Source organism: Xiphophorus maculatus, chromosome 20, assembly GCF_002775205.1.
Source record: "Xiphophorus maculatus strain JP 163 A chromosome 20, X_maculatus-5.0-male, whole genome shotgun sequence".
In the NCBI taxonomy this organism is placed as follows: Eukaryota; Metazoa; Chordata; class Actinopteri; order Cyprinodontiformes; family Poeciliidae; genus Xiphophorus; species Xiphophorus maculatus.
The window spans coordinates 27374603-27444958 of NC_036462.1; the positions used below are offsets into that span (position 1 = coordinate 27374603).

At 41.0% G+C, this 70356-nt stretch overlaps 4 protein-coding genes and 1 long non-coding RNA gene across 9 annotated transcripts in view; 1 reads left to right on the forward strand and 4 right to left on the reverse strand.

The window, feature by feature from the left end:
* Positions 1 to 1908: 1908 nt before the first annotated feature.
* LOC111605777 lies at positions 1909 to 4899 on the reverse strand. Its single transcript, XR_002751827.1, has 2 exons — positions 2272 to 4899; positions 1909 to 2183 (listed from the first exon to the last, which is right to left on the reverse strand). It is a non-coding gene; the product is annotated as an uncharacterized LOC111605777 (long non-coding RNA).
* Positions 4900 to 14861: 9962 nt separating this feature from the next.
* Positions 14862 to 19441, reverse strand: tada3 (transcriptional adaptor 3). Of its 2 annotated transcripts, XM_023325288.1 has the most exons (9): positions 18998 to 19441; positions 18482 to 18728; positions 17483 to 17730; positions 17283 to 17388; positions 16661 to 16796; positions 16448 to 16551; positions 16194 to 16300; positions 15524 to 15715; positions 14862 to 15437 (listed from the first exon to the last, which is right to left on the reverse strand). In XM_023325288.1, the coding sequence occupies exons 2-9, from the start codon at positions 18689 to 18691 to the stop codon at positions 15245 to 15247; spliced, it is 1296 nt and encodes a 431-aa protein (XP_023181056.1). In that variant the 5' UTR covers positions 18692 to 18728; positions 18998 to 19441; the 3' UTR covers positions 14862 to 15244. The 2 variants fall into 2 exon arrangements, with proteins under 2 accessions (XP_023181056.1, XP_005800697.2); XM_005800640.2 differs by having other exon boundaries at positions 18482 to 19441.
* A 112-nt stretch (positions 19442 to 19553) lies between these two features.
* Positions 19554 to 22024, forward strand: arpc4 (actin related protein 2/3 complex subunit 4). The gene is made up of 6 exons (XM_005800642.2): positions 19554 to 19638; positions 20252 to 20370; positions 20679 to 20790; positions 20876 to 20971; positions 21219 to 21389; positions 21484 to 22024. Exons 1-6 carry the CDS (start codon positions 19636 to 19638, stop codon positions 21487 to 21489), a joined length of 507 nt encoding a protein of 168 aa, XP_005800699.1. The 5' UTR covers positions 19554 to 19635; the 3' UTR covers positions 21490 to 22024.
* A 727-nt stretch (positions 22025 to 22751) lies between these two features.
* Positions 22752 to 42990, reverse strand: LOC102227514 (6-phosphofructo-2-kinase/fructose-2,6-bisphosphatase 4). Of its 4 annotated transcripts, none has more exons than XM_005800644.3 (14): positions 34245 to 34516; positions 32640 to 32756; positions 30998 to 31094; positions 30841 to 30907; positions 30687 to 30761; positions 30225 to 30281; positions 29822 to 29943; positions 29514 to 29721; positions 29290 to 29436; positions 28466 to 28570; positions 26626 to 26755; positions 25960 to 26022; positions 25803 to 25867; positions 22752 to 23557 (listed from the first exon to the last, which is right to left on the reverse strand). In XM_005800644.3, exons 1-14 carry the CDS (start codon positions 34447 to 34449, stop codon positions 23498 to 23500), a joined length of 1518 nt encoding a protein of 505 aa, XP_005800701.2. In that variant the 5' UTR covers positions 34450 to 34516; the 3' UTR covers positions 22752 to 23497. The 4 variants fall into 4 exon arrangements, with proteins under 4 accessions (XP_005800701.2, XP_005800702.2, XP_005800700.2 ...); XM_005800645.3 differs by lacking the exons at positions 22752 to 23557; positions 34245 to 34516 and adding exons at positions 24300 to 25461; positions 42714 to 42990; XM_005800643.3 differs by lacking the exon at positions 22752 to 23557 and adding an exon at positions 24300 to 25461.
* Positions 42991 to 48868: 5878 nt separating this feature from the next.
* LOC102230176 (MAP kinase-activated protein kinase 2-like) overlaps positions 48869 to 70356 on the reverse strand; it is a 27607-nt gene continuing 6119 nt past the window's right edge. The window contains exons 2-10 of the mRNA XM_023325533.1: positions 64606 to 64745; positions 59548 to 59612; positions 59088 to 59167; positions 58873 to 58999; positions 58632 to 58707; positions 57630 to 57754; positions 52249 to 52334; positions 52064 to 52144; positions 48869 to 49610 (exon numbers count right to left, since the gene is read on the reverse strand). Coding sequence (XP_023181301.1) covers positions 49455 to 49610; positions 52064 to 52144; positions 52249 to 52334; positions 57630 to 57754; positions 58632 to 58707; positions 58873 to 58999; positions 59088 to 59167; positions 59548 to 59612; positions 64606 to 64745 — 936 coding nt within the window. The 3' untranslated portion in view covers positions 48869 to 49454. The remainder of the gene's footprint in view (positions 49611 to 52063; positions 52145 to 52248; positions 52335 to 57629; positions 57755 to 58631; positions 58708 to 58872; positions 59000 to 59087; positions 59168 to 59547; positions 59613 to 64605; positions 64746 to 70356) is intronic.

Below are 70356 nucleotides of genomic sequence, written 5' to 3' on the forward strand. Positions count from 1 at the left end.
CAAGAGAGGTGATCCTCAACTCTAGGAGAAGATGCAAATGTCTTAATCCCAACAATTCAAGGTTGGTAGAGTTGATCACTTTTAGAGATATTTTTAAGTCTTATATTTTTCCCAATGGGTTTAAAAGTTCTCATGCAGCAAATGAAAATTAGATATAAATATTCCTGTCTATTGACAGATTTCATGAGGGGAAAAAAAACTTTTTTGTATGTCTAGGAGTATGTGGGGTAAAAGATGTTATTACTGAGGTTCTTTATGTCTGCAATACCGAAAAGAAAACATGCTTCCCTGACTATTACCGCTAAAATATCACAATGAAAGTCAAATAAGCTAGTTTTGTGATACGTCAGTGTTAAGGTTCCCACGTACTAGGACCAAAATTACTTCTCATTGACATCGATGTTTAATGAAAACTGCGTCATTTTGTTCACAGAAAGATACTTGACAAGAGGGCTGGATCGTACTATTTTGACGGAGCTCTCTGTGAAGTGTTGTGCGTGTGTGTTGGCCTAAAGCTTTTTGTTGTTGTCATTTTGTCTGACCACAGCATGTTCTTCCACATGTTTGCAGTGCTGTGACAATTTGCAGAGCAAAATCTTCCTTGCTTTCTTTCAAGATTTCTTCTTGCAATTTTTTTTTAGAAAGGCCACACTGCAAAAACACAAAATCTTGCCAAGTATTTTTGTTCTAGTTTCTAGAGCAAATGTCTTAGTACACTTGATGTAGGACAAAGCCAACTTAAAAGCAACATTTTAGCAAGAAATAGGAGCTTTTTTTAAGTCACAAATTCCTAAATATTGATGAAAAAGTGCTAGCTACATGAGAAATAATCTGCAAGTAGAGCAAAACATTTTAACTTACGATATGGCAAAAAATGTGTTGTTCCACTGGCAGATTATTTCACTTATAACTAGTACGTTTTAATTAATATCCAACTGGCAGTATTACGAAAAACTTTCTTTTTTGAGCTTTACATCATGATATAATGTTTTTCCCTCATCAAAAACATACCTGAAGTGTTGCCTTGATTCTTTCATGCATGTTTGAGAAATCCTTTAATTTGCTGTGGACACAACATCCAGATGTGCAAAAGGAAGAAGCTTCTCTTCCTGCAGTTTCCAAGTTTCGAGCTTCCAACCACAGAGAGCACCCATGTCTCCTGCCTTCCCCACTCAGTCCCTTCAGACTAGCCAGCAGCAATTAGCAATCACCTGATGGAACTGCTCATTTGCTGAGCTACTTCTCACTGCAAATCTGGTTAAGGGTTACTACAGGAGCATTGTTGGGATGACTTCCTGAAGGGAAAGTTTTCAGAATGAGCAGGAGTTTTTAAAGAGGCAAACTCTCAATTTCAGGGTGTAAAGTATTTTTTAACAACTGGAAGTAGCATAATTACTTGACTGTGCAATAAAATGGCCCTGTGTGCCTGGACAACACGTAATACTGTCCCTTTAAGAAATTGCTGACTAAAAACTTAAGCCCCTCTATCACGTTGAAAAGTTACCTTTAAGTTGATTTTGACTTATTTCAAACATACTAAGATATTTGCACTAGAAATTAGACCACAAGTACTTGGTAGGATGTTTTCTTTGCAGGCATATTACCGAGTACAGCTAAGAATTGTCCTGTAAGCTGCAGCACCTCCAGTGTTACTACGGCCGACGGCCATTTCTTGGTAGATCTGCAGGTGTGCCAGAACAGGTGCTTGTGAGATAATCTAGGATAGGAATCTTGCTTTATAACATAATCCTGTTTTAATCTAATCCACAAGTTCCTTCCTAAAGTGTCAACCCGTGTTGTACTGTAACCACACGTGAAAAAGTTTAAGAAGTGTGATTAAAATTGTCTACATGAGGAAGTAAAACAAATTATATCAGCTGCGAGCAATGAAGAACAAGAACTCAAAGCGACACGAGCTAAAAGCAGTTTATTAGCAATGCCACACTCCTGAAAAATGTGGATGAGGATGAAAAGAGGGAAAAAGATCTGTGAACAGAAACCTGTTTGACTAAATGAAAAGATGCCAAAACCCTCAGTCGGTTCGGAAGAATCAGGCGGGCTCAGCGAGAAAAACTGGCCACTCTGCGGAGCCTGAAACAGCTAGATTTCTATCGTCTATCTACCCAAACACTTCCTTTTGTCTCCGTGGGATGAGTGTCTTCACGTATAGCGAGGAGTGCCTTCTGTTTAAAAAGAAAACAGGCAAAGTGTTGAATGTGTAAAGACAGGCAGATCTTTTACCACGACGGGGAATTAGTTCAACAGTTTGACCTTCTCTGAAGTGAGTCCCTTTGGTGCAAAACGTTGAACCGAATGCAGGATCCAGGTGAATCTTTGCACATGAGGGACAAATCTAAAAAAAACAACAACTCAATCTTCAAGCCCGAGGAAGGAGATGGATGTGATATGATCAAGGCCAGATAGACTAAATTTACAAAATAATGGTCAAAAGTGATAGTGGCATAAAACACAAAAACCCCTTTTAGCAAAAAGGGATTAATATACCTCAATGTCAAAGTCATACAGAAGTGATTGGTGTGCCAATATGTTCAAGTGCTTTGAACTTGCGTTTTTCATTCTAATGTAAAGTTTAGCTAAGTGGACATCAAATGCTCTCACCAGGCAGTGTTTTTCCAAGCGCTCTTTGAAATATCACATTGGAAATTTCTGTTGGAAACTGCAAAATTTGAAATAACTTCTTTAGTTTCACAAAACGGTTCTTAAGTTTGAGGTGGCTTTTGGCTTTTTCGAAAAGCCAAAATAGGCGCCTCTGTACTCGATGAGTCCATCCTCAAGTTAAATAACATTTTCACATGGAGGTAAGAATATGGAAAAAAACTGCTTTGATTTGATAAAATAATACACATATCTGCTTTCTTGAACGTTCTATTTATGTGTCTGTCTGGAGTCTGGTGGGTCACATAAAAAAGCCATGGCGGGCCAGTCTTGGCCCCTGGACCTTCAGTTTGACAACGGAGCTCTAGAGAGACGTAAATAGAGCCTTAAAAAAGGAAAAAGTTGTGTACTTAAATATTATTTTATTAATTAAATCAAAGCACTTTCTATCTTTATTTTGCCTAATTACAACAATGTGAAAAATTTCCAATGTTATTTGACTTTAAGAAGTCAAAGAGACTCCTGTTTATTGATTTATTTATATTTTAGCAGTTTAATAGATAGTTTTATTGATACATTTTTACCACAATTGGCCCTTGGAGTGCATTCGTAATCATTATGAGGCCCCTGCTCCACATGGCTTACCACAATTTACGTCACAGCTTTCTTCCACCACGACGTTCCTCGGATGCCGGATTTGTGGTTCCTGAGACCGACGGTTGTCAACAGATTCTCCCACCTGAGCCGTTCAGCCAGTGAACTGACTTCCTTCACTCCCTCCACCCTTTTACAGCTGTCCAGCTTTTACTGTCCCACCGGCTAACGTCCCTCACTCGGGCTCCCTCTGAGAGAGACTGCGTCTCCTCCGGCTCGTCTCGTGATCGCCGGCCTCGGTCGGAATGCCAGCGGGACCCAGAGGCTCTTTGAGCGGCCCGCCGGGTCGTCGAACGGTGGTTGAGAAGTTGCAGGCCTGCTGTCGGTTTAATGTCTGCCAGAACCTTTAAAACTCACTCTGATCCAGAGATACTCCTGGCTTTATCACACCCTGGAGCCAGCAGTGCGGGTTTAACTGCTTTCACCGGCTCGCATGGACTTAAATCACAAACCTCCTGAACGTTTCACGCTATCCACGCTGTATGTCTTCCCAGTGAATGTCAGTCATCTTTGTCAAGGTGCAAATGGTAAACTTTAGATCCTCTCTGCTTTAAGAGCAAGGTGAGCTGGTTGTAGCCTACAGATTGAGGTCTTGTGCACACGTAGCCGGGTTTATATAAAAACAAATATCTCTGAGCTGGAGGTTGGGACTATGAAATTCCTGGTAACGCACAAAGTGTGAAAAAGTTCATTTGAGTCATTTTCCAAGATATGTGTATTTATGTTTTGATTTGGTGCCGGGAAAAAAAGACCCCAACAACTTCAAACTTTTAGGACTTTGACTGCACCAACTGCAGTTCTGTGGCCGATCGTCGATCTTTACAAAGCCTGACCTGCTGAGTCTTATTTTGCCCAATGCCAGTTTTTTTATTGTCCGAAAGGTGGCTAAATATACCAAGAAAGTCACTGAGTTGGCAACAGTGGGGTCACTAGTGTTAACTGCAAACTTGCAGACATAACCTGGTGGGCCGGTCTATCAATCAAACCTCTCTAACGGGAGAGCAGAAGAGGACAGTGGTTGAATTTTAGACCTCTACCAAGGTTGATAAGATCGGAGGATAAGATCGGCTTCGCATGCAGGTATCGGCTGATCACCAATCTCCCAAAATTAAAGAAATCTGTGCAACTGGCGCACACCCAATTGGGATCAACTTTGTTTTTACATTCATCTTTTTTGTTATTTTTTTCTTCTGGACCAAGTCGAGCCTCCGGCTCTGAAACGCGATCCCCCAGACGAGCCAACATCCAGGAGCAGAACAATGACACGTCACGCCCCCGCACGTCTCAGGGCTGCAGGAGTCACCGACGCCTCCAGCCTCACATCCTCCCCACACGTCTGCCCTGGCAGCCGCTTTCATGGCAACATCTTCACCCCCACAGAACACGCCGAGAGCCTGTTCCTTCGGTGCCATTCAGCGCGTTGTGAGCCGCGCACAGAACGAAAACAGGCTGACCTTTTAGCGTCCGAGTGTCTTGACACTCGTTCGCCGTGCCCTGAAAGGTTGCTGGTGCCGCGGCATCTTCATCTTATCTCCGGCCAACACGCCTGCCGTGACGAGGAGCTCCTCTGCCTCAGACAGGGCCAAGCTGCTGCTGCTGGGCAGGGAACCAGAGGAAGGGGTGGAAAGGAAAGAGAAAGAGGGGCGAAGGGGGTTGAGGTTAACTGCAGCAGGGGCGGCGCACAAACTGAGACGGGGGGCGGAGGAGGAGGCCCCCCCCTACAAGCGCCTGACGACCACTGACAGCTGAGCTTCCTCTCTCTGTGGGGGTTTCATGACCACAAACTGACACACTCCCTCACACGCATTGCTCCTGTTTAGCCGTCTTCTATAACCCACTGGCACAAATTCTGACTACTCTCAGACTGCAACAGGAAGAGAATCACTTAGTCGAAAACACAAATTTACACAAAGAAATTTTTTTTTACTCACTGTGCAAAGTTAAATCAGACCAACAATTTTTTCTGTTGTTTTAGGTCAGAATAGTCCAAACTATTTCAATTTCTTAAATGTCAGAAAACTTAGCGTGAAAATGTTTCACAGTATTTTTGTTTGTAACTTTCCTTGAATTTCAAACATTTACAGTCAGCCAGTATTTAATCTTTTACAATGTATGAATTGGGTCAAACCTTTAGAGTTTTCTTCCACAAGCTTCTCATGATAGTTTGCGGGCGTTCTGGACCATTCCTCCGGACAGAACCGTTAACATATTTGTCTGAACTGTGAAAATACTCATTATTTAACAGTTTCAGCCTAAAAATACATAGTATGTACTTAATAAAATAAAGTCGCTTTACGTTGTAAAGCGACTTTATTCAGAAAGTGTCATGGTAGGGTTATAGTTTTCAGTTTTTCATGATAGTGTAGTTTCATTTCGTTGTGACTTTTCGTTTGTCTAATTTAGTTACTTTTAATCAGTTTTTAAGAGTGTGTTTGCTAGTTTTTATTAGTTAAATACTGATTAATTTTAGCTTAGTTTTTATTGGCTATAGTAGTAGTTTTACCTTGTGTCCTGGTGTGTGGTCAAACGCAGCGGCGGGCGGAGCGGGAGCAACAGGTGAACGGGGGCATTTGGAGGAACAGAGCAAACGCTGTTGTCTCCTCCTTTGACTTCTGAACCTTCGCTGTCACTGCTGATATACACGAGGACAGCTGTGAAAATGATCCCCTCTCTGATTCACACATGTGGCGGCGAGCGTCACAGCCGTGCCAAAAATGTGCACAATTACAGATTTTTTTTCTTTCTGTCGTGCAGCACTAAAAGTACATCACTGTTAGTGAACCTAAGAGAGACGGTGGAAAGCTGCTGCTTGAGTCAAGATGTAGGAAGGAAGTGTTCACCATGCCACAGATAATGTCTCTGTGTTGGCTGGTTTTTGCAACACGGTGCTTTTTATGGGCCCTCTGAAGGTAAATGTTTGAACAGGACATGTCCAGCATATGTGGGATCTGCAAAATGTAAAAGTCAGTGACAATAAATATGTTTAAATGAAAAAGGTTGTTTTAATGAGGAAAAGAAAAAGAGAGCCGGCCCAGGGTGCTGCGAGTTAAGCGGTTGCTTAGGGACCCCCACACCACCAGAGGGCTCCAAAGAGCAAAAAGCAAGCATGATAAAAACCAATTGAATAACATTAAATAATTCAAACTAAACACCATTACAGATGGAAAAGGAATAGTTTAAAATAGTTTGTACAAAAATAAGAGGTTTTATTAACCTATTTACTAACAGAATTAGTTGCTGCCTCATTTAGGGACATATAAGATATTAAACTTGTTAACTTGTTTGTTATAAATTTAGTGTTTTAATGTGGCACACTTAAATACCAATCTGCATTTCAAATTCCAAATTTCTACTTTTTAGTTTTCCAGTCTTGCAAGGTTCAAGTCAACATTCATATCAACACCAGTACAATAAATGATGCTGATAATAGGTATGTCACACAGGTGGTCGGAAAAGGTGGATGACGCTAAATGCAGGACAATCCTGGGGAAAAAAAAAGTTACAAAAAAGTGGCTGTTCACCTTCCAGTAGGACAAAAACCTGAAATATCCAATCCAACTAGATCAAAGCGTCCCGATGTGTTAGTGAGCCAAAGCCTACATCCAATAAGAGTTTGTGGTAAATAGATTTATTGAAGCTCAATTCAAAACGAATTTGGAAAACACTTTGGTCTTTTGACGTGTAAAAACACTTTCTGCTATAACTACAGCAAAAGATGGTTCTACAAACTATGAACTCGGATGGGCTGAATTAAAAACCCAAATCACACTTTTTGGATTTTACTTTTTTTTTTTCTTTTCTTTTTAAGAAATGCATTTTATCCATCAACGTCACAGTTTCAGTAACTGACTAATGGTTTTTCTCGTAGTCACTTTTGCTTCCCCGAAGACAAACCTCCTTGCAACAAACCCTTGTTCTGGTTCGTTTGCACCAGCCCGCTTATAAAAAGCACTCAAATTCCCACCATATTCTGATCTGGGTCTTGGGAGCAGTTCTAGAAAACATGGCCATGACTCAGAGCCAAATTGGGGCATTATTTGGATCAGGCACGGGGGATTGTGTTGATCTAAACTGCAATATAAAATCCATCCTCTGAGATATTTTCAGCCTGAAGTTTTTTTTTCTTTTCTTTCTGCACCCACTTGTTCTAATCTTCTGCACGGGAACATCCACCTCCCCCCTCCCCGACTCGTTTCTCCCATAATTTCTTTATGAACATCTCCTCAGACCTCTCCTATTTTAGTATGTTCCACCAGGCATGATTTACCATCTTCCACAGGGAGACCTGGCTGAGCCCCTCTGCCTAGTTGTAAAAAAGACACTGTGTGTCTCCATGCAGTTCCCAATCCTTGGGGGGAAGAGGGGGAGTCATCAGCTCTCGACGCAGAGCTAACAGGAAAGTCCACCCGGATTCACCAGCAGCTCTTTATAAGGACAAGGGAAAAAAGGCCCTGGTGCCTCTCTATATTTAGATGGACTTTATTGGGCCTCTTGTCTTTGCTTGACTGCTCTCTCCTCCCGTGTGCTGCTGTTACCAATCATTCACCAGAGCCATGTGGGAGGGCGCCCTCCACCCCATCGCACAGCCTGATAATGATCTCAGAGATAATAACACAGAAGAGGAAACAAGAGAGAGATGGCGGAGGAATGACAGTGGTAGGTGGTGAAGGAGAAGGTTTTTACCGTTTCCTTTCCCCTTCTGCAGGTTCATAAATACAAAAGTTTGGAGGAAACCAAAAGGTTTTAAAGATGGATCCTGTGTGATTGGTTTATCTAGTTGGTGATGAGGCTGGATAGAGGGGGGGAGACTCTCCTTTCTGGTTTTATCTCTAAAGTAAAGTGTGTTTTATCAACAGCTTTCTCCTCCCCCCAGATCACAAATAGCCCACCTGACTATCTCTTTCTGTCAGATCTTGGGTTAGTGCCTGGAGGCTCCACAGCCCATGGTTTCGCGACAGGCACTTTAGAAACGAGCAACTGGGGCGTTTGATGAACAAACTCCACACCGAGCAGCATGTTTAGGATCTGCCGGGTCACGGGCCTCTTCGTACAAAACATTCAAACGCAAATATATACCTGCAGATTGGCTTCTGGGTACTTTAGCAAGGTCTGTCTAGACTGAGACAGACATGATGTCAAAGATGATCTGTTTTGTTTTTAGAGTCAATAGTTGTTTTTAGTATGTAGAACTTCATCGCTGATATTTCCATTTACAAAAGTCACCATCGGGAAGCAAGTCGAGTAATGATTCGACTTACTTGGTGAACCTTTGTTTCGCTTTTGCTGTGAAACGGAGGTTAAAAAGTATCTCCTGCCCAGCAGAGTTGAGTAGTAACTATTTACATTTATTCAGTCACATTTACTTGAGTAACTTTTTGAAAGAAATGTACTTTTAGGAGTACATTGTTGTACTTTTTACTTTTACTTGAGTAACTTATTTCTCAAGAATTTTTACTTGAGTAAAATTTCTGGATACTGGATACGTCACTGAATGAAGAATTGGCTTGTTTTAACCAAAAACTTCACCATACGCAGGAAAAAAAGTTTCTTTTGCCTGATTTTATCTTGTAATTATGTTCTTAATTATTTTCATTTTGATCTTTACAATACTAAAATTTCCATGTAACTTTATATTTGGTCTGTCTGATAATGTAATTTTAAAATATTAAATGATTGATATTTTGAGTTGCCTTTTGCCAAATGCTTTTTTACTCTTATTTGAGTGGTTTCTTACTCAGCTGATTTTAGCTTTTACTTGAGTAAGCATATGTTGATGTAGTACAAGTTTTGGTTACTCCATCCACCTCTGATGCTCACTGATAGGCATATAATTTTTTAATTGATTCATTTTAGAATATAATAGTATAAAATAAGAAACAGACACAGCAGTAATCAAACTATAGTATTGTGTAAAATTGACTTTTTTGAGCTTTATGTCATGTTATGATGCTATTCCCTTATCAAAAACGTACCTGGGTCGTTGCCTTGATTGTTTCACACATGTTTGAGGAATTCCTGAACCAACCATTCGGCCGTGCCTAAATGCTTGCTCTCACCAAGCACCGCCCATTCCCTCAAATCTCCTTCTGGGATCTGCTGTCTCCAGTCGAGTCCCAGAACTGCGAGTTTCCTGAGGTGAAAATATGAACTACCGCCTGGTCCTACGCTCCTAAGAACGTTTGTAAACACTGGAGAAGCGTTGTTGTGATGACAAGGCAGAGTGTCGGAAAGAGCAGGAGCTTCTTAAAGAGACAGAGCCCCAATTTTAAGGCGGCATATTGCGAAATCAAATTTGATATATACAGCATTTTTATAACAACTGAAGGCAACACAGTTGCCTGATTTTGCTGTAAAATGTCACTATATGCCTAACCATTTGACATTTGTCATCCTTTACCATTGTGATTCAATCTTTAGTGTGTTTTTTCCCCCTCCACTTTGTTTGTGCTTGCTTTCAGTTTACAGCATGTCTGTGAATCTACCCCTGAAGCGAGTTCAATTTCTTCTCATAGCTGCCAGTTTTCACTAAATATACCAAATGATCTGCTCACAGTCTCTCACCTCATTCAGCGTAGCTTGCCTGTGGTCGACCGAGCCTGTGTTCAGTGAAAAAAAACAACAAAAAAACCCCCAGCAGGCAGTCTTTGTGGCTGTGTCTACCTCAGCAGTGAGCAAAGCCCAGGCAGGTGGAGCTTAGTGACACAGAAAGTGCTTGCTTTGCATGTCAGCTGTCAATTTCAGGAGTCACACAAGAAAAGCCTCAACTGCCATGCAAATGGGAGGCAAATAGTATTCAAATACGACTGATGTGGAAGAGGACGGGTCAAAGACGTGAGAGTGTACCGGCGCTATGCGTACCGCGTGAAGCTTGACGGTGCAGTGGCGTACGTCAAGGTTTAATGTTTGTGTGTCTGACTTTTGGCAAAAAGGCCGGTCCAGTTTTACCACAGCGGCCACAGTTGCCCTCTGGGGAAGGACAAACTGTGACGTCAGAATGGTGGAGGGGGTGATGGGGGGCAGCAGCTCCGAAGACAATAGTTTACTGTGCAGGACGAGGGCCAAGGCGTGGTCTTGCTGGACAGAGGCTCTTCTCAGGGGACCGGCCCGAGCAGCTGCCTCAGCCTCTGGATCTCTGATACACATACACAGTTTCAATTCAGCATGAAAGCTGAAAGGATCCATGTTAAATCCCCCTTAAACTCATGTTTCTCTCGGTGTGTGTGTGTGTGTCTGGGCCATTGTGTGTTGGTGTGCGAGCATGTCTGCGAGAACGCCAGTCGTTCTTTCCAGGCTCTGAGGAACGCGCGGACGGAGGTGGAGTGGGAGAGCCCCGGGGAGAGAAACGTAGCTCATAAACAGAAGCAAAACAAAGAAGCGATGGAGAGAGTAGCCCTCAACCCCTCCTGATCGCCGCTGATGCTGGCTCAGATAAACGGTGCCGAATGTGTGTCCGCAAACTCCTGGCATGCTCCTCGCAGAACGCTGCGTTTGCTCCTTGTTTTGGAGCCGATCTTGCGCCAGAAAGCCATGAATGTTTACAAGACATAGAAAGTCATCTCCAAAATGAGAGGGCAAACCACTTGGGTGGAAACACAGTGGGGTACAACAATAAGCTGGTCACATTTGAGTGGAGAACGGGCTGGTCAACAGAGAGAGCAATTTTGAAAATAAAACTGATGGAGGATTCAAAAGACCAAAGACCGGGGCAAATGATGAACCTTCAAGCCAGTTAACAGTGGAAACATATAGCCCGAGCCATGTCAGGAAGTTTAGATCAAAACATACTCATGCATCAGAATGCTCTAAAATCAAGACCTAAATCTGAGGGTCTGTGGCAAAAGCTGAAAATGAATGTTTACAGTTGCTGAGAACTTAATTGAGTGGGCTTTAGCTACTTTGCAAAGAGGATTGGGCAAACATTTTGATCTTTAGTTGTGGAAAAACTGGTAAACGTACAGCTGGAGGCCGAACTTGGATCAGGGACGTACCACCTGGGTCATAAATAGGGTAAAATGGCCCTCCTTTTTATTGTTTATGTGGAGACAGCTCAATATGAGATGTGCAAACAGATGCTGAGCATCATTAAACATGTATGAGCAGTGCATCAGCACAAAACCCACCTGCCCTTCAGCTAAGGTCTAATGACAACAAATGCAACAAAAGCCTTAGGTGATCCGCCCAGCCTCGAGGGGGCTGCCGTAGCGGTCTATTCAGCCTCTCATTCGCCTGTGAGAAGGGCTCAATGGGGCCTCATGTTATTAAAAGCTTTCATACACGTGATCTGACAGCATTATGATTTGCGTGGAGGACACCCGCTCAAACAACGGTTGGTTTTTACATGATGGTTGCGGCTTTTGTTGAACCGTCCGGCCTGGCCGCCGCTCTTAACATTGGGTTATTTTACTGCAGCGCTTTAATTTAGTAGATTTCCAACATAGAGCTTGTAAGTATTACGCCACCCAAACACATGGATACGCAGACAATAGGCACGCGAACAAGCTAACCAGAAGACATGGCTAGGTTACCGGTAACAACGTGAACTTAAAATCTGTCAAACCTTTCCATCATACCATAGCCACAGTGGGAGTTGGGGGTGGGGGGGTCTACTACATTTAAAAATGTAGTGTAAAAGAAACTTTATTCCAAAGGGAAATCATAACCCATATGTCATCCAATATCTTCAAAGGGTTGATGCTATGGGCAGAAAGGACCTCTGGTAGCAGTCTGGAAATGAATCTGAGGAGGCCTCTCACTGAAGACTGTATGAGACCGTATGATGGTCTCATACCAGACATCATATCTGATGACTGCCTGAAATAAAACTTCCAGAGTATTCCAAACACCGCTGAACCTACATGCCTCGGACAAACCTGTCGTCTGTGTAGCCTCATCCTGTTTAAAATGCAAACAAGCACACTGCATTGTTTTGGCCCTAAGGAAAAATGACTTGGGTGTCAATAATGTTTTACATCAACAAAATAATGAAGTGAGGGATTTCAGTGAGATGTTACCTGTAGGCAAGACGTGTTGTGAGGTGAATGAAAACATTAACATCAAGTTGCATAAAGTTTTTGTTTTCATATTTTAGCACAACAAAAGCAACTTTTAAGAAGCACAAACTAGAATCAGAGAAGCATGAGTGTAGTGAGGGGGCATGCTCTACTTTACTACCACGTTTTTTTGGGGGGGTTGTAAGCCAGGCAAGTGTTGTGGGGGGTAGTTTCTGTTGTGATCATGTGACAGTTTGGTCAGGAAGAAGTGTGTTTTTTTTTGTTGTTTCTTTTATTTTTTTCACAGACTGTTGTCTGTTGTGAAACTCCTGGTGGATAACTGTGCTGCTCTGTAACCCGTCAGGATGAACCGTTTGACCCCTGACACACAGATAGATAGATAGATAGATAGATAGCATTTATTGTCATTGAACAGAATTCAACGAAATTTCCATTGCAGCTCCCGTGCAAAAGGTCAAATATATACAGTATAAATAAGCAAACACACAATAATAATAATAACAATATATACAACTAAATTAACTAAAGGCACTCAACCACACCAAAGAAGTAGCAGCAGGTCCAATTATGGCAAAGTACAGATAATGTGACAGTGCAAAGTGCAGAACAATATGGCTGTGTGGGGGTGGGGGATATGTATGTGTGACTGCGAGGTTATGATATGTGTGGGAGGGGGGGACGGCAGGGAGTAATGGCTCTGACGGCTGTGGGGAAGAAACTGTTTCTCAGTCTATTTGTTGTAGTCCGTATATTCCTGTACCGCTTGCCTGATGGCAGCGGCACAAACAGTCTGTGGCCCGGGTGGCTGGAATCCATGGCTATGGATCCAGCTCTCTTCTTGACCCGGTCTGTGTAAATGGAGTCCAGGTCTGGGAGGGGGCATCCCACAATGCCTTGTGCTGTTCTCACCACCCGTGTCAGTTGTTTCCTCTCCAGTGCTGTGCAGCTACCATACCACACAGTCATGTTGAGGCAGAGGATGCTCTCGATCATCGCCCTGTAAAAGTTCACGAGCAGCCGTGAGGAAAGTCCAGCCCGTCTCAGTTTCCTGAGGAAGAAGAGCCTTTGTTGTGCTTCTCAGCTGCTCAGTGTGAGACACACAGGCTCCCGTTTCCTCCTGGGACCAACATCAGTTAGGATGTCTTCAGCTGAAGACAACCGGACACACACACACCACATTAACACACACTGTACACCAGGGTAATGTCAACCTTAGGCCATGATGAGCTGGAGACTTCAGATGAGTCACAAAAGTGTTACTGCCATCTAGTGGCGGAGGAGCGCTATTTGTTCCAATACGGAAAATGTCTTTCCATAGGGGGGAATATTTGTGTGTAAATATAGTCACTACTACCATTATTGATAATATTTTTTAAAAAGATCTCTAAAGTCATCCATTAACAAGTGAAGACAAGTATCACTTCAAATCCAAGCTAAAAAAAAAACAAAAACTAAAGGCAATCCTAATGCAGCTGTTCATAAATTAACCTGAGCAAAAAAACACCCAAAACAGTCAGCATGGGAAGACGGTGAAATAAATAAAATAATAATAATGTGAACAAAACTTGAAAAGTTATGGAAGGAGTTCCATGACTGTCAAAGCATTAATAGGACAACTTTTTTTAAAACATTAATTCTGTTCATTTAAATTTTTCTTTGGATTCAATGAAACATTTTTGAATTTGAATTGATGTTTGGAGATAGTTGTTTACACACCTTTACTTTCAATCAAGTTGGGCTGGGAACTTTGGGGCAAATTAGTTATGCAAGATGTAGCTAAACCACTCTAATTTCATTAAAAAGATGTTTTTTCTTCATCCAATTCAAGTTATAAATCAGCTTTCATTTAAATCTTTTAGAGATTTTTTTTGTTTCTCTACAATAGCTCCTGTAGTGCTTTTTGCGATTTAAACTATTGTGCAACTAGAATCATCTGAAAGCAAAAACCTTCAGACGATTATGGCCAATTTGCATGGACACAGGTTTCACCAACTCAAACTTAAGACTTTTTAGGTCAATTATGAATAAAATGTAAAATCTCTATCACTACAGAGATACAACATTTACAGTTTTGGTCCCCTTCGTTATTTTGTGTGTCTTTTTGTGGCTCTTGGCAACAACCTTGTGCTTCTCACATGTCATACACCTCTCTAGCTTTATGCTAATACTTAGTTGCTAGTCGGCTAGCTAGAAAACAGCTATTAGCAGCTTGTTACTGGTAGCCTTACATGAATAATGTATTCACGTCTGTGGTCTTAACCACTTTGAGTCACAGAACGCAGCGAGTGAAGATGTCGGCACACAACTCAAACTTTTGCAGGGTCTTTCAAGAAAAAAAACCTACATAGAATGAGATTAAATAATGCTGAAAGGCATGCAAATGACACATTTAAGGCTAACTTACATTTTCGTGTTTGAATTTAAGATATTTTAAAGCCTTAATTTTAGATAAATTAAGACTTTTAAATATGCGGACACCCTGCCGCTATATTCAGTATTGCTTTGGACCAAAAGGCATATCTGCTAATTTGATTAATTAAAAGATGATGAGAAAATAAATACAAATCACACAAAAAAACCTCATGTTGAATTTTTAATTACTGAAGAAGGTGAGTTAGTTTGTTATCCAGCTTTTACTGTGCATTCTGAGAATGAGACTGCAGATTATGCACTTTTCCTCACTGTAGATGTAGAAAAAACAAATTAAAACTTTAAGTCGTTCTGTTTCATAACCAATGAATAATGATCATATAAAAAAAGAGCAACATAGATTGACAAAATCCAACAATCACGGTACAAAAAAAAAGTTACTCAAGGCTGAGAGTCAGATGGCTGATTTTACACACTATTAAAACTACGTCACATAAACGTTTACACTACAGGGAAGTTTCTCCTGTCTGAGTCTGTAAGGACAGGATGAGATGTGGGTTAAAGAAAGAAGAAAAACCAAACATTGCTTCTTTTTATCCATCTAATAGCTTGAGAATGCTTTCTCTCTCCTTCAGAGCTTTCCAGGCCTGATCCTTCTCCTTCTTGGTCGGTGTGCGTTTCTTCTGCCTGGCGGCCATGATGCGCCGGAAACCCTCCATCACCTCGTTATCGGCCACCCTCACTCTCTGCCTCAGCTCCTGCTTGCGCATCTCTTCTTTTGCCAACCTGTGGAGACAGCGGCATGTCAAAGGCTCAAAACTGACACCTAGAGTTCGTTGGTGCAGTTTACACCAAAAAGGTACAATCCTCACCGGAGCAGCTCCTGCTTCCTGGCTCTGTTGTGGGCAATTAGGGCTTTGAGTTCTGCTTGTCTCTTCTGCAGCTCGGCAAGGACCTCGTCCTCCAAGTCTCCTCCTTGTCCGGGTCGCTCCTCCGAGTCCAGAAGCCCTTGAGCTATCAGCTCCTCCTTGATCCGCGCCTCCAGGGAACGTGTGTGAGGAACACTGGGAGCAAAGAAACCGGCAGGAAACTGTCACTACCAGGGTGTGTGCAGGTTTCACCAACTCCCTTTTAAAGGACATAATGTCATTAATATTAAATTAATGACATTAATTGGTAAGACTAGTCCTTGACATCCGTGTTTAAAATCAACCAAACTTCCAACTTAGATTAGTGCTAGTACTAGCTGATTTTTAATGTTGAGACAATGGCGTTCTTACAGAGTCATATTCAGTAAGTTAGAATATACATCCTGACGAGTCTAGTTTATCGTTTTAAAAGGAGCTTTTTAAAATAACAACTTTAAGCAGGTATTTACAAAGCCCACGTTTTTGTTTTATAAAATAGATGTTTTTACTGGTCTGATGTTATATTTTAGTCTTAAATGCTGTCTTTTCATTAACTGTAAGGATAAAATCCATCATGATTAAGAGAAACTCGTTTACTGAATGGGTCTGTACATTAGGTTGATGTTGCAAATACCTGAAAGCTTTTCCCTGACTTCGAGGGGAAGTCCCAGCTCCATCATTCGCGTCCTTTCCTGACATGTCCGGTATTGGAGAATCCTCCATGGGGGATATAATGTTCTCCTAAAACATAACGGGGGGGAATGCGGGGTGAAACAAAACTCAAACGATTATTTCTTTATATTTTATCTCCTGTGATTTCTTTAAAGGGGTTTTAAGAAAAATCCTCTAAGCTTTAGGAGTCATCAGAGTAGAAAACCTGGATCTGACCTCTACAAGGGCCTGAAGCAGGCGCTGAGTGAGCGGACCAAAGGGACAACCGTCTTCTGGTGATTCGTGCTGAGATTCGGATTTCTTCAGCAGTGAGTCTACATCTACATGGATGAACACATGGATGAGTGCTGACATGGAAACACGGCTGTGCAGAAATACGATCCTGTCACTTTAAAGCCAAAGGCAGATATGGCTGTGTTGTTCTCTCACCTTTAGCATCCAGTTCTGACAGCGGCCCTCCCATGATGCTCTTCTTCTTGTCGTTGGCTCGTGCCCCTTCCCTCTGCTCCTCCAGCAGGTCTTCTTGAGCCCACCGCTGGGAATAGTGTTTCCCCAACGCAGGAATCTACAAAAAACAGAATTAAGTGTAAGAAACAGATTCCCATTTATTAATGGGGTCGTGTTATGTTTCCCATAATGCTACCCCTTATTATGTTTATAGCAAAATCAGTTGTTATACAAATACTATGTCAAATATTCTAAGTCTAAAATTTGACTTTGTAACTTAACGACTTGAATTTGGGCCTCTGTCTCTTTAAAAACGCCTGCTTTTTCTGAAACTCCGCCTTTATACTTTGTATCTACAATGATTTACTGATCCATTTTGTACAAAAAAAACACTATTTTGTTGACTTCAAACATTTTCATTCTTTTACTTGACTGTTTAGTAGATAAAAAAGGCAAAAATGTTAGTTTTAAAAATGCTATGAAAATATTTTTTGTAATGGCTAAAGGTTGGGACAACTCTTGTCTACATGTAGAGTAACAATCCAGCCTCAGCTGAGCCGTTTTAGCCTCGAATGAAGGAGCCGAGTTTTGTTTTCTGTCATACTTTGAAATACTCGGCCTCGTCCTCTGGAGGTTTCAGAAGCTCCTCCAGCAGTCGGGTCTCTTCATTGGTTATATCCGCACAATACGGCTCAACTGAAGCCCAGAACCTGAAAAACAAAGTAACACAAAGGCGCCTGAAGAACTTTTTTTTGTAATTTTTTTTAGGGGCTGTAAGTTTACAGGAAAGCAGGGATTCATTACCTGTTGGGAGCGTCGTTTTTCGGAGTGCGGGGGATATCTTGCGGATCATCTGTAAATTCATATTCTTGAACTTTCGGTTGCAGGTTTTTGGATTTGGGTCTGCCGGGTCCTGGGCCCGGCCCGTGCCCTCCCTTGCAGTCCAGTTTTTGCTTCTTGGGCTTGTGGCGGACTGGGGCTGCAGGATCTGGGTCCTTGCTCGGCTTCAGAAAACGCTTGTCTCCCTTTTTGTCCTGCCAGTCTGTGAGGATCTGAGGAGGAGCACGCCACAATGAGGACAAGGTGGTGCGGTCACAAAGTAGTGCATACCTTTTATTTATTTTTTTCCCCCCAAATATTAAATCAGTAAATACAAATGCATACCATTTATAGTGTAATTCAGAGCAACAAGCTGATTCAGAAGTAATCTAAACAAAACTGGCATAGAGACTCACCATTCATCAGACAACTGGAGTGATGAATTTGAATTAATACAAGTTACAACAACATTTAACTGAGCTTTTGGATCAATAATGTATTTCTGAATTTTAATTCGATCAAATCATATTCAACTGTTAGGAGGATGTAGCCAAAGTCCAGAGCTAAAACTGGTTGAGCATCTATGACGAACTTGAACATGGATTTTCACCGGATTTGACCAAGCTTGAGCCATTATAGACAGAATAATGAGCAAAACTTCAGCTCAGATATGGAGAGCTGGTACAAGCATAATCCAAAACACTCAGAGTTGAAACAATAGGGGAAAGTGGAGGATGGTTTGACTCAAGAGACTCTCAATAAAAATACACATCACATTTTTCAGACTAATTTATTTATTTATTTGTTTTTTTTTACATTAAAGTCTATTTAGCATCTTCCTTTCAGGTTTAAAATACGTGCTACTTAGTAAAAATCCCAATAAAATTGCATTAAAGTTTAGAAATAATGTGATAAAAAAAAAAAAAAAAAAGTACACAAAGATGTTTAAGAGGTGTGGATAAAGTGTCCTGGATCTCCACGCACCTGTCTCTGCTCCTCCAGGGCCCGCAGGCGGCGGCTGGCCGAGGACAGCAGGGTCTCCAGCTCCAGCTGCAGGGTGTCCAGCTCCTCAATGCCGATGCCATCGTCCTCTGAGCGGCCCAACACCGCAGTGTAGCGGGGGCACAGCTTCACATGCTCCACGGGTTTGAAGTCGTAGTATTTAAGCGGGGGACAGTCCTTCAGCTCGCTCATGATGCTGTCCGGCTTTGGGGGGGGTGTCTGTCGGCGGCTGTTCACACGGGCAGCGTCGTTATTTCTTCATCATCAGTCTTATGGACACACAGCGCGGCGTTTCGCATCTCAAACCCAAAGCACGTCCAAACAGGGCTGCCTGCTTCACACGGCCGCCAAATTACTGCTCCGTTTTCACGAAAGCTGCTTCAGTGTTCATATTACGTACACAAATAATATATACAAAAACGTTTTAATAACCCGCTCTTATGTATTCGGGGCGTATACGCAACCCAAATTAAATGTTTTAAGAGTAGCAATATTTACCGTCAGTGAACGGCGTCCATGATGGGAAAAACCATTGTTTTGAGAGGGGTGTTTGTAACGTATATAAACAACGTCGTAACCTCATATAAGGCTAAAACTCGCTTAAAAGTAAAATTACATTTGCCTTAGTGCGTGTAACAAAGTTAATCATTCAATGTAGCGCCAAATATGTGGGTAAAATGATCAAGTTTCGATCCCATCTACTTGAAATGCTAAGGTGGTATCTTCAGAGCAAACCATTTTCCCACCATGGTGTAGCTGCGTCAGTACTTTCCTACTAATGATTTAATTATAACCTTTCTAACTGTACAATATGTAGTAAAATAAACACTTTGCTCGGAAACCGGCCTAAAATCGTTGAAATGATCCCAAAACAAACCGTTAAACGCAACGTCTTCTCCCATAAAATAATGGAATGGACTCGTCGGGGTGTACGCTCGTTTTGTTTAAAGGTACTTCTGACCTGGGCGGTGGCTTGAACTTAGTTCATGGTTTTCTCTGTGACGTGCAGACATCCGCCCCTTCAAACAAGGAGTTAATGGAAAACGAGCGCACTTTCGCTGTACTCTACTATGTAGGATTTACGGAAGAGTCGTCCCAGGCGTGGCTGAGGAACTTCCTTCTTGTACAGATCAAAAATGGTAAGTCTCCTACACTACATGTACCTTTATATTTAAATATTTAGCTTTTTAATTCGGCCGATCGCGAGTTCGTTCAATGCGATATTAGCTAACTACCTAGCCTAAGTGGCCGTTTTGCGGCTGGGCTGCAGTAGAAATCAGAGCACGGACATCCTTGATGAAACGATATGTAGAAATGAGAGAGATTTAGCTGAGCTGTCTTTTCTTCTCGGGCCTCTTGTTACGGATTTATTTTTTCAATACCTTTACATTTGAAGGCAAAAATATATATATATTTTTTCTCGATACTGTCGAGGATTTGCTTGAAGAATAACGACGAGCTACCGTCACCTGAAGGCATCACGTCCACTACTCCTAAAGAAACCAATCACTTCCTTCCTAAATCCACACACAGCTGAATTATAGCTTAATAACTTTGTGTGTGCGTGAATAATAAATCATTTGTTAAATGAAACCTTAATGTGACAACAAAATAGAATCAGGTGACATGTATGTCAAACCTGACCTCAGAGGTCAGGCTCTTTGAGCTGGTAGGTTCACTTTTGTTCCTGCTCTGATCTTTATCGCACAACAACGTAGCAGGCGATAATCATTCCTCCCTTTTTCTGCTCAGACGGCGACTCTGCGCCCCTACCTGAACGCTGTGAGGGCCACCCTGCAGGCAGCCCTCTGCCTGGAGAACTTCTCCTCTCAGGTGGTGGAGCGTCACAACAAGCCCGAGGTGGAGGTCAGGTATGTTTATTGGCACTGGCTCATTTGGAGCCCCAGTGGCTGTCGAGAATTTTTTTTGTTTTCGTTTTTATTCCATCCCTCAAGCCTCTTGTGGATATCCTGCAGCTGCCACACAAGTACGGACTTGATCCGACTTGCATAAGAAAGCGTGGGGAGGGAAGAAAGAAATGGCACAGGCGCGAGCAAGGGCTTTTGAAGTTGTGCTGGAAGGGGGCTTGCCGCAGCCTGTTTTGCCCTCAGCAGCTATCTTGTAAAGAATGAACGACCCCGAAGGCTGAAAGATGCGCTTTCCGTTGACATGGTTACAGGAGCAGTAAGGAGCTGCTTCTCCAGCCCGTGGTGATCAGCCGTAACGACAAGGAGAAGGTTCTCATCGAGGGGTCCATCAACTCCGTCAGAGTCAGCATTGCCGTCAAGCAGGTCATTTTAACACAATTTGATGTTGTTGTTGCTTTTTTAACACCACAATCTTTTTGAATCTAAAAGCAATTCTACTCAACTGCAGGCTGATGAAATCGAGAAGATTCTTTGCCACAAGTTCATGCGGTTCATGATGATGAGAGCTGAGAACTTCTTCATTCTGAGGAGAAAACCAGTCGAGGTAAGGAATCAGTTTTTAAAAAAAATATATAGATTTTTAAAAACCCTTTAATGACAGCAAAGGGTACAATCATCCATATGCAAACAGAATACAATAAAGTACCGTGTCAACTTATTTGAATTGACATAAATCATATTCCTCTACAGAAGCTGGAGTGAGATAAGCAGAAAGATGGAGAACGGATGGATTTTTTCTTTTCTTTTCGTTTTTTACCAAATTGTTTGCATTTTCTGTCACATCTCCACAGGGATATGATATTAGTTTCTTGATCACCAACTTCCACACGGAGCAGATGTACAAACACAAGCTGGTGGACTTCGTCATTCACTTCATGGAGGAGATCGACAAGGAGATCAGCGAGATGAAGCTGTCCGTCAACGCCAGGGCCCGCATCGTCGCTGAAGAATTCCTCAAGAACGTACGTTTATTATTTTTAAATTTTTTTATAGGCTTTTTTATTCAATATTGTTTGACATAATGACTGAGGCCAATTATCCGCTTCCTTTCCACAGTTCTGATGCTGGCCTTGTCTTTGGGGTCTCTCTAAGGTGCCAATCAACTCACGGAGAACTTAGGGAGTAAACAGCCAATCAGCGAGGAGATGAGATCGTTGTGACCAATCCGACAGCCTTTTGTGTGCATCCTGTAATATTTCCCCCGTATTCATGGATATCAATTCCTGTATATAATGAAATATTTGCCAGTTTCATTTTCAGCCTCTCTGAACAAATCCCCAAACAAAGGCGGGTCCTTAAAGTATTAATCAAGTTGATAGCCATGAATACGATGGAGGGCTGAGGATTTGTTGTTGCAGATAAAAAAAGAAAAATGACCGGGTTTTTTTTTGTTTGTTTTTTTGTATCGTCTAACGGAGTCCTGTATGTTCTGTCGCCATTGCTTCAAAAATTGTCTCCAAAGTTTTGAACACAAAAATGTCTAAGGGGAGCGATCCGCGCGGCATTAAATCACAGAGTGGGAAGCCGCTCTAAAGTTGCCATGGTAACCAGTGAAAGAAAAAAATAATGAGAGAGAAATAAAAGTCATCTGTTTGTACTTGTGTGTTTGGAGTCAGAAAAGCGCCATACATGGTTTGGTGCCGCTGCACCTATAAACACTTTCTGAGGAAGTGGTTCGTCGAAGGCAGTGAGGTCATGTCACCGAGGAAGGGGAAGTGCTGCGGACGGCATGTTAGCATGACACTTCAGGGAGATAAGGTCATTTGTTTTTAAATGGGGGTTGAGCGGACTACTGCAAAGTTCTCGATGTCTTACTTGCAGCAAATAGCCGTCGTGATGAAAATTGAGCTAACTGCTTTTCTTTTATATTTTACTACTTTCAGTTAAGACAGTAACCTCACATTGGCACCGCTTTCTAAATAAAACAATAGCTGTCACTCCATGATGTAAACCCCTACTAAAATGTTCACTTCCTCTTGTTTAATTCTCAAACTAGTGCAGGCAGTAAAAACGAGTTGGTAACATTTGACACTTTTAACACAAAAAACATTGCTTTGGCACAATAAAATATATAGATTTTGGAAAAATACTACCTTGCCATACCAGAAAGTGACAAAGTAATTGGTTTATGACAATACTTTAGCTTCACTCACTGGTGAGAGTTTGCCTAACTTCCTGTTAGTAATGAATCATATCAAGCATATTTCATATATCATATAAGGTATTGCTGTTTGTGAGCAGAGAAGAGGCTAATGCTGTTGGAAAAAGTAAAGCATTCAGAAAATACAATAAGTGGAACAGATCAATACAACAAAAATACTGAGTGGTTTAGAAAAATATCTTTATTGCAGTAGAGTTGGGTCATACATTTTCAAGTCAAGATTAACGCCACCAATATTTTTGGCTAATGATCCATTCCTATTGCTGAAATGTGTTGCTTCACAATAATATTTTACAGGTGGGCTTACCCCCATCTTGTACAGTAACTAGGAGGAGAGGGGGGAGAACTATTTCCACCCAATTCTAGCGACAGTTTCTCCTAGTTTACTGCTCTACTCCGTTCACTCCTATTAGCACAGACAGTTATCGTAAAGAGCTTTGTTTTCATATCAGAGCAGGTTCAAAACCTTCAGAATTGCACATGATCACTGAAGTCACCTTCATGTGAAATTATGATTGCACAAAGTCAAACATGCAGCAGACGGATCGCATGATTATTTCATAAAAACCACAGGGTTAACACTTGAAAACACGCTACAGTAACTTCCCAGTGTCAGGTCTGCTGCCGCACAACACCAAAACGCTGAAAACGGCGAATTTAACGGCCGCCGTGAGCCGAGTGTGCACGATATGAACATCTGGGTCACAAAGGTCAAACATTCCTCCTTAAACTTGGAACAGGACAAACACAGGACACAGGAGGGAGCTACAGGTTGTGGCAGTGTGGCCGCCCAGTGGGTCACCAGTGGAAAGCGTTTGGAGTAACTGGAAATGTGAGAAACGCACAAGACCGGTACGGGTGGAAGGAGCAGGGAGCTCACTTCAGTATCACCGGATTCCAACCCAGACATCAGAGGTGAGCAGGAACGGTCTGCAGGGCGTCTTGAGTGGTACGATGGATGTCAACGTTCTGGAAGGAGGAATGAGGCTGGGTCAGACGATGCTTTCATATCCAACATTTTGTCAGCCAATGAAATCACTCAAGTCTGTAGAGTTAGTTTGGTGTAACGGAGGCCAAAACCCAGAGCGGTTTGACACCTTCAATTGTTTTTATTTTTCAAATACATCACACAATTGGAAATGGGATTTTCTTCTTTCGTCTTATACATATATAAAAAAAAGTCTTTGCTGCCATTAAAATAATCAAAGCTCCCGTTAAAATATTTACAAGTTGAAACTAAATGCCGAGCATAATCCATTAGACGCTCCTCTCTGAGCAGACGGGAGTCTGTTCTGGACACAGAGAGGATTCTGTTCAGGCCCAAAGGCAGCCGCTCTGTTATCCAACCCCAGAGGAACCTCTGCATATGAATGACCGGGAAACATCAGAGTCCTCAGAGGAAAGAAGCACTTGGTCTGGGGAGTCTGTCAAGTATATGGTGATTTTTAATTTTTTTTATCTCAAAGTAGCCTTTTTAGAAATCTGGTTTTAAAAAATGTATATAATAATTTACCTTTCATTTTGTCAATAAGTCCAGGCAGACCTGGTCAAAATGTCATCATTACCATGAACTAAAGCATGTTTGAGCATTGTCAGAAATGTTTGTTTTTTAATTATTATTATTTTTAAGGCAAAACTAAACAATTACGCAAAATATAAATTAGGATGATGCTAAATATTTACAACCATATTTAATAAACTCGACAGCGTGAGTGAAAGTCTTTTTATTAAAGTTCTGCAGCGTGAAATAAGGAAGAGGCTGCTGTATAAAAGACACCAACTTTAGCATGCAAGTGTATTTTTCCCCAACTTGTTTAAAAATATAGACAATATTTATTTACCTTCATGTCAGACAAAGTGGCTTGTGTCTTAAAACGAAAAAGTAAAAAAAAAAAAAGAAAATGGCGGCTAGCATAGATCCTTGGGGAACACCAGTGGATATTGTAAGTTGAGCTTTCAGATATTTCCACATCAGTTCTGACCTCTAGACCAAATCATAAGACAGGAAGTCTAAAACTACTACATGTGTTTAAGTAAAAAAAAAAAAGAACAGGTGTCATTTTTTGTCTGGTGATTGTTTGATTTATGTTTTTCTGTACTTATGTCTGAAACAAACCAGCTGTCAATGGAAACTTAAAAACAATGAAGCACAAGGAGAGTTTGGTAGGAATCAGTGGATGTTTGGGTGAAGTTTATTTACAAACAGCAAACAAAAATATTCCTTTTAATTCTGATCATTGATATGAATATCCTTCAAGATCGTTCAAATTATTTAGCACAAACTGCTACATAAATCCAGCATTTCTGACTTAACACTCTTTCACATTCTAATAAATTAAAGATTGTTAGGAAGAAAAAATAACAATCTGCAAAGTCGTGTAGGTAGATTAGAGTTTTGATAAAAAAAACTTTGAGGCACTAGTAAAGCAAAATTGACATCGCTAAGACGTACAGGCAAGATTTTGCTACACATAAAAGGTCCTTCCTCAGATGAGGTGCCGGAGCTTCGTTGCTTCAGGGTTTGGAGTGCAGCGCCATTTAAAAAGCTTTTCGTTCATTCTCCAAGAATGGGAGAGCGAGCGCGGCAAGATTCGTGGCAGGATTACAAGAAAACCCCAAAGATTAGCAACCGGAGTCCGCTTACTTGCCACCTTCACCGCGCCTTTAAATGCAAGCGGAAGACAAAAAAAAAAAACAAAGACCAAAGAAAAGAGGTTCAATCAAGGTTTTTAGAGTGCGCCTTAAGGGTTCATTGTGCGTAATCGAGGCTAATGGAGGGAAAGGAGTGAGGGTATCGGAGAGCGCTAACTGCCTCACTGGTGAGCTGGGACAGTAATCAAAGCCTCCTCTGACATCCGTGTCACATCTACGTTCTGTTTGATAAAAACAAAAAACAAAACAAAGCAAAGGTGGAGGAATCAAACACAAGGAAAACAAGAGATACACTACATACACACATCAACACACAACTTAAACCATAAAAACTCTTCCACGTTTGGTTCTTTAAGTTTTTTTTTTTTCTTGCTATGCATTTGATTTCGAGAGCTAAAGCATCTTGAGGCTTCATTAGTGAAGTTTAAAATGGTGCCAAATGTTTTCCGTTAGCTTTAAAGGGAGCTTTGAACACATCCAGTGTGTTTGCACCCTGCAGACAAACGACACAACCGTTACGCTCAACAACCGAGGCTACGAATGCCAGCGTCGCGTGACCCACCTCTGGTTTTTCTCTGTGCGTGTTGACTGCGTCCACGTTTAGGCTGATGGACTCCACTTTACAGCCTGTGATGACGGATATTTGTTGGTAAAGCAAATGATCTTTTTCAGCGCACATCCACATGTTAAGCACATTGAGCACAAGATGGCAGCCCTACCGTAGGCCACGGGGGTCAGCTTCAGCACGGTGTGCAGTGGGCACTTCAGGTACGGCAGCTCCTCTACACACACACATAAAGCAGATGAATGACACCACCAGAAGACCACCTCGCTGCGCTTCCTGTGTCCATCAATACGGACAGTTGAACTACATTCTTAAAAAATATGTATACATAAATACGTTGAAAGAATTTGACTTCAGGTAATTTTACATGACACATTTAAATATTTCTTGATCTAGCCTTCAAATTCGCCTTAGGAAGGATCTGGAATCATTTTTCAGCCTCGATTCGTATATCATCTGGCTGCCAGGATTGGATGATTTTCAGAAAAATTAATAATCACAACTTAACACCAACAAACAGAGGAAAACTGTATTTTATGTAACATGTTAAGCCATGTCTGTCGTTCATTCAGCCTTTGAGTGAGCGAGAGAGAGCAAGACTTTGGAAATTCTTTCCAAAGGCCACAAATGGCCCCTGAGCCGCACTTTGGGCACCCCTACTTCACAACACAAATATTACCAGCATTTATTTTTAAAGAAAATTTTATAGTTTTCTTACAAAACCCAAGCAAATGTGTCATTTACTCATAATTCCGTTTTGGTTATCCCCCCACAACGTTTCATTGGTTTTATGTTATGCTTGACTTCTTAAAGCACCCACCTGCCGTCTTGTCCAGGAAGTAGGCCAGCAGACAGCGCATGACCGCCTGGTGGCAGATGACCAGCACGTTCTCCTGCCTCTCCAGCTCCATGATGACAGGCTCCAGGCGCTGCACCAGGTCCTCGTAGGACTGAGCGTGGCAAAAATGTTCAGAGGGGCTAATTAGGTCATCAATCAAAAGACGGAAGGAAAATCTGCCGAGTGAGGATTTCTCCGTAAAGGTAAACAGACTAAACATCGGAGGAGGTGGAAAATGGACAATAATGACCGAATCCGTCTTCGTCTGGGAGATTAATGGAAGGCGAGAGCTGAGCTGAGCGGGCGGGCGGGCGTTCAGCGAGAGAGCCACTGATGTGAAGTCTTTGGTTACTGCGATCTGGTGTTTAGCTAAAGCCGCCTTGGAGGCTGAATGTCCGAGCAGAGTCTCATTAACGGAGCTATTTGAATAATGTGTTTATAACGTGGTTACTATATTAACAACGGAGAACTGAACTGAGTCTGAGTCACTCCAATGTGGACATGGGATGTGCAGCCAGAGGACACAAAAAAAAAAACACAAGTTCATTCATCATTTTATGTAAAGTATGTCTAAAAATGGCCGCCTGTGCATATTTTTTAGGGCTGCAACTAACAAATAAATTAGTAAGTGATTATTTTTATTTGGATGATTAATTAATTGATCGGATAAAAGGAATTTTCACATTCTGCAGATTTTTCATTTAACCACTAAAGCCTTTTTATACTAGATTAGAAATACATTAAAAGATGCAAACAAGCAATTTAGCTCCTTTTTTAAATAGAAAAAGCATTTTATTTACGCAATAAGAGAGCATTCCTTTAGTGAGCGGTTTGTCACTTGCAGATTAACTGACAAATTTTTGCATTAACAGATAAATAATTGGAAAGCAAAAGATGCTTAATAATAGATTTGGGTTTTTCCAGAATTTGGACCAACTTACGCCATTTTAGGAGTTCTGGGAAGAACATATTTAAAAAAATATTTAATTCTTTATCCTAAATGCTAAATATATAAAATTATATTTGTACAGTTTGGGCTTAGTTACAGCTTTAAGTGTGTAGTTCTTTCAACAGACATCTGGCCTTTTTTTAGTCTGCTTACTCCAGTTGACAATTAATCAACTGCTAAATTAGTTGACGATTAATCACAATTAAGTCGATTAATCGCGTCAGCCCTAACATTTTTATTGGCTGCCAATGAGCAGATGCATATCAGTAATTGAAATATGTTTGAGAAGTTAATCCTGTTGTTTGTGCATCTTTTTATTTTTCTTTCACTCAACTTCCCATCAATATGTTTACATGTGAACCAGCAGCCGAGGCGATCAGCGGCAAACCGAGACCCGATTATGAAGGTCCACAAATGAACATAAACATAATAAAATGATTATTTCTCTAATGCTCTTATGAGGGACCATCAGGTGGATCTGATGCCGTTTGAGTTAATTGAGGCAGGTTTTAAAGTCGCCTCACTACCCACAGAAACGTGGATCCACAAATGTTCCACACTTTGGCTCCGATAAGAAACCCACAACAAACATAAAAAATGAGCAGAAATCATCTTGCAAGTCAGCAGTAAAACTCTAAACTTACAAAGTATCACTTTTTTTAAATATTTAAATTCATTACTAAATGCTGGAACGGGTGACTCAGACTTGTTCAGGAAGCCTTCAAATATTAATGTGGATGAATGCAAACAATGAACTGCTTCGCTGGTTTTAAGAACATAAAATGTTTGCAGGTAAAAAACAAACAAAAAGAAAAACACAGAATCAGACAAAACTTCATCAAATAAATAATAACGACAAACTCTGCCTCTGACCTCTCCTTTTGGATAGCGATAGCGGTATTTGTCCTGGTCCCTCAGAGCGAACTCCAGGGGGTAATTTTCCTGGATCTCCTCGTACCTCATCTCCTCACACACACCCTAAAAATTACAACACACACACATTGAATTAAAAAAAATGGATAAAACAAGTTGCTTAAAAACAGCACTATGAAAACAGTACTTGACGGTCCCTGATGGTAGTTTCTACCAAATATTATATTACTTATTGACATTTTCAGTCAATTGATGCTTATTCTATTTAGTGAAGAGCGCAGGAGGAAAATATTGTGGTGCAAATTGCACTGAAGTTCGTATCTGATTGTAAGATTGTACTTTGGCTCTAAATTAAAGGACTATTTCACTGTTTTTGGGGTAAATCTAGACAAACATTTGATCCTCTCTGGTGTTAAATCTTACATATCTACACTGGTCAAACCTAAATTTGATGATTCTAAGCTGAACAGAAATCCCTTTCAACAGTTTTTTATGAAACTCTTCGAAGAAAAATACATTTCTGAAGCGTTTTGGACAACCAAAGATTACAACGCATAGACTGTGTTGTGGCCATTATTTTTCACTACAAAAAAGATTGTGTGGCCTTTATTCGCAGGAATCACATAGGAAGTGGTGGAAAAAACCCCATGAAGGATCCTACTTCCTAAAGGATTGGGAATCGAACCCTGGGTGGCTGCATCAAATGAGTTGATAGCTCTACCGTTAGCGCGACGGTCCAAGCCTGAAATCACTCTTTAATACACAACTGAGGTTCAGAGAAGGGAAGCGATGAGGTGAAGCTCTCCGTTCTTGTAAGAACTCACCGCGTCGATCTCGTTGAGGACCTTCCACTGCTCATAGGGGGCATTGAGGGCCTCTGCCGTCTGGATGGTTCTCTTCATCTGGCTGGTCCAAACCTTCAGCTCGCTTATTTTCTGTGTCTGGATGAACTGGTTCAGCTTCTTAGCAAACTGCACGGAGAAGAAGGACGTCCAGTTTTACTCTGCTAGTCTTGAGACTACATTTCTGAAGACTCTTTCTCTTCTACCTCTTTCCCCCTCGGCGTGAGACCCGAGTCGCCTCCGATCCGACCCTTGACGTTGAGCTCGCTTTCGCCGTGGCGACACAGGTAGATGGAGCGCGGCGTGATGTGGATGTTCATGAGGTAGTAGACGATCCGGCTCTGGACGTGGTCCAGCACCCTGTTGACCAAGTAGCGCCGGCCGACATCCATAATCTTGATGAAGGAGAGATCCCTGAAAGGAGACGGTAAGTTGGCCCGGCTTTCATAACTTTGAGCCGAACGAGCGACTGCGAACCGGTCAAATCTCGCTGGATGTCATTGTTCATCCTGACCTGTCCAAGACCTCATCCAGCGTCTCATAAGAGTTTTCATAACACTTTATCCTCTTCATGAAATCCTCCACTGCTTCTTCCGTGTTGCAGTTAGTGTAATCTGGGCTTCCCAACTTCACTTGCTGAAAAAAACAACAACAACAAACAAACAAAAAAGAAAAGAACAGAAAGAAAGACAGGGCAGCACAAAAGTGAATTCACACCAAGGCAAAATAATCTGATGCAGTACTTTTTAACGTTTTGTCACTTTATATCAGAGTTTCCCATTAGGATTTTATGTGATGCATCAAAAAAAAAGTATTACTGTGATGTAAGGTTGATTTTCTTCAGCAGGAACATGAAAACTGTGGCTAAATATATGAGAAACATGAGGGGGAGGGGCTTCTGCAAAGAGGCTACTTACAACGATGTTTTCCTGAATGACTTCAGGGTCTTCACACACAGACTCTACAAAAAACGCCTAAAAGAAGAGGGAGAAAACACAGGTTCAGCGCAGCCAACATTAGAAACATTCTCTTTACGTCTTTACATGACAGCCATGATAACAATTTTTACTGGACAAATTGTCCCAGAAATTATCACAATAAAGGCTAATATTGCTTCTTTTCAAGCAATTCAAATAAGTCAACTCTCTTAAAGATCCACAAACTTCAAATTTGCAAAGAACGCTTAACACTGGAACGGGAAGATATTGTAAAGAACCAAAAATAAATGAACAAAGCGAGCAAAAACAATGAATAAAACAGAAAAATTGAAACCACACGCATTTTTGCGAGCAACAATCGACCTCCAAGAAATGAAGACTCATTAGAAAGGAAATAATTGAGTTCATTTAAATTTTGAACTGATTTGCTGCAGGTTTCACCTTAAAACCGTTCTGTTCTGCAAACTCCAGGATGGTGACCCTTCTCTCTCTGGTTGTGTTTGTCGCATCAAAAACCTGTCAAGCAGAAACTGAAGTTTCAGGCGAGCCTCTTAATCCTTCAGGTGCATAGAAAGAAAGTAAACATTTAACCTACGGCGACTTGGCCTCCATCCTCTGTTAAATATTGTCGCACATCGTTCAGAGCCGCGGAAGCACACTGCCTGCAAACACAATGCAGACATCCATAGATTTGCTGCTCAAGAAAAAAAAAACCCAAAAAACGTTAGCATAGCGACAGCTACGGATTATACCTTCTGATCTTCAACCCTTCCTCGTTGTCGGGACGGAAAAACTCAAAGGACTTGTAGATCTTGAGGAACTCCCTCCGGTACTGTCCAACATTGAACTCTGGAGAAAAAAAAAAGAACAGGAAAACAAATAAATACTTTCAGATGTTTGTTCAGCTGGAGCTCCATGTTTCCGATGAGTTCGCCTCTGTTCACCGTGGCTGAAAACGCCGAGAAGTCGTCGCGGATGTGCACAGATAGACACTATGTGGTGCTAGAGTGTCTGTCCCTTTAACTTTGGAGAGATAAAGTGCTTTTTTTTAATTATGCGTATTGTATGTGGCCCAAGGTGGTGCTTCTGGATTTAAAAGCCTACATTACCACCACCCTATATTTTTGTTTGTCACAATGATAAATATTTGAAGAACGATAAATTGTCCAAGAAGTTATTGCGATAAACAACAATTAATTGAATAAAAATGAACGAACACATTCTTGCATTTGTATAAGCTTAGTTGTTAGAACTTGCATAAACTTCAAGTTCTAACAAACACTTAATACTGGAGCTGGGAGACGTTTTAAATATCCAAAATGAACAAACAAAACAACAGAGACAACAGAAACAATGAATTATGAAGTTTATGTGAACAAAATTATCTTAAAAAATGGGGCTAGTTGAGACCTAAGCACCAGAATGAAGACTTTAGTCATCCAGTTTGTGCTTAAAAGAAAGAGAGAAAAGAGAAAAACGATAATTCATGCAATGATTATTGAAGTTCTTTTAATCAATCATGCGATTAATTGATTTGTTGCTTATTGCAACAGGCCTTCCTCACATTACGTTTTCACTTCTTTCCTTTGTGGTCATATAGCTGGACCCGACAGGACCAGCTGCTTCATAGGTGCTCACTAATACATATATATTAGTATAAGCAGTAGTGATACATATGATAACATACAACTCTGGAAAAAATTAAGAGACCACTACAAAAATGATCAATTCTCTGATTTTATTTTTTACATGTAAATATTTGAGTAAAATGAACATTATCATTTTATTCTATTAACTACTAAATTGCCTACTGATCTGCGTATCGGTGTATAAATGTGTGTGTGTTTGTGAGTGCGACTGGGTGAATGTGACTCTAGTGTAAAGCGCTTTGAGTGGTCAAAAATGACTGGAAAAGCGCTATATAAGTTCAGTCCATTTACCATTTACCATTTACTGACAACATGTCTCTGAAATTCCGAGCAAACATTTAATATTTATTTTCAGAAAATGAGAAATGGACAAAATAATGAAAAAGAGGCTGTGCTTTCAGACCTGAAATGATGCAAAGAAAACAAGTTCTTGTTTTTATTTAGAAACAACAATACTAATGTTTTAACTCAGGAAAAGTCCAGAAATCAATATTTGGTGGAATATCAATGGGGGTCAGTGCAGTGGGCTCTTAGTCTTTTCCAGAGCTGTACATGTATCAGTATATTCACATACATTTGTATATATATTTTCTTCTGTTTTATTTGGACAAATTGTTTTTGTTTTGTTTTTTTAATGAAAGGTGACTTCAAAGACAAAAGTATTGATTTTCTTGTGAGCGGCATCAAGAACCTTCCCCGCCTTCCCAGCCCCAAAATGTCTGAGCCCGTCGCTGGAAGTTAGTACCTCTGGTCGGCACGCCGATCCAGTTCAGATAGCGGGTCAGCTTCTTGGAGATGTAGGTCTTTCCTCTTGCAGGCAGCCCCACGGTGACGATCAGGGTGGGACAGTTGGTCATACATACTGGAATAACGAAGGATAGAGAAAACCTCTGCCATCACATTTTATGAGCATGGAAGACACACACAAAAAAGATGCTTTCAGCTTCAAAACACCAAGGCAATCACTCCAATTATCTTCCCCAGCTATAAAAAGCAGACAGTGTCACTTTTACTGCATGCTTAATTATTGCCTTTCATCAAGTGTAATTAAAAGGAACGTATCTCAGGCTAGAATGTTTTGTTTTATTATTATTATTTTTATGAGGGCTGATCAAGGAGCAGAGGTCACTTTGTTTCCAGGACGTGTCACTATGGTTGTGAAACGCTGGATCAGGAAGGCAAGGAGCAACTTTCCCCATCGGGGCCCTTTTAACTCGGTCAGAGAACGCACAGTTTGCACGGTTTGTTCGTTTCTTTGTCGTTGTGAGACACGGAGTACTTATCACACGGGCTCTCTGAAATCTGAACCTGGCTTTGCTTTTGTTGCACGCCCAACCAGCCGATATCCAGCGACGTCGCTGCATCTCAACAGCTCCTACAGAGCGACTCTGACGTTCGCGTCTGATTCACAGCGCTTGATTAAAGCAACTTTGGTTAGTCCCTTAAATCAAGATTTCATTAAAAACAACAGAGGCTTCATACAGGTTTATAAATTTCATAGGTTGTACTGATTTAAGAGAGCTTCTCCTAAAGAGTTTCAAAGTTTAAAAAAACTCACTCTCTGTGTGTTTTCACCAACTTAATAACGGTTTTACAACTCCAAAAAATATTTTGAGTAGAAATATTCACTCCCAGTTGGATTTTTAAAAAAATATTTCAATCTTGAACTGCAGCTCAACAAAAGTGCAGAAGCTGTCCGACATTGTGTGCAGCCCAAAGCAGAATTCGATCCAAATTTCGACTAATTTTTCACTCTTATAAACCTACCTATGAGTTTAAAGTGTTTAGGTTTACATCCACTTCCAGGGGCCCTCACGGTACCCAGAGGGCCCTAAACAGACGCTTCGTTTGCTTTTGCTTCGGGCTGGCTGAAGCCAAGCACCAGAACAGCCTGCTGAGTCGGGTGCCAACTTCAGGCTCGTTAGGTCTCGACATTTTAAAGCGCTCTTTGAGGCCCGCCACAGTCTGTGCGCAGATACAAACGAGTGACTGTCACACGGCAAGTCTTCCGCATGAATGCAAAACAAACAGTTCCTGTCCGTCAACTGCTGGTGCTTCGCGAGGCAGAGATGAACAGAGCGGATCTTTTCTCCTCGGCGGAAGCACATCTCATCTGCGGGGAACATTACGTGAATCCTTACATAACCGTGCGAACCAGACGGTCGGAGCTGCAGCGCTGCATCTGAACTACTCTGCGCACTGTCCCCCACCAACACACGCTTCAAAACAGACGGACTGACGCAGCGCTAATTCATCATTAAAGGGCGAGTTCGCCAACATACGCGTCTCGTTAAAGAGCCAGAAACGGTAACGGTAACTTAGCAACCGTCGCCACGTCGTCTATACGCACCCCTTCGTTGAGAAATGTGTTTTTCAGGAAGGCCATTTTTATTTGGCATCCAGATCTTCTTCAAAGGGTTTTGGGTGAGTTCCCGTGGACTGAACGTGGATTTGTCCTCCATGTCGCTCCGCGGTGATGCTGAGGCGGCCGCGGCGGGGACACTGACCCGGGGAAGCTTCCCGTGATGCGGCTCCGAAGGTGACCGGCGCTTCATCCGCGCGGCTCAGTTCAGATGGAGACAGGCCCGCAACTGCCGCTCGCGCGCTCTCTCTCTCTCTCTCTCTCTCTCTCTCTCTCTCTCTCTCTCTCTCTCTCTCTCTCTCTCTCAGCTTAGTGTTGCGGTCACGTGCTCAGTTTCGCTTCAACGGGACCCAACCGGCGACTCAGTATGGCAAGATATCTTAACATTTAATCATAAACTCCAACCTTTACTTTTTCAGAATCAGCAGCTATAATATATGGCCAAGTTTCAGCACAAAAACAAGGGACTCCACCTTACACATAAAAATTTTTTTTCAAGATCCTAAATTTTTTTTTTATTAAAAATGTCCTAAATTGTAATCTAATATGTCCAAATCTAAAATGTCCAAATCAAATTTGATCGGAAATAAAGTTTTTTTTCTGTGAAAAAACAGCAATGTCATTTACTCTTAGCCAAAAATATTGTGTGAACTTTAATAAATCTGATGCTGCTGTTACACCTAAATCCCCCCCACTGTGGCACAGTAAAGCCCATTTCTTTTCAATTATAAATATAATTTTTAAAGTCAAAATTTACATTACAACTACTAAGAAAATGCTTATATATCTAATGGAGTCCACAATTCCAATTGCATTTGTTCCCAGCTAACTTCGCATATTTGCCCTAATATAACCTTGTCTTCTTTGTTTGTAACAACGCCGGTCCTTGAAATCGTCTTTATTTACCGCCAAATTTCTATATTTATATTTAAATCATAATCACGAGCAAATTGGAGCTCAAGTAAAAATCCTTGTTTTTGTGCGCAGACTAGAAAAGTTGATCCCAATTCTGCTCCGAGTTATGAAATGTAATTTGACCTGCCATACACGACCGTAACGACTGAAGTACAGGCGCAACTTGGTTCCTGTTCATCCTTAGAATAGGTATACAGAGAAGAGCACTTTAGTTAGGTTGGGTGCAGTAATTAATTTGAACAGCCGATGAACCTTGAATGACATCACACTATCACACAATAGTGATAAACTATTATAACAGCAGGATAAGCACAGTAAGTTGAGCAATAGGTTGACGTTAGATAAAATGTGCACTGCCAGCAACAACATTATAACAAGATAATATTTTCTAATGTCGTCAGATTACAACAAGGTTTATTCAATTTTATATCGTGCTTGACTTAGACAAAGTAACACATAATTGTTTAATAGAAAGAAAACAGTACCTGGTTTGTACATTTCTTTTATAAATGAAATTTTGAAAAATGCGACATGCATTTTGATTCAGCCTCTTTGTTTTGTAGGAACATATTTTGATACGATTACAGATACAATTACATCTGTATCTGTAATTTTATATGTAATTACAGATTTAATTTAATGTCTTTAATTAAATGTGATGTCGCCACAATGAAACCCAGTTTAACCAACTGTCATAAGAAGTTGCACAATTAGTAAACAGAGTCCACCTGTATGTGAATTAATCTGTAAATGTAGCTGACCTGCGAAGGACACAGAGAACATTGGAAGACCAAACAACACATTAGGTCGGAGCGAAAGATGTGGAGAAGATCAAAAGCACTTAAGAGTTATCAAACAATACGACTGCCTTTGAAATCTCCCAGAGCTCTATCTAATCTATCACGGCCTGACTGCAGACCCATAAACACATGGCACGCAAAAAGGAACGAATTAAGAAGCGCATTAATCTGAGATGCAGCCAAGAAGCTCTGGGTAACTTTGGAGGGGATGCAGAAGTCCACAGCTCAGGTGGGAGAATCTCCTAACAGACAATCTACAATCTGGAGAAGTGGTAAGAGTTTTGGCCTAACCTCTAAGAGATGAGGGCAGACTTGGAACTTCGCCTTCTAGCAGGACAACAACCCTGAATACGCAGCTAGAGCTACAATGTAGTGGTTCAGTTCACGATGTATTCATGTGACAGATGAGGTGGGATAGGCCAATCGCTTAATGGCACACATAGGTATTTTTCAGCTGACGTTAGAGTCCAGCTGTTTGTCATATTTACATCTGTTCTGGTGTTGTCTCATTGCCTTAGCGACTTATAATCACGTGACTTTCCAACCTTTGTGTTTGAAGTAAAAAATAAATAACTCAAAGTCGAGACCTACATCCTACAGAGAATGCACGGTAAAACCTGAAACTTGATCTTCATAACCCCAATCCAGTCTGACTAATGTTTAGCAGATGGCACGCAGTTCCAAGTGTCTGTAACTCACTTGGTTCTTTGCAGGTCTGGTGTGTTTATGCCCTACATATACCAGTTTGAAAAAGTATATCTAGGTTTCATGTATTACATATAGCATTACTATTATTTTTCCCTGTAGAGGTTTAAATCTTGCATGATTTGTACAAATTTAGCAATCTGCAGACAATCGGAGGATCTTTAAACATAATGCATGCAACGAGCCAATACCTTGTGAGCAACAACTATTGGTTACACCATCAAGCAAATCTTAATATCAGTCAAAGATAACCCGAGAAAACACAAAAATCAGTTTTCAAATGATACATTTATTTACTAAGGTTAAAACGTTATCAGGCTCTGTTGCCCCTGAACCTAATAAATGGTGCTATTGCCCCCCTCGGCATCAACAACCATCATCAGGCCTGTACGATGACATGTCAATAGGTATTTTTATTCATTCTTTTGCCAGAATTATTTCAGTCATATTGAAGGATTTTTTTTAAAAGAATGAATACAGACATTGACTAGGCCATTGCATATTTAAACTATAAAATATTAAAATTGTTTTAGTCACTTAGTGAAGTTTTTAACTCACTGGTGTGTACTGTCGATTGCAGCAACCTGCGCCACCCACTGGACGTACGTAGGGATGTTACACCAAACATCCGCCAGCAGTGTGCTGCTGATCGCTAACAGCCTTCTGTTCTTAGGCAGGAGTCTGTTCGCCCAACCAACTCCCTACGTTTGTTTAAAACAATACGGCATCTCTTGCATGCAAGATTTGATCCTTAAACTACTCCAAGTCGCTAAAGAAGAAATGGTCTCTGAAACACAACAAAATGGGGCTCAGCGAATAGAGAAGGAGCCATCTCAACAATCTAAACCAAAAGAGGGAAATGGGACGATGACAGCTGTTTCTGAGCCGGAAACCCTCAAGATGTTTCTGGAGAAAACAACAAAAAGTTTCATTATGGAACAGAGTTGAGGATCAGATAGCCAAATTCGTAAATTATATTTATGCAGATGAGGCTTTCATCGCTGAAGTAGCAATGGCCTCTGAAACACAACAAAAAGGGGATCACCAAGAGGAAAAAGAGCCCTCTAAGAAATCTACATGTAAGAAAAGGAGAAAGAAGCAGGAAATGAAAGCGGTTTCTGCGCTGGAGCCCTTCAATAATCAAAAGACTTCTGGAGAAAACTCTGAACAAGAAGTTTCAGTGACAAAAATAGCTGAGAATCAGACAGCCACCTTCAAAGATGAGATCACAGATGAAACTGTGATCTCTAAACTACACCAGGACACTGAAGAAGAGAAGGCCTCTGACACGCAACAAGATGAGGAAGAGCTTTCTAAATCTGAATAGGGGAAAAGGAGAACAGCAGCAATGAAAGCTGCCGCTGAACTGGATGCCCTAAAAAACCAAGCAGAGATGGACATCTCTGAAACTCAAGATTCTGGCATAAATGCCAAGACTCTGGCACCACGAACTATTTTAGAAGTAAAAACAGAGAACTCCCAGACAGTAATTGAGCAAAAAGAGACACAACTTACAACTTGCAGTTTCATCTGAAATGCTGAACGATCAGGAGGAAAAAACACAGAAGTTTAGAGAAGCAGAAATGGACTCTACAACCAAAGAGAAATCTAACCAGGAAGAATTACAATCTAAAACAAGTAGGAAGTCACAAACCGTCTCTGAGCCTCTAACAGTCAACAATGTACAACTTTCTGTAGATAAAATAAAAACAGTCTCAGGAGTCAGAAACCCAAGAAGTTTTTGTCTTGGCTGAGCAGGACAACATCTCTGAAGAAGAGAATAATCTGGTAAAAAAAGGTTTCACTGTGCAGCCGTTTTAAAAAAGCCACCACTCCATCATATCTGCTCCAGTACAAAGACAGAAGAGAAAACCACCCAGAGTAGACTACAACATGGATCTCTGACATTTTAGATTTTAAAGGGAGTTGAGGTAAGTCTGGGCCTCCCAAGTCAGTTTTAGGTTTTTCAGTATAGTCTGGTTTTATTTAGTGGTGACTTTTTGTTTGTCTAATTCAGGTGGTTTTAATTAGTTTTTAAAGTGCATTTGCTCATTTTATTAGTTATTAGAAGTTAAATATTGCTTAATTTTATTATAGTTTTTATTAGTTATAATATTAGTTTTAGTTCTTTTATAATTCTATTTGAAAAAGCAAGGGCTGCACGGTGGCGGAGTTTCCCCGTGTATGCATGGGTTCTCTCCGGGCGCTCCTATTCAGTCCAACATCCATGTTCATCCAGCACAATCTTTATATCTGATTCTAAAATATAAAATGTCTGTGTGTGTGGGGGTGTGCGTGTGTGTGTGTGTGTGCATTTGTTTGTAATAACTTGTGGGGACCGAAGCCTGGTCCTCACAAAGGGGAAACGCTGTTTTTGGGTCAGGGGTCAGATTTAGGACTGAGCTGTGAATTGAGTTTTGGTTATGGTTAGGTATGTAATGGTTAGGGTTAGATTAAGGTTTTGGCTGTAGAAATGAATGGAAGTCAATGGAAATACCCCATAAAGATAGTCAATCAAACGTGTGTGGGTGTGTGTGTGTGTGTGTGTGAGGGGCTTATGAGGAAACCTGCTTTCCCGTATTGCTACAGCACCTCATTACATTTGAGATTGTGTTATCCAAGCGCAGTGGTTTCCTGCTGACATTACATCAGACGACGTTCGCCTGATTCAACGACAATATCTTTGCTGAATGAAATGCTAACCTTTTAAAATCCGAGCTAATCTTACAGCACAATGCTTATACTTCGAGAGCCAGCGGAGGAAAACTCCAGCTATGAGTGCGATTCTGGTTGAATCGTGATGCACATAAGAAGTTGTGAGTTCTTAATTGCTGAAGTTTTTTTGTCAGTAAAACCTCGCAAACTATTCATATCACTTAATCATTTTCAAGTTAACTCTACAAACGTCAATGTAGTTTATCAGGATTTAATGGCATAGACCAACACAAAGTGGCACAAAAATGGAGTAGAAGGAAAATAAGATAGTTTTCAACCTTTTTTCCTGATAAATGCTGAAAAGAGTATTTATAACTTGGTACAAACACCTTTCACTGCAAATGCGGCTGCAGCAGACTGAAGGATTGTCCATTTCTCTTCTTTCTCCTTTCACATCACGGTTATGTTAAAATTTGTTTTTGGCCCATTACATAAAATCTTAGCACTTCTTTCTCACGTCACTTTCAGACAAACGACACTAGGTGGCGCTATTGCACTCCCTTCAACTGTCAATCAGGTGACCCAGGTCTGCTAAGCACCACTACACATGTCCTAAACAAAGCTGAAACAAAGGACACATTTCCAACACTTCCATACCTACAATTACATCTTCTCTTCATATAATGTCTGTTTTGTTTCAGGGAGCTTCTCAGAATCTCTCTCCCTCCAGGGCGAACAGAAACCCTCAGTGTGTGTGTGGCCCGAGTGCAGCCACCTGAAAACGCTACAACAAGCAGGACTTCTCACGAGCAGCACCAAATTGCGCGGCTGGACGAACGTTTCCAGGTTAGTAGGCCCATCTGCTTGGTGCTTTTTCCTTTAGCGCTGATTATATTAAGCTCAGAGTCGGTCTCGCAGATGGAGCTGCAGAGCCTGTGACCTAAATGTGGCGAGATGGAGGTGTTTCTAATTAAATGACTGCAACATCCATGGTCCCTTACTGCCATAATTTAAGTCGGGTTCATAGGGTCCAGGAAGAGAAGTGGCTCCCGTGACTCGCGGCGTATTTTTAGAATTTCAGCTGGTTAAAGTAAACATGCTGCAGAGCTTTTATGATCCTGTACAAACTGAGACGCCTCTTATCGGCCTGCGCTCATCTGGCGGGTCATGTTTTTTTTTTTTATTTTATATGATGGTCTCGACTCTAGCTGAACGGGGTGGCTTGAGACGCTTAGCCCATGAACTTTCTCATAACATCTACAAACTTTAAATGTATTTTAATGTATTTTACGTGGCAACACAAAGTAAGAACACATGCATTTCATCAAAGAGGGAAAAAAACTACGATACGGCTCCAAACCTACCAAGACACGGCCGTCCAGCTGAGCCGACAGGTCCGGTAGGAAGGGCATTGAACAATAAAGCAACCAAGAGGGCCGTAGTAACGCTGGAGGACCTGTCGCCATGACAACTTAAATCTATCATTTGTGGGAAAGGGGCAGGAAATAAAAATCTTTCATAGAAAGAGGGAAATAGTCCTATTTGCACGTTAACAATGTGCTCAGGTCGTAGTTCAGCTACATACAAAATGAAATTATTTCAGAACAAAATTGCCTCCATCATCAAACACGGTGGTGGCAGCATCATGCTCTTTGAAAGCTCTGCTTTTTTTCTTCTGTTTTTTAACAGAAGACAATGTTGCAAGTTGATGGGAGGATATATCATTTTTGAATCAATGTGAAAAATAAAGTTATTTTGAAACCAAATTGCCGTCACCGTAGAACACGGTGGTGGCAGCATCATGGTGTTAGGGTGCTTTGTTAATACGTGTAGAATTATTTTTAGCTGGGACAGAGAAATGATTGTAAGTTGATGGGAGGATGAATCATTCTGGATCAATGTGCGAAATGAAAGTATTTCTGAACCAAATAATTTCCATCATAAAACATGTTGTTTTTTTTGTTTGTTTTTTTAGCAGTTTAACAGAGCAAAACAAAATAGTGTCTTCTGAAAAAGAAAAAGCAGTTGGACTAGCAAAAGATCTTACAGTGATGTCTGAGTTAATCTACAGCCACAGATACAATAACATGCGTTAGATCAAAGCAAAGTTGTGGTTAACATTAAATCAGCTAAAGACTAGATCTGGACGGTCGAATCTTTTTGTCACATGATCCAAAAGTAATATTGGGCCAAATATAATATCGTTTTTAAAAGCTAAAATTACCCAAAATTTTGTTTTTTAAAATAATTACTCAGCAATAAACTAAGCATGAACAATTTTAATTTTTTTTTTGTAGGAAATGGATCATACATCCACAATTTAAAATGATTTTTGTACGTTTTCTTTGTTCATGGAAAGATGTCCAGTTTGCTTATTCATTAACTCGGAGGGCTGGATTCCACAAGCACACCACACTTTTAAGATTTGTATTTCGCCTTAAAATTCCGCACCAAGTTATCTCAGTTCTTGTTGCAGAAACCGGAACCCAGGCAGAGTCGCGCACTCCTTTTTGGTAAAGCGGCAAAACACTGAAGTTTGTGACGAAATGTCAAAGGTCAAGGTCGACGCCTGCTGTTTTAAGGCACTTTAGGGCAGCTATTTATGTTGGAAACAGATTCTTCAGTGAGGTGCCTCGCATAGTTTACACCAGAGCATGAACAGGAAGCAGAGCTCAGCTCCTCCTCCTCCCAGCAGCTGCCAGGCTCTGATTGCAGCTAGCTGCCTTTTAGCCCGGACAAGTCACTTCCCAATATAGAAGTGTGTGTGATGGCCGTATGTATCCCCTCAGCAAGGATCCAGCTCCGGAGCCTGGATCTGGGGCTTCAAGCATGACGTCACTGGACTGGACGTGTTGCGTCGCGGCGGTCCAGTCTGATAAGAGCCGCACAATCACAACAACAAACAGCTGTAAACAATCCGACCACGTCCTCACACAGCCAGCATATCTACCACAACCACCGAGGCAGGAAATCACACTGAAACGGAACGTCTCGTCCTGATTCTCTCTTTTCTTTCCATCTTCCTTTTATTTACATAAATCTGACATGTTGGTTTGGAGCCCGGATCGAGCCGCCTTGCCTCTCCGTCCCCTGTTACGGTCCAGGCTGCTTTTACCAACAGGCTGCTGACTGTAAACAGCAAAGATTATTGTCCGATGCTGAATGTAGGGGAAAGGTGAAGCAGCAGCTGCTGCAGCAGCAGCAGCAGCAGCAGCAGCAGCGCTCCTGTTTACGTCTTAAAGAGACGTGCAGACCCCACGGTCGCTTCCTGTTATCTTGCTAAAATGACAGCAACAACGCAGCTAAACGCACGGATTCAATAATAATGATAATAATAATAATAATAATAATAATAACAATAAAAAACAGCGACGTCTCTTACCCGCGTTGCCCTGGACTTGCGTGGACTTGCATCGGCTGGAGCAGCCTCTCATGGTCGTGGAAGAGTGTCTGATGGAGCGCAGTGCGTGGCGGTGAGTACGTGCCTCCAGCAGCAGCCTGCACACCGCTCCACAGTGATGCTGGAGCACACAGCCCCTCTCTGCGTGTGTGTGTGTGTGTGTGTGTGTGTGTGTGTGTGTACGTGAGATAGCGAGGAGCCTGTAGGTCGGGAGGAGACTTGTACAGAAATGGATGTGATGAAGGAGTTGCCTCTACCTGTCCGTTCTCCTCCTCCTCAGCCTCCTTCACCCCACCCACCATCTGACAGCTGTGTGGGGGCTGCACCCACATGCTGCACCCACATGCTGCACCCGCCACTTTGTAGTAGGCTGGACTTTTCAAATGGCACGGGGCAGTGAAACTTAGGATCTGCGTGGTTAGAAACCCTCAAATGAATTAATTTGGCATTGAATTAGCAGGGATTTCGCGGAACTTTTTTTTGTTGAAAAATTCAACTTTTTTATTCCATTCAGGGTGACTTGCATAAAAAGTACCTTTAAAATACACGCAACAAAAGCTTTAAAAAAAGTTAATACTTTTTTTAATATGTTGGACAAAGTTTCTAGGAACCTTCAAAGAAATCATTTCTGTTCCCCAGGGGTATAAATATGATGTGACACAGAGACTCTTATGCCAACTCTTTTTTGCCAACCGCCAATAAAACCACGAAGAAGAAGAAGACTTATGCCAGTCAGTGTCATCCATCCATCCATTTTCTGTTCACCCTTGTCCCTAATGGGGTCGGGAGGGTTCAGTCAGGGTCAACAAAACACAAATTTAGTTGTTTGCCAGCCGCCAATAACATCAAATCTTCTGAAGAAGAAGACCCTCTTATGCTATATTCCACTTGTACTCGGAACTAGGAAATTCCCACTTTCCCGCCGAAAATAAAATTAACAGTAATGCCCTCCTATGTCCGACTAACCTCAACTTATGTGAGTGATTTTGCATTTCAAAATGGCCGCATCAGCTGCAGTAAGACGTAATTCAAGCGTGTTTATTTTATAAGACACACATGTAAAACCAATGCTACATGCAAATTGAACTAATTACAAGTGTTGTTAGGAAAATAAAGCTTAAAATGACGCTTGTAAGATATATTACAATACAAACAATCTTTATGGGCGTCGCCATGTTGAAATTGCGACTAAATGTCTGGTTGATTGTGAACGATGATCTGCCATGGCAAACATAAATGTGAAGAGTTCGCCAAAATGGACTTCAACTTTTTATTTATTTATTTATCTATCTATGCTCTGGTGATGCGAGACTGGGATTGAGCTTTTGAGTGAAAAAACCCAACCACTCCATGTGGAATTGGTGTGAAATAATCCATGACCACACACTGAGTAGAAACACACCTTCTATACCATGGAGTGCAGCGGATGATGTATGGTGCTGTGGGCCTGTTTCGCTTCCAAATCTTTAGAGTGTATCATGAAGGAGACGAGGAGATATTAAATACAAATCTGAGATGCAACTGCAAGAAAATGGAAAAGGGGTCATCACTGGGCAAATTAATGATCCAAAACATGTTCCCAAATCAAGTGTTCCACAAAACAAAACATGTATATTCCACAGACCTAAAACCCACAGAAACCTTGTGAGATGAGCTATAGAGACAACAGCAGAGGACTCGGGACACTGGACAAGATGTTGTAAAGAGTACAGGTCAAAGATGGAATGTTATAGGAGAAGACTTGTCCTATTGGACAAAGGTCATTGCGCCAAGTTTAGGCCTGAATGCCTAAATATCTCAGCAAGAAGCGGCAACTCGGGTTCCATCAGATGGTTACATTTTCAAGGGTTTTGCTTATGAAATTTGAATAAGTTAGTATTTTAATCAGGTTGGGATTTATATTTTGGTAAGGCCACTGCACCGCCCAGTTCCATTCTGCCATTTTGATATTGATTAACTTCTGAACTCGGGATCGCTGAAACAATGCATGAGCCAGTCTCAGCTGTCGCAGAGCCGGCCTCACCTGTGGGTTGAGAACATTTAGAAATCCCTTCTCTGAAGTGGATTAGCAGTTCAGATAACCAGCAGGGCTGCTACAACTGGACTAATACAAGTCATAACTAATACCTTTTGTTTCTCAAGTCTATCATCAAAATTAGTCTCCACAGATTGCCCTGCCCGTAGGAGTTTGCGTGTCATTCAGCGATTGGTCGGCTCTGTCTGAGCTAGCGTTTCAAAACAAACATCGTGGAAGATACGTCCGATTCCTTGTAAATGAGTTGCATAACAAATGTTTTTCAGAGATCTGAAGTTCTGTAAGTGATTCTAAGTTAGGCGACGAATTCCGGAAGCATCATCCAGAGATTTCTGGCTAGATTAACCAATCAATGAAACATTTAGTCAATGGATTCAAACTCTTTAAAATCAAGTCTCACATGCTGACATTTTATTTCTTTAGAGCCAGGAAACGTCTACTGGCAGCAGCTCCAAACCAGCCATACTAGCTCAGCCTTATTCTAGCATTGACCCAATGCATTAACTTATTGGCAAGGCCTGACCTCCGTGTTGTTGCGTCTCCTCATGTGCATCATGCCAACTCATCCAAACATTTGGGACGGGTAAACGGCCAAAGCATCTGCTTCAACAAAGATTGTTTTTGGTTCTTAGATTGAGCTTGCCTTACAAACTGGTTGATATGAAAGAGAACGCTTATTAATCTGCATGGCTGTCCCGCCTAATTGTGCCCTTCACACAAATTCAGGAAGAGGCGTTTGGAGGTTTCCAAGGAAACCTCAGCTAGACAAACTGGTCTATCGGGTGTGCCAAGAAATAATGACTCTTTTCTTTACGTAACAGAACCCGGACGAGGCATGCGCCAGCTGGTTACAGTGTTTGTTTGAGGAAAGAACAAGTGTGGCATAATAGAAAGTAAATCTCATCGGCCAGGACAGGCAGAGGCACATGCAGAGAGGTCCCAGCACCATGGCTCTCTAAGGATAACATAAGCATCATGTGACCTGTCTGTGAGGAGTGGAGGCTATTTTAGTAGGAATAGCAGCAGCCTATGACAGCGCATGGCAGTGACTGTAGAGCCGGGGTCTGGAAAGGATGGGAGTTAATTTCAGCATTTTCCAGGTTTTGATAAAATGAAAAAAATAGAAGATGGAGCAATATTTACATCTATGGAGTTTATGTCATTTAACCTAGTTTAATGCATTTCTTTCTTCTTTGAATTCTCTCTTTCTTCCTTGTGTCCGTTTTTCTCTGTTCCCTCCTGCCTTGATGTCTTTCCTATCTTTCTCCTTTCTTCCTCGTGACCTTCTCTCCGTTTATCACTCACTTCCTCTATCCAGTACATGGGTGCGCCTATTCCACCACCGATCCACACACAGTCACTTTCTTTTCATTCTTTTTCTCCCTCCTTTCTTGCTTCCTTTATGTCTTTCAGCTTTCAAACGTTTGTCCTTACTTTGTTCCCTTTTCATCTTTACTTCTTTCTTAGTGTCCTATCACATTCCTCGTGTCCTATTTTTCCTTCCTCCCTTTCTTTCTTCTTTCTTCCTTGCCTCCTTCCTTCTTTGTGTCACGCTTTTCAGTCTCTGTTTTCTTTCAGGTTTTCATTGCTAAATCCCGCCTGATTTTCTGGGGAACTTTTTAACGACCGAGTCTGGAAAAGTGTGAAACATCGACACGAAACTGTTCAAACAGAGCGAGTGGCTGCACCTCTGTGAATTAACGAGGCGCTTACGCCACTAAACACAACTAATCAGACGCTTCAATCTGAGCCAAGAAAAAGAAAAACATAGCCAAAAGGCATCAGGGAAAGTTCAGACAGCGCTGGACTATGCATGACAGGGAGGCCAGGTCACATTTGTAGGTCACTCTTCATTGAACCCTCCTCCCTCCACAACGCCAAACACATTCCTTCCCAAAAGGCCAAACTGATCAGTGTCCCTGCTCCACCCGCGAGACACTCCTCACGTCCTCCTGACTCCATTCCAGTCCTACTGGTCTGAGATCAAGCTATCAAAATGTGCCTACATAGAATGACTGAGCAGATCATCAACAACATCAAGGAATGTCAGGAGTTTCAGCATCAGACGCTTCACAGGCCGAGCCAGAAACGTTTTGTTCCTATCTTTGCTTCCCCGTCTTGTTTGTTTGTAAAACCGTAGCCGCCGTAGGTGATGGCGGGCGACAGCTGAGGAACACCGCCAGCAGGAAGTTCAGGAGTCACTGTTACACCGTGTTAACCGTGCATCGGCGACGCAGTGAATGGCGTAATCGTGACCAGCTTTGTTTCTCGTAAAATGACTCATAACCACGGGCAAAAACATCTAGCTGCTGCTCCTTCATGATGAAATTCACGATCTGTGAAATTCCAGCAATTTAAGAAAAGCAATAAACTCTTGTACCAAATATAATTTCCTCCTGCTGTGTTTATAGCCATATTTTACCATAACCGAACCAAAACAAAGAGGAACTCACAGTTGAAACCAGTTGTTTACAACTTTCGCAAATAAAAGAGCCGTTTCTCAATGTGTGACGTTGAACGTCTGCTACATTAGGTCAGTAGGTCAGTCATGTGTAATTTGTTCCCTAGGATGAACCAGACGTCTGTAGCTCCGCTGTTTTCTTCTTGATATCTTTTGACTTTCCCCGTCATGTCAAAAAGAAAACAGTGTGTCCCAGATGTGGCCAGGTGTGACTCCAATTAACTCAAATATGTCAGTCTGTCTATCAAAAAAAATGAACATAAAAAAAATCCAGAACTATGACATCATGAGTTGGGCTTTCCTCAATTGCTTTAAGAGACCGTAACCATTCTGTCGCTTCTGATTTTGAAGATATTAACGAATAAATCTGACAGATTCTCTCATTCTTGAGGCAAATAGAAACATTTTCAGTCATTCTGACTGACCGAAAACACAAGAAGTTTGGTTGGATTTAACTTTAGAAAAAAATGTGTCTTTTTATTCAGGGTATGCAAACTTTTGCTTTCAACTATGTAATCATCGTCATCGTCTCATTGTTCCAGGAGTTTATGATCCCACACCCATAATACTGCAGAGCCATATGATCGAAGTGGGGGAAAGGTTATTTTCTTCTAAACATAATATTGTTGACCTTTCGGAGTGTAGTGGCACGTCAGATGGCTGAGTCCCCTAAAAGCACTTCACTGCTGCTATTTATAACAACCTAACAAAGCTTCAAGGACCCCAGTTACAGAGATGATGATAATAAAAAAAAGCCTTGCACGTAACGGGGCGTTTTGCTGGTACTGGGAAGTCAAAAGTTCTGAGTTCAGTGTTGTAAAAATCAAATACAAAACTCTATATGGTCAGGAAGGAGAGTCGGACATCCTCGGCTAATCTGAGTTCAGTTTAAATATGGCGGTTGCTCATATAGTTGCAGGTACAAACTATTTCTGAGCGCTTATGAACACTGTGTTTGGGTGTTTTACTCTCAGTTCTCAACTCCTGAGACACAGACACATGAAGAGACCTTTGACCTTTCCAGTGAGACTTCAGGGTGCGTTTCTTGTTGCATTAATCCTCAAAGTTTTACAAGGACCAAACATGGAGACGCAGCATTCGGTTTTTATGCTCCACTAATCAGGAAGAAACTTCCAGAAAACTGTAAAGATGCTGAAACACTGAGTTCCTTTACATCAAGGCTAAAAAAACCCCCTACTTGCGTAGAGTTGCCTTTAAGTGGAACATTGATCAACATATTTAATGTATATCTGCTTGATGATGGCATTTGATAAAATGTAATGTTTATTGCTTATTTTAGAATTGGTCACAGTAATATTTTTATTGGTGTAAAGCACTTTCAGCTGTCTTTAGTCAAATCCGCATGGATTTAAGTCGAATCAAACTTCGACTGCATTCACGAGGCGTAATCTGAAAGCAAACTGGAGCCACTACTTAGAAGCGCTTCACTCAGCCGTCACACACCCAAAGCTTCAATGTTTCTTAAGCTAAATGTCGTAAATCCATGTCACACCACTGGTAACCCACCGGTTCTTGTGTAAAACTCCGTTGCGAGACTTTTGTTGCTCCATTTACGGGAACCGGCAGAGTTACTCAGAAATACCACAGAGTAACAAAAAAAAAAGAAATCTCACTCAGTAGTGAACATGACGGTATGTTTATTTCTGCTTCAGTGAAAAATATTTCTTCGGATGGAACTGTAGGTGGATACGGAGGCTACATTTTAATAACGGGACAGTCGGCGGGAGACTGGGCTTTAATTCTGAAAGGAAAGCAGCAAAAGACAAAGTTAAGACAACACAGGCAACGAGGAGTGCTTCACAGTCTCTCTTTCTCTCTGTGTGCAATTTGTTTCTTTGTGATCTTCACAATAGCTCCAAAGGAGATTTTAGGCATTCACAAAAATATCACCACGGATGCGTCGTGTCTGCACACAGACACTTATGAACAACCTAGCGCTACAAAAAAAAAAAAATCCACGAATAAAAATAATCAACACAGACAAACCAACAACGAGCAGAGCTGTCGGTTTCTACCACTGACAGGAACGAATGTCCAGCTTTAATTCTCCCTCTTCCCAGAGTGCATTTCAACTTCCAGTCTCGGAGGTTCAGACCGGCCGTCTGAGTAACGCCATCTGGCGCTTCCTAACTCCATGTCCGAAGCTGCTCCTCTTCCTCGGCTGACGCTGTTCGGTCAGGACTCTCCACAGAGTTTCCTCGTCGTCTCACTGGCTCTGGCAGACGGTGGAGCCGCCCTTCCCCCCCGCCGCCGCCTTCTTGCGCCTCTTGTTGAGGAGAGGGTTGCTGGATGTGTCGAGGTCCTTGATCTTCACCTGGTCGTAGTCCACGCGCATGGTCGCCAAGGCGCTGGTCATCTCCTCCTGCGAGAGACAAGGAGGAAGGCTTGACTGTGGTTTTCCAGGTAGCAAACAAAGCAGTTAATTATTTCGGTACTTTCTCAAACTGGAACTAATGTTTTCCCTACAGGAGACAGTAAGACATCAGTTTTTAAAAGTGTACAGTCATATTAAATAAATTGGAATAGATGTTCCGATGAGTTATTTGTTAGATTAACAGCCCTTTAAGGGGGAAATAAATAGAATTTTTTAACTAAACCCATGTTTCGGTTTTAAAACTTTTAATGGTCTGATGTAATATCAGAGTTTTTCCTAGAAAACTTGCTAGGCCCGGTGGCCTGGGGCTCTAGCAGTCATCCAGCCGGCCGCCATGTTTTTGAGGTAAAAAATGTTTAACGTTGATAAGAAATTTGAAAATATCACTTGATAGCTTTGTGTTATCAGAAGACTGGGATGTTAATACCTAAACACCAACTATAAAGTCTTTAAAAAAGGCAATAATAATAATAAAAAACTTAAAATAAATAAACAATGCTAAGCCTGGTGGGGTTACAAGTAAAGCCTGGTGGCCCGCCAGGCTTATAAAACACTGAGGGAAACCCTGAATATTCTAATTTTAAAAGTCATTTCATCAATAACAAAAATAAAGACTTTTAAACATCAATCTGTGTGTAACTAATATATTTACTGTGTTCCATTAGGTGATAAAGTTCTGAAAATTAATGGACTTTTTAGTAATATTCTAATTTATCGAATGAGTCTGTAAACTGTTGAACAGAAACATAAATAACCCTCCTTCAAAGTCTGCCCATTTAATACATTGCCTTGCAAAAGTACTTCCACCTGTTGAACTTTATTGACATTTGGTCACATTACAATGTCAAACATTTGTGGATTTTATAATAGCAGTAAAATAGTGTTCAATTTAATTTATAATTTCATATATCACAGAGGTTTGTTAGAAACCCCCCCCCAAACAGAATCGTGAGGCCCAAGGAACATAGCAGTCAGGTCATTAAGAAAGTTGTGGAGATGTTTAATGCTCATTTAGGTTGTAAAACAATATTTGAAGTTCTGAACTTCTCACCGAGCGTTTACAGAAGAGTGGAAAAGAGAAAATCATTGCAGAAATAAAGCCACAAGAAACCCTGTAAGCCACCAAACCATGTGAGAGATTGTGATAATTTAAATAATTCTTTATTAATAAATATTATTAGCTAAGTTTTGAATTGGTCCATGCTGCGCCACATGTGACATTTTTATTTGTAAGAAGTTTTTTTTTTTTTAAACCCCGTGGTTTTTGTTTTACTAGTCACTGTATAATTATGCAATATTTTGTTGTTCTGTTCCATAAAATCCAAGTAAAATGCACAAGTGTTCAATTGTTACGTATAAAATGTAAAAAAAATAATTGGAAGGCACTCTAGTTGCAAAAAACATAAAAAAAATAAAAATCATGCAGAGAAAAAAAAGAAAAAGTGGACAGTTTGAGAGTATTTTATAAACCGGGTGAAAGGTCAAAGGTCTCTAAGCCGAGGTCAAGAGAAACTGGAGTCTCAGAGCCTTTTCCCTTTCGTCAGCCATGATCCACTCGGCCTGTAAAAGAATTACTAATAAAAAGAATTACAATATTCTTCTGGTTTTGCACCTCTATGTGCAGTTTGCCTAATTTTTACGCAACACAGCAGTGGCTAGTTGCAACACAGGATCCCATTGTGAGCGTCTTATTTTAAAGAAAGGCCTATTCACCTTCTATCACTTCAGTCACGCACATTTGGTTGCTTGTGACGGAATGTGCAAATCTACATTTTGCTCAATACGTGTTGAATCAGGCCTGTGCGACGTTCATGGAGCGTCTTATGTCTGTGTATAACAAACAGAGATAGTTGGAAGGAGGAGCATGACTAGTGTTAAACGTTTAAAGAGGCTCATATTACAGGCTCGGGCCTCTTCCTCCACCTAGTGGCAGCAGAGGATTTAACGGGAGTCAAGCTCTGCCATCTCTTAGGGATTCACTGTTTTTCTGCCAATTAAATTTTACTTAAATGTCATTTATTAAATCAGAGTCTTTGCAGGTTTCCAAAGCTCAAATTTAAAGATCATTATGAATGAAATTTAAGACGTGTATCATGACAGAAATTTACTGAAGAAAATATATTTTGCTATGCTCTTTATAGCCTTCACTTCACCCCTACAGCGGCCAGGCTTTTTTTTGCACAGTATGCACACAGTCTTGTGTAGGTTGACAACAGAAATTAGCCAATAACGAAGACGAACGTTGTCCATAAAAATGGCGACAAATTTCAAGTTACTTACCCATGACAGATTTAAATAAAAACAAAACAAAAAACAACATCAACAACTAAAGACTAGCTAGCTAGCAACGGTATACATATGAGCAGCTTCAGTTTTTAGTTATGTCTACAGGTTGTAATGGCAGAGTGTGACCAGAAGGTGTCAGTGTTGACAGTTCTTACCTTCACGTCCTCCCACAGCTCCTTTTCTTCGTTCAGGACCCGAGTGGTGTGGAGCGGAGTGGAGGGAACCATCATGGACTGCTGCAGAGCGGGGAAACACACACACACACACGCACGCACGTCCAGATGAAGACTGAGACAAACACGTGGTAAACGGGAAGGGATTTATGGAGTCAGCTGCTTACGTTGATCCAGGGGTGGTTGGTGAACTGAGTGATGGTCATTCTCTCGTTCGGGTCCGTCTTCAGTAGCTGTTGGATCAGATCTTTAGCTGGGGAGGGAAAAAAAAACCCTGCATTGTCATTATTATAAGGTTAGTAGCTGCAAACAAGTGAATTATTGTCTCTCTGGGAGGGGCAGTGTGGCCTACTACAGTTTCCAGTAAATAGGGCAGAATCACCTTACAACTTGAGTTTGAGCAAAACCATATACCAACGTTTGGAACAAGAAAACTTGTACCACAGACTAAGCAGGAGCTGCACCCACTGGGCTGGTTACAAGAAGGCACACGGATGAGAAAAAGCTGAGGGTTTTGTGGCGAGACTCTGTAAACATCTTGCAGCTCAGCCTGCTGCATCCAGGGCAGTTGAGTTTGAAGCCGCCTGTGGAGGCATTCTGCATCACCAGAACCGGCGAGTCAAAGTAATCGGACCACAGAAAGAGGCTGGGGTTGTAGCTGGAGATCACACTCCTTCACATTACAGCCACCAGACGTTACACAGACAGCACCAAGCAGCGCTGCATTTAGAATCAGAAGGAACATGATGCATACGTTTCCATTATTTTTTAAATCTAATTTAGATCTAAAAAGTGTGGCTTGCAATTGTATTCAGCCCCTCTTCAGTCGACATTTTACAAAGTCGCCTTCCGGCGTCTCTGTCGGCTCTACACAACCAGACCTATTAGCCCGTTTTCAATAAGGCCTCTGTGAAGGTCAGTTTTCAGGATTTTTGCAAAAGATTCTCATTTGGATTTAGGAGTTTGACTAGGCCATTCTAACTCATCAATATGCTTTGGTCCAAACTATCACACTATATGTGTTTTAAAGTTGTTGTCCTGCTGGAAGGGAATACTAGGCCAGCCTCCTCCACCTTTTTTTTTTTTTTTTTTTTTTTTTAGGTTTTAACATCAAAATACAAAATGTACAAAAATATATGAACAAGATATGTAAACTTTTTTTCTATAACAGAACCGAACATAAGTCGTACAGAACACATGGATAAGCCTTCCCAAATAAAATCCAGAGGAATAAGAAAAGAAAACAAGAAAAAACAAAAAGTAGATATGTTAGAAGAAGAAATAAAAAAGACATTAGTCTTGTGTGCAAAGTACAATGATATAAATATAGGTCTTAATAGTGAAAGAAAGAGAAAAAAAAAAAAGGGGGGTGGGGGGGGAAGGATTTAAGAAAAAGGTACATCAATGGGTATTAATGACAAAATAAATAATTTGATAAATAATATGATAATGTAAATAAAAAGGTCAGGCAAAAGCAAAATTTAGTTGGGCACCATACGGGACGGCAATGTCTGAACAAAATCAAAAAACGGCTGCCAAATCTTTAAAAATTTAGTTGTGGAACCTCGTAGGGTAAATTTAATCTTATCAAGTTTACTAAAGTGTAAAGCATCTTTAATCCAGATTTCAAATGAGGGAGGTAAAGCTGATTTCCAGCACAGCAATATTCTACGCCTCGCCAACAAAGTGAGAAATGAAACCAGATCAGCCTCAAGTCTTGACAAAGAAACCGTCTCAGAAAGTACACCAAACAATGCAGTTAGTGGATCAGGCTGGATGGACATATGAGCTACTTCAGACAAGGCTGCAAAAATGTTTGTCCAATATTGCTTTAGTGATGGGCATGACCAAAACATATGGATCAGTGAGGCAGGTGTTTGATGGCAACGATCGCATTCCGGACTAACGTTTGGGTATATTTTAGAAAGCCTGGCCTTAGTCCAGTGAGTGCGATGCAGGACCTTACACTGAATTAGTCCGTGTCTGGCACACAGTGACGAACCATGAACACGGTAAAGAATTCTATCCCACAAGTCATCTGGAAACAGAAAACCCAAGTCCTCTTCCCATGCCGCTTTGATTGAGAGAATTGGGGACTCACGAAGACAGCACAATCTCTCATACAAACATGAAATAGGACCCTTTTTCGGTGGGGAAGGTGACAGAAGATTATCCAAATCATTAACAGGAGGTTTAGAGGGAAAGAGAGAAGTTTTTTCCTTAACATAACTTCGGACCTGTAGGTAACGAAAAAAGTGGCTCTTTGGGAGGTCGAATTTTGCAGAAAGCTGATCAAAGGAGACAAATGTACCCTCCTCATAAAGGTCACTAAAGCTTTTGATACCATGAGAGAACCAAACGGAGAAAGCATTATCGATCATAGAGGGCCGGAATAAAGGATTCTTGAAGATAGGAGATTGTAAAGAAAAAAAGTTTAATTTAAAATAGCGGCGGAACTGAAACCAAATTTTCAGAGTCACTCTCACCATTTTGTTGTTCGGAATTTCAGCTCCTGATAGCAATTTGGGAGCATAAACTAAAGCAGACAAAGACGATCGTATACAGGATGAGGCTTCCAAATCCAACCAAGCCGGGGCACTGTCCAAATCATTTGCCTTTAACCAATAATTAAGAATTCTAATATTGGATGCCCAATAATAAAACATAAAGTCCGGCCATGCCATTCCACCCACACTTTTTGGTCTCCTAAGATATGATTTACGAATTCTAGAGGGTTTATGATCCCAAATAAATCCAGTGATGATTTGGTCCAGTTTACTAAAAAAAGAAACGGGGATAAAAACAGGGACACACTGAAAGAGAAAGGAAAACTTGGGAAGCACGTTCATTTTAATCGTATTAATTCTCCCAGCAACGGATAAATGAAGCAAAGACCATCTATCTAGGTCTTGTTTGACCTTGTCCACCAACGGCTCAAAGTTAAATTTAAAAAGGTCGCAAAATTTACATTTGACCTTAACACCTAAATATGTAAAACCATCAAGGGCAACCCTAAATGGGAGAGAAGCAAGTGAATATTTTCGAGCCACCGAATTTAATGGAAAAATTTCACTTTTACCAAGGTTTAGTTTATAGCCAGAGACGCGGCTAAATTGATCAAGAGTTGAAAGTACAATAGGGACTGAAGAGGCTGGTTTAGAAATATAGAGAAGCAAGTCGTCGGCGTACAAGGAAAGTCGTTGTTCAATGCCTGATCTTGTGACCCCACTTAAATGTGTATTGGATCTAAGTGAGATGGCCAATGGCTCTATAGCTATTGCAAAAAGTAATGGGGACATGGGGCACCCCTGTCTAGTGCCTCTGAAAAGAGGAAAGTATTTAGAGTAAATGGAATTTGTTTTGACAGAGGCAAGTGGGGAAGTGTATAAGAGCTTAGCCTCCTCCACCTTAACATCAACACTAACCAGTTTTCCTGGGGTCTGGGCCCAGAAGCTTCACTTTGGTGTCATCTTAAAAGAGGACCTTCTTCCAAATGTTTGCTGTGTCCTTTTCACGGCTTGATGTGAGCTGAACATAGGACTTCTTATGCCTTTCTTTCTACCATGGCTGTCTCTTCTTCACTCTTTCGTAAAAGCCATATTTTCATCCTGCAGCCCTCTTCAACTGAATTAACTAAAAAACACTTGGAATGTTTTTCTCTAAGTAATGCTTATTTTGGCAATGAAATATTCTGATGATCTGTCTATTAATAACAAACAAATTGTCACCTTCTGCAGATTTTTTGTCGAAACACATAAGCCTTTTTACGCAATGTTAGAAACATATTAAAAAGTGGCAGGAAATAAAAATGTAGCTCCTTTTGTTGAGAAGAAAAACAGATTACTGCATGTAGTGCAACAACATAGCATTCCTTGTAGCAAAAGACGCATCTGCAGCTGACAAACACTTCCAACGTCAACATATGAAAAGGTTTCTACTTGTCTTAACATTATTACAATGTAGGGCTAATCTGATTATTATGTTTTCCGTTTACTGATTATAAAATTCATACTAAAACGTGTTTCATAGGGGCGTGCCGTGGTGGCGTAGCGGTTAGCACGACCCGTATTTGGAGGCCTTGAGTCCTCGACTCGGCCGTCGCGGGTCCGACTCCCGGACCCGATGACATTTGCCGCATGTCTTCCCCACTCTCGTTCCCCGTTTCCTGTCAGCCTACTGTGATATAAGGGACACTAGAGCCCACAAAAAAGACCCCCTGGAGGGGTAAGAAAAAAAATAAAAAAAAAATAAAAAAACGTGTTTCATAGGAGATTTTCTTCTGTGCAGAATCTGAACCAGTTAAGGTTAAAAGGAGATTCTGAGTGGAACACTTATCTTAAAAATGCAAAATATATATGTTTTTTTTTTTTTTTTTTTTACAGTTTGGACTTAATTACGACTGCGTATGTTGTTCTTTTAGCAAATGGACTTTGCTTTCTTTAGTCAGTTAATGAGTAATCAATTGCTAAAGTAGTTATTTATTATTATACATCTCCACAGTGTTCCTTAATCCTCATAATGATGGTTGTTCTCCAAGGTTCTCTGACAAACATTTGGGGCCTTCAAAAACTACACAAGGTTGGAGTCTGTTTACATATTTGGTGATTTATGAAAGCAGTTGGTTGCACTAGATTGTATAATTGTTGTGAAAATGTATGGTACACATTTTGATTTTTTTTTGTAAAAAAAAAACAACAAAAAACAATGAAAAGGATGTGTTGTTTTTCTTCTATTTCATATTATTCGCTACATTGTGATGGTCAAAGGCATAAAAAGCCAAACATAATATCTTAAAGTTGTGAGTGTTGTTATGGTTTGGGGATTGTAAAAAACAAAAACATCAACTCAAGAGGGATTAAAATGAGAAGAAAAAAAAAAGAACAAGGGGACTGACTCATCCGCTGTCATTGTTTGGTAAAAGGAGATCAGCTGGTTGAGGTCGGAAAAAAAGAAAGACCAGAGATGAGACAGATTGTCTGATAGGTTACAGAGGCCCAATGGTTTAAGCTGAAGACGAATGCCGATCTCACGCAAACCGCGCAGAAACAGCCCTGTTTTTATTTTGAAACCCGAGACAAAGATGCAAAGCAGTCCGATTTGTCAAAGATAAGATGTTATCTTGTGCGGTGTGTACGGCCGCGGGTCACCTGACTGAAGTTTTCCTCTGTGTGAATTAATAGGTCACCCAGTCAATCTGCAGAGTCACTCTGTGCAGCCCCACGGTTTCCTGTTTCTGGTGCGGCTTGCTTCAGAATAAGGTCAACTCCACACAAAGGTGAGAGCAATAGGTTTCATATCCTTCCTTAAAACTTTGTTTGCTCGCTTTAATAAAAAATTTACATGACTAAAGATATCGAATGTGCTGTTTTACGTAGGAAAAAAACCACAGATAAAGAATCCTTCAGGTTTTTTTTCATAACCTCTAATTTCCTGTCTAAGTGTTGAGGGCTGTTTGATCTGTGTGTCCTCCCATGTTCATCAGTTCAGGTGATTCCAGAGGTTTTCGACTTTGTTTGCCACAGATCCACTTTGGAGTTTGAACTCCTACCTTCCTGCGACACGTCGGACCACTCCAGATCAGGGAACTCGTACTGGCCCATCCTGATCCTCCTCTTCATCCCGGGAGAAATAGCTTGGCCGGTGTTGGAGTAGAAAGGAGGGTAGCCGCACAACCTGGGGAGACAAACAGATACGAGCGTTTTTTAATCTGCCTCTGATGCACTTCTTTAGCACATATCCACAGTACCTTCCAAAAGTATCCATTACCTTGATTTATTTTTTAACCTTTTATACACAAATTGTATACATTTAATTTGGGATAACAGGCAAACATCACATTGCGCGTTGCGTTTTTATACTCTGACAGCCTTCACTTAATTCGTAAGCAGAGTCTAGCTGTGTGCGATACTGTAATTTAATCTCACAGCACAGGAAGCCCTTTGTGAAATTTGTCTCAAAAATACGGGGCACGGCAGACACGGTCGCATGAAACCAAGGTGGAAATTTCTGGCCTACATGCAGAATGCTACTTGTGGTGGAAGACTAAACACCACCCTGAATGCATCACCTCCACAGCAAAGCACGGCAGTGGCAGCAGAGGACAGAGTTCACCAGAAGATAAAGGGAAAAAAAATAAATACAGGGAAATCCCGGGAGAAAACATCTCAGAGGCTGCGAATGGAACGATTCAGATCGAAGGGTATTTATGTTAGGGTGGCCAAGTCAAAGTCCAGATCCAAATCTAAATTAGAATCTTTGTCAAATCTGACTGAAATATTCAGAAGGGGGTCGGGGGGGAAGGTCAAAATGGATTGTCGCTAGGTGTGGTAGAGCCAAAACCGAAAAGACAGGAAGTGAAACGGGCTTCAACAAAATATCCATTGGACCCAAACGCACGCCACATTTTTCAGATCTTTATTTGTGGAATTATTTGAAAACAGTTTCATCAAGCGAAACGTTCAACAGGTGTAATTATTATTGGAAAGCACAGCTTAAATCATCACAACCCTCCACCCATAGAAACCCCTGACTCTACCGTCTCGGTACTTACAGGATGTACATGATGACGCCCAGAGACCACATGTCACATGACTTGTCATACTTCTCCGGACCCAAAACCTCAGGAGCTTATCAATGATGACACGCCAAAAACATAAACACAGAATACATAAAACAGTTCACATTATCAGACAGAAAAGATCTTTGTTTGTTTTTTTGCTTTGAAGCAACAACTCCAACTCCTGATATCATTTTACACATCTCAAAAAAAAAGAAGTAAAGAAACCTCTTACCCACATAGTACGGTGTGTAGCAGGGCGTCTGCAGGGGGTTATGTAACGTCGTCTCTTTCGCAAAGCCAAAGTCTGTCAGCTTCAGCACCGCTTTTTTGCCTTTAGTGGTATACAGCAGGTTCTCCGGCTGAAGACGCGAGCAGAGAAGTGGACGGAGCAGAAATTACGACGCGCTTTTGCGATTTGGAGGTTCTCATCTGGATTTCTCTACGTACCTTGATGTCTCTGTGGGCAATGTCGATGTTGTGGAGAAACGAGATGGCAGTCCCAATGTCCCTCATGATCTCAGACGCCTCTGGGAGGAAGCAGATAAACAGACTCTCTCAAACCAGTAGCAGATCGGGTACGGCAGGACATGAGGAGATCGAGCGCAGGCCCGCTTTGGGTTTAACCTGGATGTTCGGTGGAAGTTTCACTTCCTATTTCTACCGACGCAGATGAACCCATGTGACCTACATTGTTTCACACCAAAGATTTAAAATAATTTAAACTTCACACACGAGTTGTTTTTTTAAAAAAAAAGATGACTCAGAGTGGCAGCGGCATCCTCGTGATTTATCTTTAAAGAGGTGCATCCGATGCTTTCGGCTGAAGTGCATATGACTCCACGAATCTGTCCTTTCCTGGGTAACGCCGTCTAATGAGAGAGAGTCTGATGTGGTCGTTTATTCTCACCTTTTTCAGTGAAGGCCTGGTCTCCTCTGGCCTGGATTCTGCTGAACAGCTCTCCTCCTTCCATACTGGAAAAACAGGGATCAATACATGACTGTTTGTTAGTTTTTCACGATAGAATGAAAGCAAACTTCCATGAACAAAATGTCAAAGTCTAAGTCATTCCTTAATAGGCACTGAGATGATGTATTTTTAATAACCAGTTTACTTTAAAACAAAGTATTTTAATTGATTTTACTGATTCTAAATCCCTTGAAATCGTTTCTTTAGTAGCTCTGAAAGACACTGGAATAAGATGCATAAGGGAAACGCTTAAATCTGGTTTCCATGGCGAAACAGATGCATTCAAGTAACACCCCAGGTGGATCTCAGTGGTGTAACTGTGGCTGGGCAATAAATCAATACCAATTTACATACACATAACATCAACAGAAAATACGTCTGAAAAAATGTTCAACTAACTCACTTGTGTTTTGGTTACCTAGCAACAACCTGTTGAGTAACTAGCACATAACTGCTTACAAACAAAAAAACAATGGCTTGGAGTGGAAACTGTGGATAAAACAGGAAATGTCACATCAGCAGTTTGGCTGTATTTCATATGTTTAAAACAAAAAAAAACTAATTGATAATTGTCAATATCGACTGGTATGAAACGCCTATTTCGTGACAGGTTTTGAGGCGTATCGCTCGGACCCAGGTTGCCATGGAGTCTGGACCATTGGATACGTTTCCTTGGAGGAACAAATCCGACCTTTATGTCCTGTCTGACTGCAAGTTTGGAGCAGAGAGGAATATGGCGTGGGTTGTTTTTCAGGCCGTTCAGGTGAAGTGAAAATAACTCCTAATCCTTCAGCATATCAAGACATTTTGGACAATTTTGTGCTTGCCAAGCTTGCCAAGTCTAGTGTTTTTGTGTTAAAAATGTTTTTAAAATGAGAGGAAATTTGACTAGGTAGTTTATTAGAAGACTTAGTTGACAAAACACTTAAAAAAGTCTTAAAATTCAGTTAAATCATTTTAAAGTGATCAACCAAATAAGCTATGAAATGCTGGTCACATTTAAAATTAAAATCAATTATAGAAATATCACCTAAAGTAGAGAATTATGAGCAAGCATATTTTGCGTGCTTTACTAAATATTCTTAAGATACAAAATTTAAAAGTTGTATTGAGTTTTCTTGTTTAATGTCTGTAGCTTGGTGTTGTATTTTGATTTGCTGGAATAACATTTATCCAAGTTTAAAAGAGATATTCTGATTGGATAAAAAAAAAAGACCTGTCTGTGATTGGCTGGTGGTGTGGCTCATTTACGTTAACTTTACCAAGCTGGAAGCACAAACAAACACCGTGCCAGAACAAGCAGGTAGATTCAAACGCACACGCTGCACAAGTTCACCTTCCAGCTTGAAATAACTAAACAACAAACAAAACATTTTTACGCACATAAGAATTTGTCTGCACCGCCCTCCTCTCAGCTTATCCTTCTCATGAGTCCTTCTTTCCCCTTGAGGAATTCATTCCTCTTCGGGTTTCACATGGCATCTCTGCCAAGACGAGCGACTAAATATAGAAAGATTTTATCAAAGCCCCTCAGCTTGTCTTTAGTATAAGACTAAAACTCTCCAGTCAGTGTTTGGAGGAAGGCACCTCTGTCTTCATACAGAAAAATAAGATTGCTTTTTTTCTTTTCTTTTTGTGGAGCGCCAGAAAATGCTTTGTAATGTAACAAGCACCGACTATAAAAGCATAAAATGTTCTGTGGGTTTCCCTATAGTGGTAGTGTTTTTAATTTACCAGAAAATGATGACATTGGAAGAACCTCACAGTTTATGGACCCCAGCATATGTCTCCAACATTCATCTGATTTTTTAATTTTTTTTTTACAAAACTCATACGGGTCTGGTGATCACCAGACGGAGCCGATTCATGAAAAACCAGCAGATTTTAATTACTGGCAGAGAGACGGAAGCATCTCTCATTCTAACACATTCTGGAAACTAAAACGGCTTAACGTGAAACGCTTAAACAATGATCGACCTCGTTTATGATCCAAGAAATTTATTGTTGTTTGCAGATAACGTTTTACTCAAGGATTACTGAACTCGTTTAGAGTTCTTTTTTTTTTTTACTAGTATTCAAATTATTCCCAGCACATACAGCCGCGTTGTTTGAAAGTTTTGAGGATAACATCACCAAAATGTTCCAAGATCAGTTAAAAGTCTGCCCAGTGACTGATACCTGAAACTCCCGTCTGCTGCTGAGCAAAGTGTGTCCGTTCTCATTGCTGAGTGGATCTGTGAGCATTAATAAGTGTGTACTTTTTGTGGTTTACAGATGAGCAGATAGGTGAAGGACAAATGTGACTGTGAGTGCGTTTTGCTCCACTATCTGCAGTGTCCTAACAGCGGGGAATCTTCTTTTAGTTGCAGCTATGAAACTTAGTTGACAAATTAGAGCAGTTGTAGCCGCTCTCTACTTTGTCAAAAATAACTAACTTATAACACACACACACACACACACACACACACACACGCGTGCACACAAAACGAGCAAATGTGAAAGCTGTTGCTGTTTTAATGCTGACATTTTGGGTGGTGACTCTGAGGACAGTCCTACTGTAGAGATGCACAGAGAAATGGGAAGTGACAGGAACTAGCTAACTTTCAGGTTGACTGATGACAGGTGGACGAAAGCCCCAAAAAGACATTTCTTTTCCAGTCAGCGAATGCACCAAATTTAAGCACTGCACTGCAAAAAGCACATGTCTCAAAACAAGTTAGAAAAAATATAGAAAACAATACATTTTTCCCATAAGTGAAAATATTTGCCTGTATTGAAGAATCATTGGCTTAAAACAAGCTCCTACATCTGTCTGAGTTACTTGTAGGTTTTCTCTTATTTCAAGTGTACTAACATATTTTCACTAGAAACTATGCAAAAATACTTTCTTTTTTTTTTTGCAGTTTATCACAACATAACATGAACAACTTTCTGCGATGTAAAAGTTGTTACCTAAATTTTGTGTTAGATTTGAAGTCGGGGAGATCACACACTTATAAGCCAATAGAAACTGTAAAACAGTATTTTATACCACATGTGAAGACATATCTGCTGTTCATTTAGGGTCAGACAGAGAAACACAAATTAGATAAAAGGAAGGCTCCATTTAGAGCAAAATGTTTCATTTGCTTTCAAATGAAGCAAAAATGCTTTCAACACCTACGTGTCATAAATCAGGCTGGATTTTAAATAACTCGAATCCTGTAAGAAAACTCTGAGTTGGGGAAAGGAGCTACATTTTCAAGATGTACACATGTTTTAGTTTTAGTAGCGATGTTAGTTTGCCCTCATCGATAATATAAAATACTAAATGCCAACCACATTCTCATTTAGTTCTCCTCTAAAACCTTAGTAAAACCAAACAAGGAGTGATATGGCCTCTACTTCTGATATAGATAATTATTGACTCTTCACAACAGGAGCACACCTTCATTGTTGTTTTCATAATGTAATTCTGCTATGTCATTCTCAAACAGAAATCAGAATCAAAATTTGCAGGGCTCAGCTTCACAGAAAAACAATCGGATATGCTAAACATACAGAGCAGATGAAATAACTAACACAAAACAGGTTGCTGTGTCTGCACATGGATTCATTAAATGGAATTATATATATACAGTACAGACCAAAAGTTTGGACACACAGTTGTGTCCAAACTTTTGGTCTGTACTGTATATATATAAAAAAGTGAAGTTTTACAGGCTTGTACCAAAGGTTTGTATTGTTTGGACACTTTCTCTCCTGCATAGCTCTCCTGCCCTGTTTCTGTGGCTGAAGGAAAACTGAAACTTTTCTTGGTCTGCTTCCTCTTTTGAATTCAGAGGTAAAGGTGTCTTGTTGACTTGAAGCTTTATCTAAACAGAATTGAACCTGTCACAGTTAGTCAGTGGTTAAAGGTCATGAACCGACAGTGGAAATGATACTGGCTTTGATGGGCCTTCACTCAGACACTTCTGAATCAATAACGACGCAGCATTACTCAGACCTTTCAACTTCACACCTCCCTACACACGCCTACACACACACACACACACACACAGTGAGAGCACAAAAAGAAGCAAAGAGCTGCAGTGTAAATAAAAGTGGTTACAATAATCAGCTGCTGTGTCAAATTCCCTAGAACAGAAACGGTCATTTCCCTTCAGTCACTCCCTGCTTTCTTTTGATCTCTAAAATTATGCTTTTCCGCTTGCAACCAAGGCGGTTTGATGGCTTGATAAACCATCAAGGTTTTGATGGGTTGGGTTTTAGTTGGGAGGAGTTCTCTCTACTCTTATTGACAAAAAAAATCCAACAACAACTATCTTTTCTCACAGCTTCCACACACAGAAATCTTCTGTTAAGTTTGTGATGATATGAGAGCATTCTTGAAACACCAAATGTTGCAAACCAGTGTGAAGGTAATCGGCCTCGCATCTGGAAAGATAATAATTTGCTCTTCTAGTAAAGAAGGGATCTACGTAAACTCAGAGTAAAAACATGAGACCCGCAGGCCTATCTTTACATTTTTGGTGGTGGGTCACTTTTGCGACCTCTTCCATGATTCATCGGTCTGCGTTTTGAGTATTTTTTGGTTTGCTGACCACTCCTGGGAAAGCTCCCCAATGTCTCATGTTTGCTTCATATGTTTGGCCTTCTAACGGTTTTGTGGTTAATGACAACAAGTCTGTGATTTTTCTTTACTTTCAATTTTTCTTTCTACAGTGAGCCGCAATGTTTTTGGTTCTTCCCTTAATAAATTAAATCATCATTTTAAAACTGCATTTTGTATTGATTCAAGTAATCTTTGACATAAAAATGTGTTTTGTTGTTTAAAGTGTGATCCCCCCCCCCAAAAAATGCTAAAGTTAGAAGAAATCTGTTAAGGAAAAAATGCTATCATCGTGTGTTTGTCATTTTAAAAAGCTTATAAATTCGGACTCTATTTTATTAGAAATATTGGATGTGTTGGTGTGTACAAAGCTGAGTTAGGTCAACATTCGTAAACTGTCATCCTACCACTCCATGATGATGAGCAGGCATTTCTTCCCGTGGTGCATGTTCTCGTAGAGGCTCAGGATGCGAACGATGTACGGCCCACCAGACACTCGCCAGTGGAGCTCCACCTCCCGTCTGGCTTTGGGACTGTCGTAGAGAATCTGTTGGGTTAACAGACATGGAGTAAGTGAGTAGCACTTCTTTAAGTTACTATTAATGCCTATGAAGATGGGTGCAGATGTTGTAAATGTAGAAAAGCCAGGTAATTCTAAGAAAGACTGAAAACAAGTGTGAATAAAACACTGAAACAAAAGTCTGTTTTTGTCTGATTGCTTATTTCTGTGGGTATAGCATCCAATGCTATTATTATTAGCAAGCTTTAGCTTGTCATGTTGGTGACATGTTGGGGACAACTAACTCTAGAGGGACTAATAAAGTTTTAGTGGTAAAACAGGTCAGCGTCATCAAAATAATGTTTTGACAACTTCTTTACAGTGGCATAGTTAAATTCTCACAAATAAAATAAAATCAGTGAGACTTTCAGCTGCTTCCATTCACTGCTAATGGAAGCCTAATAACTACCTCCTGTTACAGTCGTTCTGAGGAAGGGGGTTGCTGTACACAGATCGGAGTTACAATGCTGTTCAGAATCAGAGCAGATGTAACTGTAATTATCTAAATGCCTCTAAAAAATATGTTTTGTGAATGTAACTTTACACTACTGTGTTAAATCAGTGGCTCACCATGTGGTGCTTTTAAATGCATTGGTAGGGTCCTGGTTTGTAAAGTCTCCAAGCTGCTGTTCTCACATGTTATTAATGCCTTCTTACTCCTCAGAGGGAAAAATAATGAAATAAACATTTTCCTTAAAAAAGTGCATTCAAACCAAAGACTTTACCAGAAAGCTGCATAGATGGAAATTGTATGAATTGGTGAGAAAAGGATTACATTAGTAAAGGTTTCAATTTAATGAACCTGTAGATGTGGGGAATTGTTTTGTTTTTCTTTCAATAGAAATTGTCATAACAAGAGTATGTAATTGCCACATGCCAAACAGAAATGAGATAACTAATAAGAACTCAGCTTTTAATAATGTTCTACAGGTAGAAAAGCTTGTTGCTGCTGCAGCCAGCATTAACTCAAGGCAAGATGGCTTCAAAATTGGCTCCTGTGGTAAAACACTGACCAATATAAAGCAGCTAATAACGAAAGGTTCTAAGGAAACAGAGAAGCTGAGCGAAAGCTGAGCGAAAGCGTGCATGGTTTCAAACCGTGACTTCCTAAAACCTAAAACTATGAAACAGGTGATCGGTCAATGCTTGCTGCCTGTGTGAGGAGGTTGGTGTGCTGGGTGTTTCAGTTCACCTTTCTTGTTTCATCTTTTTTGTTGTTTTAAAATATTGTCGCCTTTCTGTTTTTGGTAATATGTGTGCATTTCCAAAAACACATTCTTCATTAAAGTTAACGAAGTCAATGAGTGTCACAGTACGCTTCCTAAAAAGTTTGCTAAACAGCCTGTTTAGCCCACAAGCTAAATAGGCTAATTAGTGAGCGCTAATAGGAGCGCTCCACACATCAGCACTGAGCTGAGCATGTGTGTCGCCTTTAAGGGTGTTTGTTCAGATGGTGGGGTGTGTTCGACATATGCAGGTGCAGGACATGGTCGCCCTCATTTAAGCTCACATGTAGGCGTACACAGCAGGTGTTTGACTTGGACACCGCATGCAGTCAGAGAGTATTTTTGGATGCAGCACTGATGGAGTGATATGCCGTTCACAAGGCCAAATAAACCGGAGTTCATAACACACACACACAGTTTGACTGAGTAGCACGTGGCAGACACACGACATAAATCTGTGCTGTGTTAAATGGCGTCGAACTGTTGAGGTGACCCAAGAGCGTGCAAACTCTGCCAGCGGCGAGCGCCTGCTTCGGAAACGACTTTACTGCCTGGTCCTTCGTTCCATATTCCCCTGTCTGTCTTCACTTCTCTATCTCTTTAGAAACAACAACCATAAAGTTAAAAAAAAAGACGGACTATTTTAGGACTTTCACATTCAGCTGCTAACAGAAAGAAAGGAAACTTCCTGGAAACCCCAAAATGTCACAAAACACCACCTCGCTGGTGTAAGGCCATGTTTCAGCTGGCTAAAGCTGAGGAGGAAGTGAAGAGATCAAGTGGAGCAGGGTGTTGAAAGAAGAAGTTGAGGATTTCCGCTGACTAAACTTGTCCGATCCAGCACTCTCTGTGTCTCATTTCTTTTTTAGCTTCACCCACTTGAGGCTGACTTTGACTAAAAGCCGTGGGCAGGTTTTGTTTCTAATTGCGTTCTTTATGCCTTTATGGCTTCAGTCTGAGCAGCAGGTTTTCCCTTAATTTCCTGGATAGGAAGAGATTGGGGTGGGGACGGGGGCTGGGGATAATAAAACTGAATTAAACGTACCACAAAAAACGGGGGAGGGGAAAGTGGAGCATTGAGAGGATACGACAAGCTAATCTCATGATGGACTTTGAACACATAAACCAATCAAAAACGTCCCCCAGCACTCAAAGCCGTCTGATTTGTGTCAGGAGAGGCTTAACTCGCACCGAGACGCGCGATTTGCCTGACCACTTCACTCGTTTTAATTGTCCAGTATGTCTCACAGAACCTTAATTACACGCATGCACACACTACCACTCGGAGACGTTTAAGCGCTATTAAGTATCGGAACGATTCGATGAGGCCGTGTGCACAGCTTCATAAAACAGTGGTTTATCTTTACAACCTTTTACCAATAAAGCAGGACTCATAAAGTGAACAACAAAGCGTGAGTTGAACATCCGATCTGTGAGGGTTGATTAAGCAAAGAGAAAAAAAAAAAAGACAGGCCATTCACAAGTCTTGTATAGTCAATACAAAGACTTTTGACGATGTTTAAACCACGTTTAGTCCTGGAAACACCCAGGACTGTCCTGGGTGGACAGTCTTGTCCGGCAAGGAGAAAATTAATCAGAAAAGCAGCCAAGAGGCCCGTAGAAACTCAGGAGGAGATGCAGAGATCCATGGTGCCGGTGGAAAAACCTTGACGGTACAACTATTAGTTCTACTCTCCACTGATCTGGCTTTTATGATCGAGTGGCAAGAACAAAGTCAAATGTGGAGAAGTAGTTGTAGTCCAGTTTACAGAAAGCCAGGTACAGAAGCAGTAATCTAGGAAGAAAATCTGTTTGAGGCTGTAAAAGAAAGGGTACGAGGTTCACCTTATCACAGACAACTCTAAACATAAAATAGTGTTTACTCAACATACCGTATTTTCTGGACAGTAAATGTGTTTTCACACCTTACAGTCCAGTAGACTCGGTTCAATTGGGAACCAAAATTGCAACCTTTGTTACATTTTTAGTGGCTGCGGTTCGCTTTCACATTGCACTATGTCAAACAATCCAAGCTAATTAGAAAAACCGGTTTCTCGCCCTCGAACTAAAAAGTTCAATCTCTAGATGTGCAGAGCTTGTAAGAAACATACGGCAAATTACAATGCAGCTGTAAATATTGTAAAAGGCGGTTCTGGAAGTAGGCTGAATCCAACTGCGCACCTCCTGTTTCAGATTTATTTTCTTTTTTCTTCAAAACATTAAAAACCACTTGCAGTATGTGCTTTCACTTTCAATTCACAATTATGCTGCGTCCTGCTTTAGTCTTCTAGTGTTGGTTAATCCCAATGAATTACACTGGAGTTTGTTCTTTTAATGTGAAAGCACATTGTGGGGAAAAGCTTCAGGGGAATAAATACATCTGCAAGACGCCGAACTTAAAATTTCTAAAAATCTGTTTAAACAGAATCATGAGTGAATAAAGTCTGGCTCTGAGTTTTCCATCAGCTAAAGGCAAATATATGAATAATTCACACTACTAAGAGACTTTAATTTTGTTAACAGAAGACTAAAGACAATGTCAGCTGTCTTGCTCCACTTACAATCTCCTGTTGCGTTCAACCAAGATGAGCCTTGTCCTTAAAACCTGGGAGACTGATTAACTTGTTTAACAAGACCAGCTACTAACGGAGAGCATGCAAGATATGCAACAGCAGCTTTGGAAATATTGATATTTTATATTTGATTTGCAGCACAGCCATAAACACACCTACCTCCATTATAAGAAGGTCTATCCTATTCGTAAAATGAAATACTTACAGGCCAGATTTGTGCTTAATGGCGGTGCTCAAAAGGCCATTCAAACAACACAAGGAACCCTTTGTCCTGTCGCTAAGTGAGACAAATCTGACTGAAAAGACGACGGTAACCGAATTACATTAAAAGGAATGGCTCCCGGCCAGCTCTGCTGTAAAGTAGATTAGACCTATATCCATCTATTACATTTAGGGCTCAAAGCAACTCTTAATTTAAGACACAAAATGGACGACTCTTTCGAATCCCCTCCGCCTTAGACCTTTAATCATTTCTACTCCACTTCTATTTGTTTAGAAGCAAAAGCAAAAAAAACCCTTCACATCAACCCCGTCAACCTACCGTAGTTGGCATTGCCACAACAACATGCGATGGGAAAATACCTCTATACAGTTTTTTTTACACCTCCAAGAGGTGTCAGTAGGTGCAGACTAACGTGCATATGAACGTCCTTGGATAGACATTTGACAAATGAGAACAACCAAACATGTGACATCGCTCTGAGTCACTTGCCTCGATGTTAAAGCCAATATAAATGAGTGTGAGAGGTCTGGTCTGAGCGAATAATCTGTCTGAACAGAAGGGGCGCCTTATGCGATCTGTCAGAGCAAATGAAAGATGAGCTCCCGGGGGCTGTCTGGCTCCCAGACGAAGCCAAACCACACACCACAGAGGGAGAGCTACATTAGGAGTGTGTGTGTGTGTGTGTTTGTCTCCATCACTTTTCTATAAAATCTTTAAATTTCTTAAGATAACAGCACAGTTTGTGATGTTTTCTCAGCCTTTGTGTCACAGTGACTCTGTGTGGGCTCATGCTGATGAAAGCTAAAATCTGCCAATAATGAAGCTGTTACGCGACCAGACAAGAATTCAAGAAATTACACAACGCTGCTGTTAAACCTTGACAACATTGCATGCGAACAGCTCACTTTATCAGTAGGAAATTCGCCTTGCAGCCTCAAATTTTTAGGCAACATGCATTTTATCTTTCTCCTCGCGGATGCTTGTTTCTGTCACAATATTTTGACTTTAGCGTGTCATGTTCCGGTCGTTTTATCTCTTTTTTTCATCTTTTCTGAGGGTTTCGATTACACAGCAACACAGCTGCTGCTGGTTTTGGTCACTCAGACAGATTACAATAAGCCTGCAAATCTCTGAGAGGCTGACACTGTGCTGACAGGTGGGAGGTAAGTGCGCTGGGCACCTGCCTGACTTTAAGCGTGCGCCATAGTTTCCGCTGCTCGCAGAGAAAGAGGTCCCCATCAAAATGCACGCGTCTCTATCAATAAGTGATATCAGAAAGTGCTTCACGAAAGCTAGCTTTTTAAAGAGACCACCGATCTCATGTCTCAAGTCTGAGGGCCAATGAACATTTGTCTGCATCGTAGCATAGGGAACCACCTCATCATAGGATGTCAGAAACCTGCCAGAGATGTTATGGGTGCAGAAACTCTCTGACATAACCCCAAGGAAGAGCTCCAACTGGAAACCGACGTCGTTGCATCAAGATTGAAGTCGTATGTGAAAACTTGATGGATTTTCTCAGAAGCCCGGCAGCAGCATTTTGAACGACTTCGTTAAGATGCGTTTTTTTTGCGTTA

Coding starts and splice junctions, on each gene's coding strand:
- tada3 (XM_023325288.1), bottom strand. CDS start 18,691: ATGAGCGAGCTGAAGGACTGTCCCCCGCTTAAATACTACGACTTCAAA. Junction 17,731..18,481: donor CCCTGGAGGAGCAGAGACAG/GTGCGTGGAGAT, acceptor GCTCCTCCTCAG/ATCCTCACAGACTGGCAGGA. Junction 17,389..17,482: donor AAAAACGACGCTCCCAACAG/GTAATGAATCCC, acceptor TTTGTTTTTCAG/GTTCTGGGCTTCAGTTGAGC.
- arpc4 (XM_005800642.2), top strand. Junction 20,371..20,678: donor AAGCCCGAGGTGGAGGTCAG/GTATGTTTATTG, acceptor ACATGGTTACAG/GAGCAGTAAGGAGCTGCTTC. Junction 20,972..21,218: donor TGAGGAGAAAACCAGTCGAG/GTAAGGAATCAG, acceptor ACATCTCCACAG/GGATATGATATTAGTTTCTT.
- LOC102227514 (XM_005800644.3), bottom strand. CDS start 34,449: ATGAAGCGCCGGTCACCTTCGGAGCCGCATCACGGGAAGCTTCCCCGG. Junction 30,908..30,997: donor GAAGGGTTGAAGATCAGAAG/GTATAATCCGTA, acceptor TTGTGTTTGCAG/GCAGTGTGCTTCCGCGGCTC. Junction 29,437..29,513: donor TCACGCCGAGGGGGAAAGAG/GTAGAAGAGAAA, acceptor TTCTCCGTGCAG/TTTGCTAAGAAGCTGAACCA.